Source organism: Durio zibethinus, chromosome 5, assembly GCF_047325235.1.
Source record: "Durio zibethinus cultivar Kanyao isolate XHJ-2024 chromosome 5, ASM4732523v1, whole genome shotgun sequence".
NCBI lineage: Eukaryota > Viridiplantae > Streptophyta > Magnoliopsida > Malvales > Malvaceae > Durio > Durio zibethinus.
In genome coordinates this window covers 10,416,446-10,488,534 of record NC_143166.1, presented here as the reverse complement: position 1 = coordinate 10,488,534, position 72,089 = coordinate 10,416,446, and the positions used below count along the sequence as shown (strand labels likewise).

General features: G+C 30.0%; 1 protein-coding gene and 1 long non-coding RNA gene across 2 annotated transcripts; one reads left to right on the top strand and one right to left on the bottom strand.

The window, feature by feature from the left end:
* Positions 1–34,151: 34,151 nt before the first annotated feature.
* Positions 34,152–36,306, bottom strand: LOC111282822 (uncharacterized). The gene is made up of 4 exons (XR_016342173.1): positions 36,167–36,306; positions 35,943–36,063; positions 34,870–34,913; positions 34,152–34,788 (listed from the first exon to the last, which is right to left on the bottom strand). It is a non-coding gene; the product is annotated as an uncharacterized LOC111282822 (long non-coding RNA).
* LOC111282589 (acyl-acyl carrier protein thioesterase TE3, chloroplastic-like) lies at positions 36,096–39,428 on the top strand. Its single transcript, XM_022870736.2, has 5 exons — positions 36,096–36,896; positions 37,195–37,295; positions 38,014–38,123; positions 38,741–38,836; positions 38,922–39,428. The coding sequence occupies exons 1-5, from the start codon at positions 36,703–36,705 to the stop codon at positions 39,039–39,041; spliced, it is 621 nt and encodes a 206-aa protein (XP_022726471.2). The 5' UTR covers positions 36,096–36,702; the 3' UTR covers positions 39,042–39,428.
* Positions 39,429–72,089: the final 32,661 nt, after the last annotated feature.

Genomic DNA, 72,089 nt, shown 5'->3' with positions numbered 1-72,089 from the left:
AAGAGCTGAAGTTTGGCTTTTTATACCAGGCCAATACTACATTGTTTGGTGAAGTCCCTGACTCGTTCGACCCACATATGACCTGTGACCCTACTCGTCTTTGTACCCGACCTGTTTCGTAGGTAATACCTTTTTTTTTTTTTTGCTTTATTTTCAATTTTCAATTTTTTCCTTTTTTATATATTTATTTTATTTATTTCACCCTAAATTAAATAGTTTATACTATTATGTACTTATTTATTTTTTAAAATGTCTTCATTTTATTCATTTGTTTATAAAAGAAACCAAAAAATATTTCTAAATTAAATTCATGAATCCTACCAAACTATTAGAAGATTTGTCATGAGTTTAAATTTCTATGAATTCTACCAAATTGTTAGAGAATTTCATAAATTATATTCCTGTTTACTAAAAGAAATTTATAAAATATTTTGTTTTAATCCTACCGAACTATTGGAATATTTGCATTTCAAATTAAATCTTACCAAACTATTGAAAGATTTAATACATTTTCTAAAAATAATTTTGCAATAAAATCTCACAAAACTATTAAGAGATCTGTATCAAAGTAAATCTTACCAAATTATTGAAGGATTTTACTGATTATTTTCTAAATACAATATATATATTAATGAATCCGACGATGGAACCTTTTCAGAGTAGGACACTAGTCTCTATGAATACTCCTGAAGTGAGGAAATTATCTTAAATTGCTGCCAAACTATTTGAGCAAATTTAGGATTAGTTTCTATTAATTAAATGATTTGGTAAAATTATACAAATATTTTAAAGCTTGGATAGTTTGAAATCAAACTGGTATCATCCTTCGAGATAGCCACTGTGAAGGTGCTATAACCTTCCTTACGTATAACCGTAGTTTTAAATCTAAAATCTGATTTAGTAAACTATAATCTATTAGTTAAATATACTTTAGTCAATCTTGGGATTCTTTTTTAAATGGGAAAGATTTTGTGAGGTGGCTAATCACACCTAAACAAAAAAGATTGGTGGTGATTCCTTTGATCTATGTTTAGCAATAAGTCCATGGCTCTATACATTATGACATGCATGTAATAAATAATGTTTATGGTTTATGAGTAAGGAAGTGTAGTTTCACAATTAGTATAACGTTATGACATGCATGTAATAAATAACGTTTATGGTTTATGAGTAAGGAAGTGTAGTTTCACAATTAGTATTCTTAATTTGTATTTAAACTTACAAATTGTTTAAACTATTTCATAAATCTTGCTTCATGTACTTTTTCAAATTTCTCATCGTTCATTAACTGTGCATCCTTTTTCACAATCTCATCAGATATCATATCATTGTGGTATATGAGTTAAAGAAACAATGCTAACCCTAATTATTATTGTCATGTTAGATCTAATCCCCTCCTTAAAAAATCTTAAAATAACTTCTTAATTATCATATATGCAAGTGAAAGACAATACTTTATACAAAAAGAAAACAAAATGCAATCATTAATTATTGTAGGAAATGTTGTAGATATTTATAAAATGTTCATGTTTGGTTCGTTGGTCAAGTTGGTTACACTATCAAAAATCTCTTTAATATTGATGGATTTTTATTGATAGAATTTTTTCGTTAGTAATTAAAAACGGTTTACCTATGAAAATAAAAAAATTATAATTTTTTTGCTAATAGAATTTACCAATAAAATAAATTCGTTGGTATTCCATAAGTAAAGTTGCTATTGGAAAAACGATGATTTGGTGCATTTTTTATCGACAAAAAAATTTTGTTGATAATCTATTCCTAGAAGTTTTACTAACGAATTACCAATAGATTTTTTCTATCGGTAAAAAAATTTTTATTTAAAAAGGAATAATTTTTTTTTGGAATTAAATTAGAAAGGAAATATTTTAATTAACGACATATTCCATCAATAATCTGTCACTAAAAGTCAGAAATACCTACGGATTCTATCAGTAAAAGTCAATTAAATCTAAAATTCCTCACCCATCTTTCCTTTCTTCTTTGATTAAAAACCCTTTGTTTCTCTTTCATCTTTTCTCTCCGTTTATTTCTACTATTCTATCCTCTTTCCACTCCTCGCCACTAACTTATGCTTATGCCATCCTTTCCTCATCACCACTAGCCCTTAAGCCTGTGACCTCTAATCTCTTTCTTCTCTACTTTTCTTTTTTTTTGCCTCATTTCTCTTCTTTCCTTTCCTCTATTCACTCTTTGCCATCGGCCCATGCGTATGCCACACTCTCTTCTACTCTATCGACCCTTGAGCCTATAACCTTGAGCCCTTGAGCGCATGACTGTCGACCTGTGAGCTTGTGATTATCTGTGATCGCTTGTGATTACCCTTAACCATTGATCCTTTAGCTTGTTTGGAATTCATCTCCTTTACCGAGGTGTAGTTTCAGTACTTGGCTTGTTGATTTTGATATAGACAAGGTATAGTTGGGGCATTCAATTGAAAAAAAAATAACTTGCTATTTTTGCAATATTGAAAAAGAGATTTCATATTTTTTTTTTATGATTTTCAAATGAAGTTTAAAAATTACTGGCAAGAAAAACTTAGCTGAATTATAAACCATTATAGGAAAAAACTATCATAGCTATTTTTGAGAAATACATGAATAGCATGGATTTATCACATTTGATTTGCAAAAAATTAATAAAAATTTTATTGTTCTTACTAATTTATTGATAGCATTTTGCAAGAGTTCTTACCATACCACTAGAGTAATAGAGCTAAGCCCAAATATGGTTTTAATTAGGACTTGTTATCATATAATATAAAGTTCATATAAGATGAAGTATAATCTAAAGATGAAGTTTTCGGTGGACCATGGATGAAATATAATCTAAAGATGAATTTGTGTACTTGTGTTTGAAAAGTAAAATCTCAATCTCTAATTGTAAACAATATATTATTGAATATGTACTTGTGTTGGAGAATTTGTGTCGAAATAATTTATTCTTGTTGCTTATAAAATACTATCAATTCAAACTATGTGACTTTTGAGCTTCTGTTCATGTACACACCTGTAAAACATACGTGTATGCGTTTGTGTGTTAAAATTATGTAATTATTTTTTAGGACATTAATTGCTTAATTTTTAGTTTAATATACTAATAGTAATATGTTTTAGACTTTTATGAAAATGCAATTAAGGTTGAAAAAATAGACAAAGATCGCTCTTGGATGTATTCTCATTTAGATGTAAATGGATACATTAGTTAAAACTTATGCGATAGTGTAAAGAAATTTATTGGATATGCTTATTCTCAAGAATGCTTTGTAAGTAATGGAAAGATTAGGTGTCCTTGTACCCAATGTGATAATAGATGGTTTTTAAATGTGGATGATGTGCATGATCACCTTTATTATAAGGGTTTACTTTGGATATATGAGTTAGGTCTCATATGGAGAGTTAGAAATAGGACAATCATCAATAAGCAAGGATACCTTTAAACTAATTAGTAAAGTAAGATTAGAAAATTCATATACTAGAATGATTATGGATATTGTCTATTGTAATTTTAGGGTGGATACTTCTCATGCTAGTGATGCAAAAGTTAAGGAGGAAGATCCAAATGTAGACATGACAAGCCTCTATTCATTATTGAATGATGCAGATGAACTATTGTGGTTAGGCTATACGAAGCATATAATCCTATATACTATATCACTACTTTTGAATTGTAAATAAGAATTTAACATGAGTAAGTTATGTTTTGATCATCTGATGAGCATAGTTACCGGTGGATGATAAATTACTAGAAAACTTTTATAAAATAAAAAGAAGGATGATGAAACATAGACTTGGTTATAAGAAAATTCACGCATGCAAAAATAATTGCATATTGTTTTATAATGAAGTTGCAAATTTCACATATTGTTTGGTAGTGGTCATCTTAGATATTTAAGGAATAAGTCTGATGGTAAGAACAAAAACATATTCTTTATAAAATCTTGCATTTATATGCCACTGATATCAAGACTTCAAAAACTTTATATGTCAAGTAAAATTGCTAAATATATGACATTGTAGGCCTATACCAAAGCTACATCCTGTTGATGGTAAAGCTTGGGAATATTTCAATCACAGCCATGAATCATTTATTGTTGAATTTTGAAATGTTAGATTAGGATTATATGTTGATAGTTTTGTTTATTTGGTCTAAGTGAGAAACCATACTCTTGTTGGTTAATAATGATAGTGATACATAATTTGTCACCATGACTTTGTCTAAAATGAGAATATATCTTGTTGAATATGGTCATTCTAAGAAAGAGTAGTCTAGGTCGAAATATTGATTTTTTTTAGACCTTTAATAGATGAGTTAAAAATATTATGGTCGAATGGTGTTATTACTTATGATGCTTATAGAAAATAAAATTTTCATTTAAAGACAACTCTTTTATGGACAATTAATGATTTTCCTACATATAGTATGTTGTTTAGATGGAGCACTTATAGAATCTTATCGTTTCCTTGTTGCATGGGATAAGGAAAATTTTTTCGATTGGTATATGGTAAGAAGCCTTATTTTTTTATTGTCATTATCAATTTTAGCCTTTTTTATCATCCTTTTAGAAAGCAAGGAGATAAATTTCAAAAAATTGTTTAGCGTGACTCCCCTATTATTCCTTTATCAAGTGAAGAAATTTTGGCTTGGTTGGATAGCTTTCTTGATATCACATCTGGTACGGAATTTAGTGATAAAAAGTTTGTCAATTTTGATAAAGTTATAATTGGGTGAAGAAAATTATATTTTACAAGTTGCCTTATTGGCATACCAATCTTATTCGACACTATCTTGATGTGATGCATATTAAGCGTAATGTTTTTGACAATATCTTTAACAAAATGATGGATGTTAAAGGTAAAACTAAAGATAACATAAAGGCTAGACTAGATCTTAAAATGTATTACAAGCAACTCAAGTTGGAATTGGTTGAAAGGAATGGGAAAGTTTTCATACCTAAAACTTTTTACATTTTAAGCAAATAGCAGAGAAAATATGTTTATGCATAGGTTAAACAAGTAAGACTTTTTGATGGTTTTGCATCTAACATAGCTCAGTGCGTAAACATGGCTTATTACAAGTTTTATGGGATGAAAAGTCATAATTGTCATGTTTTCATGCAACGATTGCTTCTAATTACCTTTCGTGATTTGGTGCCTATGTCTATTTAAAGAACTCATTTTTTTTAAAGATCTATGTTCTATTAAATTGCATGTAGATCATATGGAAGTGTTGGAAAAAAATTGTCAAAGCAATATGCAAATTAGAAAGATTTTTCCTCCAAGTTTCTTTGATTCTATGGTGCATTTGCCGATTCACTTGCCTAACAAGGCAAATATTGGTGGACCTATGCATTATCAATGGATGTATTTATTTGAGAGGTAATATATTTCAATTGTTAGATAGTAATGTTTACTAATTTAATTTACGATCAATAACATTTATGTTATGTTATGCTATGATGATAACTAGGTTTCTTCATCAACTCAAGAAAAAATGCACCAATTGAATATTTGTTAAAGCATCTATATGTGAGGCATATGTTATTGAGAAGATATCCACTTTTTACTCATTATTTTTTTATCTAAATGTGTCAACAAGATTGAATTGAGTTTCACAAAATAATGATGGGAGAGTCATGGAATCTAGAGGATGTTTTTTGGTTTTTATTCATCCTGGCTGATCATTAAGTTCATAAGATAAGTCTCGATGGCTATCAACAGATGAGTATACCAAGGCACACTTATATGTTTTATTGAATTATGAAGAGATGCATCCTTACATTGAGTTAGTATTATGTTAACGTGATAATGTATTGTTTCTAGTTAGTTTTTTAAATATTTCTAATTCATAATTTACAATGATAGAATATTTGGTGACTTGATGAAAACAAAATTTGTATAATATAGGTGATGCAAAATTAGAGAAAGCACATGATGTAAGATTTCCACAATGGTTAAGACAATTTTTAAGTTTAGAGTATAATAGCATATATGAATTATTTTCATATAATTAAAAACAATTATCAATTTGAATGTTTTACGATTGGATACATTGAAGAGCAAAGTGGTGAAATTGATCATCATCTGGTTTAGATTGTTTCAAAAGTTACTTTATGAATGGTTTTAAGTTTCATACGATTAACTATGGCCAAAATCAAAAGATGATGACTTATGGGGTATGTGTGAAAAGAAGTTGTTACAATGGTTATGAGCGTAACTTTTAGGTATATTGGAAGATATCATTGAGTTAGAGTATTTTGGAGTAGGAAATAAAGTTATACTTTTTAAATGTCATTGGTTTGACACGAAAAAATGGGTAAGGGTAAATCCTTGTCATGGTCTTGTCAAAATTAAACACAATTCAATACTTGCTAGCAATGAACCATTTGTCTTAGCTTTGCAAGTACATCAAGTTTTGTATACAAGCTATCCTTCTAAAAGAAAAGATCAAAATGATTGGTGGATGGTTTTTAAAACAAAGGCCAGAAGTATATATCGGGTAAGTAATAATGATGGACATAAAAAACAAATGACTTATTTAAATGAAGACATATACCAAGAAGTTGAAGTTTCTATTCCACATAATGTTACTATCTCAGAATAACTTCATAATCTTACAATTATTGTTGCTGGTGATTATGAAGAGATAGATTATGAACAAGTGATTCGAGCAAAAGAACAAGAAAATGATGATGATGATGAAACACATGAGTTTGCTTACTCTAGCAGATGTATTAAGTATGACTTTTAACACTATATATAATATTTATTCAATGTGGTCAATATATGTAATGTCAAACATAATAGTTGATTTGGCCTATTTTCATTATAATGTTTTGATATGCTTATTTGTATATATTTTGCTCAGTTCATCTAATATTTTAATATTAAAGTAATATTATATATATTTGTTATTTTTGCACTTTTTAAATTCTTACGAAATATTTATGTTCTATATGATAGATATGGTGGGACATCATGTAAAAAGCTCTGTTCACTAAGGTGGTTCTATAAAAAAGATTAATGAGAAATGACTACATATTTGGTCATTAGTAGCATTGATATAGCATGATCCCTAATACGGATTTTTTTCAACACCGATACCGATGATCATCATACAAGTTCTCTTTCACATTGATGATGGATGATACATCGACGAACCATGAGGGAAATCCATCATTTGCCAACAAACCACCTTTTAGAAAAGAAAAAGGTACAACAACAAGGTAAAGGACTAGGGGAGCAAAAAAGGATTACCAACTCTATCGAATCTAGACAAGCGATTGTGGATTACTTTGCTAAGAGAAAAGTATGGGATACTTTTTACAATTAACTTTTCCTTATTATTATTTATTTTTTAAAGAATTCATATAGTTTAACTATTCTTACTAATAAATGGATGTTGGTAGTTATTTTGAGCAATCAATGGTTAGCTCAACAATTTCAGGAATATGGGGTAAAGTTCTTATGCTAATAAAGTTCATGATGTTTGATAAATTTAAGGTACTAATTGGATATTTATATATATATATTTTATTTGAATGAAAAAATTAAGTTCTTGTCAACCACTTATTGTATTTCACTATTACTTATGTTAGGCAAATTGTCAGTGGTCTGAGTTAGATGATGCTTTAGTTCAATTGGCATGGAACAATATTTCCAAGAATCAATTAAAATACTTGTTATTGACAAAAGGGAATTGGCAATGAAAAAACGTGGAGTTGATAACATCATACATTACATAGGGATGGAGCGGAGGTGGTTTACAACTTCAATTTGAGATGGTCTTATTGAAAATGTATGGAGCACTCCAAAATGGAAAAACATCTTCACCAAAGCTAAACAAAATTGTCGGACACAAAAAGAAAAAAGTATTATGAGGCACATTGACAACTCGATTGCATTTCTTATTCAGTAAAAGGGAATGGTATGATTTTTGTTCATGAGTTATTATTTTCATCAAATGTCAATTTTATATAAATTGTATTATTGCATATTTCATTCAATGTATCTAAACAAATGTAGTCACTTGAGTTGCAATGAGAACCCACATTTACAGAAGTCTTCAATTGCATTCATAGACGCTTATAAGGATGTGGTGATTTCATTGACAAGTCCAAAGTTGTCAATGTATGTGACTTTCCAATGACTTTGTAAACACTTTCAAATTGTTGTATTCCTATATTGAAATAGATAATATGCTATGTATTTTGAGATTCAAAAACTATTCCATAACTTACTTTATGATTCTGATTGTGTATTATGATTGTTGATGAACTATCTTTATAGTATATTACGAGATCACATTTGTGAAATGTGAAAATATTGTTTATTTTCCTTTGTGATTCTGGATGAAATAGATAGTGTAGTATTTGAAAAACTAAACATTGTAGGACAAATTGTATTGAACTATATAGTGTTTTGTGCTTATTGAGATGCAACCACTTTGTGAAGGTGAAAACTATTGCATATTTTGCTTTGTGATTTTGGTTGTATATTGTGATTGTTGATGAAGTAGATAGTATTGTAATTGAAAGACTAAGCATTGCGAGATGAATGGTACTAAACTACATAGTATTTTATGCTTATTGAGGTATAATGACTTTGTGAAGGTGAAAACTTTGGCGTATTTTGCTTTGTAATTCTGGTTGTGTACTGTAATTATTGAGAAAGTAGATAATGTAGTAATTGAAAGACTAAATATTGCAAGACGAATGGTATTGAACTATACAGTGTTTTATGCTTATTGAGATGCAATGACTTTGTGAAGATGAAAACTATTGTGTATTTTGCTTTCTAAGTTTGGTTGTGTATTGTGATTATTGATGAAGTAGATAGTGTAGTAATTGAAAGCCTAAACATTGTAGGACGAATGGTATTGAACTGGGCTATTGGAATGATAGTGCACTTGTGTTGGAATGACAATTGTTTTAAACTTTTTTTAAGAAAACTATGCTGCTGCATTATCTTAGAAATATGGTGCAAACTCTTCCAATCATCTAGATTTTGATTATAGGCATGAACTGAAGCTATTGTAGAGGTTGAAGCTACGTGCACTCATGTATATAGCTTTGGATATGTGGATAAATCTAAGGACCTATTTTACTCAAGTCAGTCCACTATTGCAATAGCAACGTCTCACTCTATTTATGGTCCGTCATCAATGCTTCCTCAGCTTCCTCAAGATCAAATACAAAAATAGATTAATCAGTTGAGGACCGAGTTAAAGATTGAGTTGAAGAATGAGTTTAGGTCTTTCATCGATTAGATGATGCAGTTTATGGGATCTAAAAAATTTTCACCAACATAATTTTCTAGAGTTGATAACGGCAACATCGATTCTAGATTAGAAGATGTAACAGCATAGTAAGCTTTTTTGGAGGACTTTTGTTGATGTTATGAATATATTTTAGTATTATTTTCTATGGATGTTAGAGATGCGAAGAATGTTAACTTTATAATTTGGATATATTTAATGGTTATTATGTGGATATGATATGTGGATTTTTTATTTTTATTAATAATAATAACAATAATAAGCTTTTTAAATAATACGTAGGTTTTAATTTTAATTTACAAGTTTATTAAATAATTATAGATGAAATTAATTAAATTATGGATGAAATTATAATTTTACTGACGGAATTTGGTTATTACCAACAAAATTTTATTATTATCGATGGATTACTAATGAAATACTAACGAATTACTTACAGATTTTACCAATAGATTACCAATGAAATTTACAGACAAAATTTTTACTGATGGATTATCAACAAATTACTAGTGGATTATCAATGGATTAAAGATGGAATTTTTACTAATGAAAATTTTTAACAACAAAATCTGACGATAATTACCAATGGAAATTCAATTTTACCAATGGAAAGGCATTACCAACTTGCTTACTATTGATGAAATTTTTTTGTCAGTAATTTCGTCAATAAAAATGTTACCGAAAGAAAATTGACTTTTGTTGACGAAAAATTTCATCAATAAAAGTGATATTTCTAATAGTGTTACCAAAAATGTTTAATTCAAAACTATTAAAAGAACAATCATTCTTAGAAAAAAAAAGTACAATCATTGACAGTAGGAATATCATACAAATGCACTTCTTAGGTTATCTTTTATTATGAGAAAAATATGAATTTACTTCCCTATATGCCCTTGCTAAATTATACTTTTTTTCCATAATTAATTCCCTTGTAGTTGAAAACTATAGAAAATTGAGCTAGTTTCAAACCTCTAAAACTTTTTAAAAAAATGGCAAAAAGGTAAAAAATCTACAACATTATGCTCATTTCACAACTACTCCTCCAAGCCCCAAGTTGCATTTGCGAAGATAGCAAGGTTGCTAATGTTAGTACATACCTTAATATCAATATGTTAGTAATGGATACATGTCATATTAAGTATTATTATTATTAACTAAGGCATTCCTTATCTATAAAATTAAACATACTTTGAAAAAAATTTATTTTGATATTTTAATTATGAGATCATATTGCATCAAAGTATTATTCCTAAATTGTTCTTAGTCATTTTTTTTTTTCAAGAAATGACATTAATAAAAAGCTATTGAGACAGATACATGATTATGCTTTTACTTATGAAGCAAATAACTGATCTCATCAGTTGAAATTTAGATAAACTTAAGCTAAAATATAGATGATTATTACAAGCATAAGTTTTCTAAGCAATAATTAATATAAGCTAAAATCACTTAGTATCTATAACAACATTCTTATGTGATACTTGTATAAATGATCCTTGGACTTGAGATTACTAATGATCTTATATGTTAAATATTATACTTTGATTTTACCTTATTTATGATTCTAACTATAGATGCTCCAGTTGGTATTTTTTGGTAAATGTGAGACATATGAAGACACATATGTAATCAATATAGGATCCATCACCTTATGTGATTAAGAAAATATCTCACTTAGTCTTGAATGAATTAACTCAAAACATCTCTAGCCAAAGTGGAATATAGTTTTAGAATAGTTCTAAGCTTATTCAAGATTCATGTCAAACATGAGATTTAACATGTTTAAACAAAATTGTGAAAACAGTAATCTATGCTTAATGTTAAACTAAGATATTAAGTGATGAAAATATATTAATTATATTAAGAAATCAAGCACGGATAAGTATGTCAAACAACATTGAATTTACTTAACAATTTCTAGTCATGATTCCTTGCTAGATGACAATCACACTCAATAAATATAAGCTTGATTAATTAGAAAATTAATAATGAATTCCAAAGGTTTGATTCATCGAATCCGGATTTAATTAAAGATTACAATACTTCTATTTATTGCAAACATGTTTAGGAATTTAATGGGTCACGCATAATAAAATGTGACTTATGAAAGGATAAAATTGGGATAATTAAGTTGGATTTGGTTTATTAGGTAAAATATATGAAAGCCCGCAGTAAATGAATTATTAAAGGGCCAATACCTATTACTAAAGGGTATGGCTAGCCATACACACTACAACTCCTATCGAGAATAGGGTTTGGTTAAAAGAGCTTTATCGATAATAAGACTTAGCTAAAAACAATTCTAGTTGGAATAAAACATGAGAAAATCCATCTTTTATTTAAAGATCATTAGTTGCCCCTCTAAAAAACATCGATATTAGAATAGAATTACTCATATCTCATGTGTTGAGAATAAATTGAAAGCAAACACAAAAAGGGCATGCAAGCAATATTTTACTAGCATAGAATTTGGCTAGATATCTTTCCATCCCTTGATAAGGCTCTTTCTCCCTTGTTCGTGTGGATAACAGTTAAAAATTTGACATTTGGACAATTGTCGATTTATTGTAACCAAACTTGAGGTTCTTAGAGAAATCTTGACACCATAAAAAACAAAGAATGATGATGGAAAAAGGATGGATCCTATGAGATGTCTTTAAATTTTCAAACGTCTTGAGTGATCCTTTGATTCAATAAAGAATAACACTCCATATCTAGACGATAATGAGTATGATGCAGCAGAAAATTATATGTTGATGAATTGTGACAAAATGCTTTCATATATTGAGTAAGTAGCATTATTAGAAAAAAACCACATTATTATTAAAATAATTATATTCAAACTTAACATATATTTTAGCTTTTATTCTTTTTTTACGCAATACAAATTTTTTTTTACTTTTACTTTTTTATAATTTATGAAACAAATAACTAAAAGATGAGTTATAAAATTAAAAATAAAAAAACCAAAATATTATTACTTTTATTTTAAAAATTGTTTTGGTGCAATTGTGAGCATTGAAGCTTTAAATTAGGATTTATGCCTACACCCAACTCCATTATAATAAACTTGATCTAAAGTCTAGATTACAATAAATTTTTTTAAGATAAGGTGTAAATTTACAATTCTAATTATATGAAAGTTTTAATTATATTACACTAAACTTTCAATTGATATAATTTTCCCATTATATTTTTAATTATAAAACAGACTTACCATCATATTTTTAATCTTAGAACAAATTTTATCAAGATATAATAATTGGAGAATATTTTATAAAATATTTTATTAGAAACTATTTTGAAATTCAAAGAACAATTTTAAAAAAGTAAATTTTTTATTTTGCAAATTAAAGAGAAATTTATTAATAAAAAAAGGTTATCTATAGCTAGGCCATAATATCAAAGTTACAATTAACTCCCATCTTTGCAAGGGCATCAACAAAGTGATTTGCCTCCATAAAAACATGAAAGAAATATATTTTCTCAAAACTTGTATACAAGTTAAGCAACCTATTTAAAATCACATTATACTGTCACGAGGTGTCACACAACTTGTTAAGCCAAGAAATAACCATTTTAGAGTCACTTTCAATAGTAATCTCCAACAAATAGTTAAGGTTAGCTTTAACATAATTGAAAGGGCTTCAAGGATTGCTACTAATTTAGCAAGGTTTGAGTCTTTGATACTAATGTTTTTTGAAAAAATGAGTCAAGACATAACCTTCCCAGTCTCGAGCAACTCCACTGATAACTATATGAAATAGAGTTATTTTTAGTACTTAATTTTATAAATTTTGCTTAGTTCTTGGTAAAATAATTTAATTTTCCTTCCTAATTTGTTTAATTTGTACATTTGTAGGAAAAATTTTAGAAATTTGAGAAAAGATAAATTTTGAGGCAATTTGGCTAGATTTTAGAGTTAAAATGCATATGATATTATGAGATTGCATGGAAAAAGAAAAATAGAATTTTAATTCAGTTTTGACCCAAGAGATAAAAATCAACAAGAACTCTCAAAAAAGTCATCTTTCATTCAAGAACTCTACTCCAAATTGAAGAAGTATTCTACTCTTTATCAAGACTACAACCCTTAGGATTCTCTATCTATAAATAGCTATATTTTGTTTAGGGAAAGGACATATAATAGTTGGGGTGATAGACCAATTTATCTTTAATGTCATTTAGATTTCTTGTTCTTCTAGTTTTTTTTTTTTTTTTAAGTTTTCCAATTTCTTTAAATTTTCTTTAAACAATTTTGATTCTTGTACTGTTACTTTCTTACAATTTAATTTCAAGTTTGTTTCAATTCCTATTCAAGCTCTTTTAATTTGTGTTCATGCAATTTAATTTTCATTTGAATTTATGTTTAATCTAAGTTGTTTTAAGATTGCATTATAGTTCTTTGATAGTTTCAGTTTTTAGTTCATTGTTTAGGTCTAACTTAACTACATTAATTCTTGTTTTAGCTACTACATATCTTAGAATTAATTTAGGGTTGTTCAATTTCATTGTTTTGCATTGGAGTTAATTCTTATTCACTATTTTAGCTACTACATAAATTTTTTTGCATATAATTTAGGCTTAATTTTCTATTTTAGCACTCTTAAAAATTATTCTACACTTAAATTATAGCTACTACATTAGTTTATTTACACAATTCTTCATTAGATTTAAGTTATTTAATTTTTATTTAGTTTTGTTTATTTTGGTTTTGCATATTTCTTTAGTAACTGTTTTAATTTTTGGATTTCTAAATATAGTTAAAGGCATTCAATTTTGGTACTTAATCTACTCTATTTACAACCTCATGGGAATGATATTTATTTACTACTAGTATGATATGTGCGCTTGCATATTCTCAATCATCCACTAATACTTGCTAGTTTTGGCTTGCCAATGGCAGTCCATCCACATTGATTTTTCATACTTCTTTAGATGGAAGGGACTAAAAAATATTCAGTCTTGTTGGTTTCCTTGAAATAGGAATAGAAATGTCTTGGATGTTGGTGTGAAAATTCATGACTGAGAAATTTGCATGTGGAAAATTTCATTCTTTATCCACCAATCGGGTTTGACGATGATTAAGTTGAAAATATGGTCAAGTGAGCATATTTTATGATTAAACACCATATCATTTCGAGCAAACAATATTAACAAAACAATAGCATAGAACAAGGAATCCAAAATAAGTTTTTATTTTTTCTACCTCATTAGTCCACTCTAAGAAAGTAATTGAAGTTTCAGTGATCTAGAAATTACCCATGAGATGCCCCACTGCTGACAACACTTACTCCAAACTTTTCCAGAAAATGGGCAAAATAAAAAAAGGTGGTCAACTAATTTTGCTTTATCATAAAATGCATATTTATTCTCTTGGTTTCTTAGACAACTTTTGGAATGAGAACTTCAATAATTGGGATGCAACCTTTTAATGATTTCTAATAAAAAAAATCAATTTTTGAAAGGGCGATCCCTTTTTAGATGTACCTTTCAATCATTGGTTCACCTTTGTGGAATTAGCTAATATTCACAAAACAATTTGGAGTAGTGAAAATCCATTAGTTGTTTGAGTCTAGATAACTCTATCATATGGTAAAGGAGAGAGGAATATTGTTATGCCTATTTCTTGGTCAACCTTTGGTCAACATGATCAAAACTTTGAGTTGTCCAAATAATGCACATCTAAGTTGCCACATCATCAATACCTAAAGAAACAGCTCTGCTCTCAATAAGGGAATGACTCACCTAATGTCCCTACTAATGTCCCATAAAGGCATTATATTAGAACTGAACACTTGGTCTCTAACTTGCTTGGGATCATTAAATAGGACTACAACTACCCACGTGAACCCTCTTTAAGCTCCATATATACTTTTCATCAACTATCAACTATCTCAGTCAAGTCACTGCCTCTTGTCTCATATATAAAGGAAAGGTGAGTCACAGGTACATAAGATAATCCCTATACTTCACACTTAAGCATCATTCTTCATTAAAGCTTTCTGTACACACCTAATCGTTTTCCTTACACTTCTTTGGGCATCTTATTAACTTGACTATTGGAGTGCACCTAGGAGAAACAACTCCGGTGCCCCTTGAATATGCTTTCTAACTGTAAGTTCAAGCCATACAACCTCTAACAACTTCACATCAACTCTTTTCAGCTATGACACCAAAAATACCATCAACAAAGATAAAATTAAGTAATTACATGAAATGTTCCCATAAAGTTTTCTCTTTGGTGGGATGTTCCAACACCAGTGTGTCCCTGCCTATTCTTTGAAGTCCTTGATAAAGCCTTCTTTATTAAGCACCAAAGTGTAAATTATAAGAAAAGTACTTTTAAGGATAAGGTTGTGCAACCATTTTTCCTTTCAAAAATATATTAATTCTTGTTCCTTCACTTGCATAAAAAACAAAACTTGAAGTAATAAAGTTAGAATTTCTATATGAGTACTAGTTGTTTTGTATTTCATTTCAAATGTGAGAAAATGAGCAAGACTGATAGGGAACACGCCACAAAATAGTCAGGGACAAATTATTTTTTTCACAAACAACATTTCTCCTAAGTGAACTAGTTTTGTACCATATCTCTCCAAGGCCATTTTATAAATGTTGATTGCAAGAGTCAATATTAACAATTCTCAAACCACCATGGAGCTTGCTTTTATAGATTGCATTTCAATCCACTAATCTCAATTTTATTTTATCATCTATATTTCCTAACAAAAATTGGTGCTATAATTTTTCAAGTTCACATATCACTTCATTTGGTAGTTTATGTTAGGTTATTGGTTTCATGGATCACAAGAATCATAATCATACATCATATGTATCAAGTAACGTATCAGAATAATAAAACATACCAAATTGAAAACAACCATAAGATCGTACTTATATTTATGCATATAATTTAAAACTTTATAACGCAATATATTTAGAATCATACCTTAACTCAAGATATCATAATCAATAGTTAAAATAGCCCTTGATTGTTTATGAAAACTGAAAAGCAATTAAGACTCAAGCCACCCAAGTGTTTGACCCCCAACGATAATCTACACATTAACAATTGTTGAAACCTTCACAAGGAGGGATTCCAAACCCATGCTAATAGATGTTTCATATTGAAACCAATTCTATCTTAGTTTTATGCCTTAAGGTTACAAGATGGAAGAGAAAGAAAGTAGTTTTCTTACACAACAAGAGAAGTCACCACTTTTTTAAAGAAAACCTTAGTTTAGCCAAACCTATAATGGCTATAGGACTTTTGTTTTTGCAACTCTCAATTGCAATAGACTTTTCTCAAGTGTCTTAAGAGGTACAACTAGAGCTTGAAAGAGATCTATTTATAGTTTCCATTCAACTCCCACTTTTGCACTTAAGGATGTAACTTTTACAACCTTTGCAATTTAGTCCTTATAGGGTTAATTCTTCCATTTAAGTTTTTTTCATAAGATCATACTTGTGTTTATGCAATGTCACTTTATGTGTGTGACCACTAGGCTTGCAATATGTTGGCAATAAATATAATATTAAATTGATTAAAAATGATTAATATATATATATTCATAGATCATGAGTGACATCTAAAATGCATTATGACCACCCAAATTTTGGAAAGTCAAGAAAGTCTCAACTTAACCTTTCAGTGTTTAGTCTATTAGTGTAATTTAGTCCCTCCACCAAATATCTTGAAAGGCTATAAACATAGTGCAGTATTTACTTACAAGATCTCTCGTATTAGTTCTTGTAGCTTTTAGTTAACATGCATGAATTTAGTATGAAACTATTTCATTTAAATTCATCATCATGCTTTAGTCGTAGACTTTTAAGTCAACTAAAGTCAAGAAAAGTCAACTAAAGTCAAGAAAAAAAAAAGAGATATGTCCCTTTTTATCACTTGGGGTGATGGATCCTTTATTGACCACTCATCCACCTTTATATGCCTTAGACTATACCTAAAAGCACCTTTTTTGGACATCAGACATGCTAACCTATAGAGGTGAAACCAAGCATGATGATTCACATATAAGATGACCTAGCGACTCGAGTCTAAAGACTAGTTACATGACTAACACAGGAGAACATTTCCATTGACACTTGAGTGAGATATTAAATGGAGTACTCATAGCGGACTATGTTCAATGAACTTGGTCCATAACAAGTACCTACTATTATCTTCAAGTATCATCGTATTCTAGCCTATGAGATATGTTACTTACTTCAAAAGTAAGGATGTTTAACATATGCCAATCTTTAAGTGTTGTTGATGCCTTGTCTTAATAATCCATTGACTAGGAACAATATAGGTAGGTACATGGCTTTGAAACATAAGGATTTCATAATTGTAATTCTTTACAATTCCTTTGTAAAACCATTGTGTTCTATGAGCTTCATCCAATTAGCACCTTGATAACTTTTTATTTTTATGCTTCTTAATTAAGAAAGACATTTTAATCACTAAGGTATAGTGATTGGTACAACTTAGATGTATGTCTTCCTGCCAACTAATTTGCTATAGGGCACATACATTAACAATCTCTCACTTACACTTGAACCAATTGCTAACGTATCTAGTATCGAATTCTTTTGTTTGGCAATTTTGTATCTACTAGGACAATTTTAATGTAACCTTTAGGATTATGTTTGGTTACATTTTTTATAATCTTATTATCCAATCAAAATACTCATTTGAATCAAAATGAGAGCCGAATTCATTATGGCTTTATTGTTACTTTAACAATCATAGAATGCTTTCTAAGCTCAATAGCTAATGATCAAATTATGTATCCTTTTATAGCCTTGATACAAATGGCTTGTATTTGATCATATACATGCAATCCAATCCTTTTGGAACCATTCCAAGCTGATTGCATATTCATCATGGCTTAATTGTCATTTTGCTTGTTAAACACATTTAACATGCACTCCTTATGATCCATTTGGTTTTATAGTTATTAGCCAATTTCAAAGTCTATACATCTTATATGCATCCACTTCTAGTTTATGCATCTCATATGTATCTACTTGTGTGAGTTAGTCAAATTACTCTTACTTGGTTTCTATATGAACAAATAATAACTTAATTCTTTGATAAATTCAACTTATTGAATTTTTAATCAAAAGTTGGTTATTAAATTCCAATTCCTCACATTGTTTCATTTAGTAGACTCATCATATATGAGTAACCTATCTCAATGCATCTTACTAAATCTTTGAATCTTTGTACATTCATGTATCTTATGCATTTGGATTTCAAATATGTAGACTTTAACCTTTAAAGTATTACCAAGTCTCTCACTATTTCCAACATCCATGTGAACCATTCACTTTGTTAGAAACTTCATCAAAAATTTCTTTTGAATGTTCAAAGTGTGATCTTGAAACTTGCTATCACACATCCAATGTGGATACTTGTTTTACTATCACAATTTGAAACCCTTTTTGTTCAAAGTGGTTTTCAGGTTTTACCATTGGAATCTCCAATTTGATGAATCTATGATAATTATAAATTTTTACTTACAAGCTTGTAATCTCTATCGAAAGGCTCACTGATTATGTATTTCATAATAACATTATGAAACCTTAGTTTATTTTTATGTCATTGCATTATCACTTCCTTTAAAGAAGATCTCCTTTTAATTCACAGTCAAAACAAGTATCTATATACTAGATCGTTATTCAATTGACTATACAAATAATTGCATATAAATACATTATCATAGTCAAACACATCAAAACCGCTTATGATTGTTGACTTAGACCAAGATCATATTTATTTAATTTATGATTTAAAGGATAAAATTTAAGCCAAACATCTAGTGCAAGCAAAATAACATTTATATCAAATATATGTTTAAAACATATCCTAAACCATTCGACTATAAGCCAAAAATAGTATTCATAAAAATCATGCAAATGGCATGCAAGCCAAAATAAACATCTTATGTTTAAACAAAATCAAATAAATGTTTAAAGAATAAATTTAGAAATCAACAACAAAGTTCCATTTCTTGTTGCAATCTAGTTGTTCAATCTTCTTCACTACTCATTTGCATTGGTCCTAAAAATATGTCATACATATAAGAGAACCAATTCAAAAATAAAGTATCATATACCATATTTCGCGAAGCATTGATCTCATAATCATACTTGAAGTAAAAGTTTCTTTAAGCTTCTTGCCTTTCATAGTCTTGAGTGGCCCTGTTTCTCATAATGATGGCATGTTCTTTTCTCATCCTTCTTCACCCTACCTTTTGGCTTAAGTGTTTTGGAAGAAATTTCTTCATCCTTCTTTTCCTTTCTAAAGACCATTTTTTTTCTTGCCTTTTGTAAACATAACAAGGTGGATTGATGTCTTTCCTTTACCAATGGTCTATTTGACCTGGGTGAGCATGTTTAACAATTCTGACAAGATTGTTTCAATGTGAGTCATGTTGAAGTTCAACACGAACTATGAATAACTCTCAAGAAGGGAAGAAAAAACTAAGTCAATACTTAGATACAGATCCATGTACTATAAGATTAGCAACGGAATGGTTTTTTAGTGATGAAAAATCCATAGCTAATACTTCGATGGAAAATTCATAGTCGATGATAGTATTTCGTAACTAAAGCCCAATTCTATTGTTAATACTATTATTTTTAGTGATGGAATTTTTCATCACTAATCCTAAATAATATGTCGCTAAAAATAATTTTCAACAAAATAATTTTTATTTATTTTTGAAAAATAAAAAACTTTCGTCAGTAATGGGTATTAGCAAAGAAAAATCTTTCACTAATAACTTTATACATTCTTTTAATATGTATTTCTAAATTTTGTAGTTAAAAGTCCTTAAAGACGAATATTTCCATCACTAATCTTTTTTATAAATTTTAATAAAATATTTAGATAAACTTTTGCTACAAACTATTTTTAGAGATGAAAATTCTATCACTAAAAAGCAAATGATTGGAGTTTTTTACATGCGTATAGATCATTCAAGTAATAATAGTGACTGAAGTCAAAGTATTATTCTTGTGAGGATTAGTAAGGGATCCTAGCTAAGTACCTATTATTGGCATACTTTATCTAAAGTTAATTCCTTAGAAAACAAGAGGCACCATTACTCTAAGCTTAACAAGAAAATACAAACAAGAAAGTAAATTGCACAAACCGAAAGTATATTAAATCAAGTGAAAAAAAAGCATAACATGTAATCTTAAGCAAAGCATTAGCTAAATTGTATTAATTGATATGAAACATTAAAGGAAAACATTTCTAAACTAATGAACATGAAATATAAAGCTTGAATTAAAATAAGACAGCAAGTGAAAGGCTTGAATATGAAATTCAACTATAAGCCAAAACTAACAAACAAAAATGAAACTACCTAACAATTGAACTTCAAATGAAAATGCACTTCAACTTTAAATGAATTCATACTAAAATAGAACCTTAAATGCAAAAAAATCCATGAAATAAGAATTAAAATTCTATTGAATTAAAATTTCTCAATTGAAAATGCAAAGGAATATCAAAATCTTTGAAAACTTAAATGAATCTTAAAGCTGAAAATGTAAAAATGTTGGATTTAAAACCTAGATCTACAATCCTAGAGTATGAATAAACTTTAAATGAGCTAAGGAAACTTAGATCTACAAGTTAAATACAAGATCAAGTAAAGAAATCAATCCAAACAATGCATTAACAAGCTCAATCAAGTTCAATGAAAGTCAAGCATAGAAATTGAAAAAATTGAGCAATTGAAAAGAAATTAGCCAAACAACCATGGAAAACAATGAATTCAAAGCAAGGAATTGAAATAAAGCAAGTAAGTGAAATAAAAAGCACAATTAAAGGAGAGAATGGATCAAATGCCTAGCAATGAGAGAAAACTCCTTAAGTACTGTCACCACTCAATGCCATTCTTGCTGCTAAATCTCAAGCCAAAACTTCCAAGAATTTTAGAAAGATTTGTAAAATGAATTTGCAAGTGAAACTTTCTAGATATGAAGCTTCTATAAATTGAAAATTTGTTAAAAAAAAAAAGATAAAAACTCACAAGAACTCATTGAGATCTGATGAGAAAACCAAAAGTAGTGCAATGAAAGAAATTGTGAAATAGCATTAAGTAAGAGAAAAACTTCAAATTATGCAAGAAAATGTAAAGGAAAGTAAATTTTATTTCTTGTATCTTAAAGTGCGTGAAAGTAATGCAAGAAAAGTAAATTTTTTCTAGAAAATGTAAAGAATTTTCTCCCAAATAGCCCTCTAAATGAATAAGGAGGAAACTATTAGAGAGAAAATTAACAAGGAAGTAAAATGCAAGAAATGAAAAAAATCAGAAACTTCCTAAAACTCCCTTCCTTGGCTGGCCATTGTTCCTATTTATACACCAAGGATGATGTGTTCCAACCAATCAAATTACGAGAAATAGATAGCTAGGATGCCACATAAGCTAGATATTTCCATGCAACCTAATATTGCTACATATGCTTCCTAATTTGCTTATTTTCACTTCACTTCACTTTAAGCTCTCTTCCTTTGATCCATTTAGCTCCAAGAAGTTAGAATTATAACCAATTAAGAGCCTCTAAATTGCCAACTAAGCAGTTACCCATTAGCATTCTTCTTTAAATCCAAGAGTTGGAGCCAATCTCACTTGATCATCAAATGCATCCAACGGTTGAGACTTATTCCTTGTCTTTAATTTTGGGCACCAATCCTCTTCCATTTGATCTTCAATTTCTAGCCAATTGATAGCCATTTAGTTTCCAAATTAGCCTTGTAGAAATCTAGAAACTTCTAGCTCTAATTCAAGCTACAAAACTATAGAAATGCATTGCATCCATTTTAGCTCATACAACTTTACTACAAAGGTGACAAAGACATAATGAGCTAAAAAGAATATTTAAGCAAAAAAATATGAAGAATAAAACTTGAATTGAAGTTCAATTAAAACTCAAATATGCAAAGGAAGTAATGAAGAAAAGTTAGAAAAAATCTCCCAAGTATGGCATTTGCACAAGAGTGACTATATTCTGCCAAATGGTGGATTTTTGCACAAAAATGCATCCAAAATGACTCCAAAATTGCATCTTTTCACTTTTTCCATATTTTTACCTATACATTGAATATTTAAGTAATCAGGAGTTTTTTTTTTTCATATTTTGTCAAGATCAAGCCAATATTCACCATAAAAATGCCCTAAAAAGTTATGACAAATCACTAAAATTTTATTGCAATCAAACCTTTCAACTTAATCTTTTGCTTGTCTTTAAGCAAAACAAGATTTAACTAAAATCATCACTAACTTCATATACTTGATTCAACATGAATACCTTATGGATTAACTAATTGATATAACTAAAGCAAAATTATGAACTTGAGCTAATCTACAAGAGTCAACCTAAGCTAAGTTCCTTCCTAATTATGGTTCTAAATGAAAGCAATACATCTCTCAAAATCTTGGCATGAAATCTAATCATATGCTATTTAGAATATGAAAATTCTATAACAAATATCAATAAAGTATGATCATGTTTTATATGTTTTCTATCACATATCTCTCCACTAATGCAGATAAACATATGATTGAAGATCATTTAGGACTTTATAAACTTGTAATGTAAGGCTAGGGTCTAGGTATGATAAAAGTTATTTTAGGCTTAAATACCCTAACAATGCATTACTTTCATAGGATTATTCAAATTTAAGCTTTCAAGGTAAAAGAAAGGTAAGATTTTTTTAAAGAATCACCCTTAAAGATTTCATTTTGCATACTTTTCTTTTTCTTTCTTTGCTATTTTACCACTTTATTCTCTTTTTTTTTCTTCTTTTACAAGTTAGCTTGTTTCTTTCCTTTTTCATCATATTTTTTTCTGTTTCAAACTTTCACCCTTTTTCCCTAATAATGCATAGCTCAAAGTGATACATGAATGTCCTAATGTACATAGGGTAAGGGACCAAAAGATAGGAAATATCAAATCAAGGCTTGGTTTCATGATGTGATTTCATGATAAAGAAAGATATCACTAGGCTCAAATAAGGTAACTATGGAAGAATTATATCAAGGTTAACTTCAAAGGCTCAATCGATCCAAAGATGGCCTATATCATTTTCTTAATCATGTGTCCTATAAGATTTAGTCTTGAGAGATGATCAAAATAAATTTTAGAACATGAAACATAACTTCAAAGACCAATGCAAAAAATATCTCATGCTCACAATCAATCATTAGATAAAAAAATATAATTCATTGATCAAAGTATAAACTCATAAATGAAAACTCATACTCAAAAAGTCACTAAACCTAAGTATCATCTCATATTTCACACAATATTCTATCTTTTCCTAAAGCTATATTCATTACCAATCTCTACCTATCATTGTCTTCATAAAGAACTAATCAAAGAAAGTATACTAATGATTCAAGCTACAACAAGTGAAGCTTAATTTCAAGGTAAAACTCAAGAAAAATTCAAAAAGTTCTGTAAAAATTTGAGCAATTTTCCCATATCTCTAAACTTAAAGAAAATATTATCCTCAATGTGTAAGCAAAAAGAAATAAAGCACATAAAAGGAACAAGAGAACTCTCTTATCATCTTAGAAGCATGGTGACCGAGTGTAAAGTGCAAGTATAGTCGAACCATATGCTTCTAGCTTTAAGCTTTTATTCCACCTGCAAAACAAAAGAAAACATAAACAAAAAGAACAAATATCAATATGTACAAGGAAACCCAAGCAAAACTACAAAATAAGCAAATGACCAAAACATAAAATATGAATAAAAACTACACAATAAGTAACAAGAAATAACATTAAAAGTAAAACTTAGGTTGTCTCCCAAGAAATGCTTTAGTTAAAGTCAATAGCTCAACTATGCAAATCAAGCTCAAGAAAAATCAATCAAATGAATCTCATTAACTACACCTCCAACCTTTCCTAAAAAATAATGCTTCAACCTATGCCTATTTACCTAGAAAAGTAACATCCTAATCTCATCCATGACCTCAATAGTGCCATAGGGAAAAACTTTAGTCACCATAAATGGACCTGACCATCTCAACTTAAGCTTTCCAAGAAAAAGCTTTAATCGAGAATTAAAAAGTAAAACATCTTGACTGCGAACAAATGTCCTATAAAAAATTTGCTTATCATGCCACCTTTTCATTTTTTCTTTGAATAACCGAGCATTTTCATAAGCATGCAAGTGGACTTCTAATAGTTCATATGCTTTCTCAATAGACTTCCCATTATAGCTCCTCTTGCTGCAACATTGACAATGGTTCTAGTAGAGTCAACCAAACTACTATAAAAAGTGTGTAATTAAAACCACATTGGTAGCCTATGGTGAAGACATCTTCGGAGTAAGTTTTTATAACTTTCCCTTGCTTCATAAAGAAACTCAGAGTCATGTTGCCTAAAAGATATGATGTCATTCCTTTTCTTCATCATTTTAGCTATTGGGAAAAACTTTATTAAGAACTTGTGAACTAATTCATCTCATATGGCAATAGAATTTGGAAAAAGTGACAGCAACCAATATTTTGCTTTGTCTTGAAGTGAGAATGAAAAAAATGAAAGGCGGATGGCATCATCAATAACACTATTATATCTGAATGTATCATAAATCTCTAAAAAATTGATAATATGAGCATTTGGATCTTTATTGGGCAAACCTCAAAATTAGACTGACTTCATGATCATTAAGATAATGTCTAGATCAATCTTAAAGTTGTCAACTACAATTTTAAGCCTCTTAATGCTCGATTGGATGTCAACTGCCTAAGGTATGGCATAATTTCAAATGGTTTGTAGCTACAGCTACCCAGGATATGCCATACTATCTTGCATTAAAAAAATAGAAAAATAAAAATGGTCAAAACTACATTTAGGGATGCTTAGTATTGATATTAGCATAACTACACCAATTTTTGGCAATGGCACCAAAAACTTGATTGTACACTCAAGTGCATGGTTCGTAACAAGTAATAGAGTAATGAGTAAAGTTTGTTCCCACGGAGATTGTAAATAGAGTTAATAATAAGTACCTAAAATTATAGCACCCTAATTATATTCAAACCAATCGAGACTAATATGCAAGAACTAAATTAAACTACCTATCTAATCAGAACAAAAAATTAACTTATACAATAAACTAAATTAAACAAGCTTAAACTGCATTTAACATAAAATAATTGAAACAACAGTTTTATTAAACAAATAAACATGCAAAGATATAGATTAAACTCGAAACAAAATGTAACTAACTTAAATTAACCAGAACCAAATGCAAAGTAAACTTCACTAGCATGCAATAACAGAATCAACTTAACTTAAACTTAAATCTGTAAAAAACATAATTGAATACCAATTAACCTTAAGAACATGCAATTACTAATAATTTTCAATTAAACAACTTTTACATGCAATAATTAAGCTTGAATAAACAACAAAAAACCATTTAACCCTAATCACATGTAATCTAATCAAATTAACAGGAATTAAACTTAAGAACAACAAGTTAACTTAGAATCAAATTAACTTAACTTAATAGCATGCAATCGAATTAACTTAGCCAATGTATATAGAAAATTAAAGTATTAACAAAACTTAAAGAGCATAAATTGTATGAATCAATGGTAACTTCAATAGAAAATGTAATTTAAAGTGAAAAGAAAGTAATAATACGATTAAAGTAACATTGAATTGAAATTGAACAAAATGAAAACTTAAACTAACTTGAAACATAAAATCAAACTTGAATAAACTAAAATCAAAGTAAAGAACATTTAAGAACTTGAAAAGATAAAAGAAAACTTAAAAAGAAAACTCTAAAAAACCAAGGTTGGTTTGTCACCCCAACCATAAACTAAAGCAAGAACAATAAAGAAAAGCTAAGTAACTAGAGAGGATGGGCTGTCATGAAAATACTTTTTCCTATTTATAAACCTAGCTATTTATAGAACAAGAATACAAAGAAATCCTAAAGAGGTTTGGCTAACTTAATATTGGCCTTTTGAAATAGTGTGGTTCTATCTTGCTTGGTATCTTGAATAAAAGATTCTTTTTGCTTTGAATCTTTATTGTACCAATCTGACTTGTCTTCATTCTTGCTAACTTCAATAAAATCTTATGACTTGTTTTCTTTTGAGTTGAAGAATGAAGGTTTGGCTACTCTTCAAGAAAAGTAAAAGTTTGATTCTTTCTTAAATTCTTCTAAATAGCTTTCAAAGTTCCTACTTTGAGCTGCTTGTAACCTTCTTTTCAGCAAAGAGTCTTGTACAGTTTAATCTTTTAGTAGCTTGAAAGTTTAGAAAATTTCAGCTGATTATTTTTCTTGAACTCTTCTTGAACTTTAAATTTCTTAAAATTGAAGAATAGTATGTGGCTAGGGCTTTTCAAGAAAAAAATAATATGTTGTGATTATTTTTGAACCCTCGGTAACCTTCTAAAAACAAATCTTCAATTTGGAGTAGGTTTTATGCTTCTTGAAAACTTTTTGGAGTTGGAGTAAGATTTCCTCAAGAAAATAAAACTTTAAGTAGTATTCTTCTTCTACTATGCCGCATCCTCTTAAAAGAGTATTTTATCTTCATGTAAATCCTACATTTGATATGAATACCAATTCAAACTAGGATTTCCTATTCATATTAGAAAAATCACCCCTAAGTAGGATAACAAAATGTATTTCCTAATCAAGGTAGGAATTCCAAGTCAATATGGGAAAACCTTATTGAACTAGGAAAACCAAAGACTGTTTGAACTTTTCCAAGTATATGCAAAATTGCAAAGTCATCATGCCACATAAGCCTCTAAGTCATCCATTTTAAGCAATGAGAAAAGACTTGTTACCATGTCATCCATTAAAAATACTATGTATTTCGTACTATATAAGCTATCATGGACATGCATTCAACTTAAAATGACAATTATAACCTTTCTAATGGCCAAGCTTTCCTTAAGAAATTTTTGCATTAATTTTTTGAATTCTAAACGTATTGAACAATTCTTCACTTGCATAGGGTCGTCAATGCTAGTCTTGCGTTAATTCATCACTCTAATTTCAAGATTTTAAAGAACATTAAGAATTAACAATAACATATTAAGAACCTTTCAAGATTTATTCAAATGTGTCAAGAATCATCAATTGATCAAGAATCTCCAAGATTCAATCTTCTCTTAAAAATTTCCTACAAAAATAGCAAATTAAGCAAATTAAGAATAGAGAAAACCTTATTTTACTAAGAACTAAGCAAAATTAACACATTTAAACATTAAAAATAATTTTATTTTATACAGTTATCAGTATGTAATTTTAAAACTTTATAACACGGATCTATTTTAAATCATATCTCAACTTAATATATCTTAATCAAGAGTTAAAATAGCCCTTGGTTGTGTTTGAAAATCGAAAAGCAATCAAGACGCAAGCAACCCAAGTGTTTGGCTTTTACCAATAATCCACATAACAACAATTGCTAAATCTTCACAATAAATGGTTCTAAACCCGTGTTAGTAGGTGTTTCAGATTGAAACCGATCTTATCTTGGCTATATGCCTTAAGGACACAAGATTGAAGAAGAAAAAAATAGTTTTATTGCACAACAACAGAAGTCACCATTTCCCCAAATAAAACCCTAGTTTAGTTGAACCTATAATGGCTATGGGACTTGTGTTTTCATAATTCACAATTGCAATAGACTCTTTTCAAGTGTCTTAAGGTGTGCAGCTAGAGCTTGAAAGAGTTCTACTTATACCTTCTCTTCAACTTTTACTTTTACGCTTAAGGAGGTAACTTTTACAACCCTTATAATTTAATCCTTGTAAGGTTAATTCCTCTATTTTTGTTTCTTTCAATTAAGTTTAACTTAATTGATTAATCCCATATTAATTCGACAATGTCATCTTATGTATGTGATCCATTAGACTTAAAATATATTTCAATGAATATAATATCAAATTGATCAAGAATGATCAATGTATATCAGTAGATAATGAGTGGCTAGCAATGCATCATGACTACCAAAATATTTGAGAGTCAAGAAAGTCTTGACTTAACCTTTCAGTGTTCAATCTATCAATGTAATTCAATCTTTCCACTTTATGTCCTGGAAAGCTATGAGCATGGTGTAGTGTCTACTCACAAGACCTCTCATATTAGTTTTTACAGCTTCTAATTAACATGCATGAATTTAGCATAAAACTGTTTCATCTAAATTCATCATTGTGCATTGGTTGAAGACTTTTAAGTCAACTAAAGCTAAAAAAACAAATGTGATATGTCCACTTATATCACTTGGGATGATGAATCTTTTCTTAACCACTCATCTACCTTCATATGCTTCAAATCATAACCTAAAACACCATTTTTAGGCATCAGGTGCCTTTACTTGTAGAGTTAAAATGAAAGTAAGATGATTCACATACAAGATGACATGGTGTCTCAATTATAAGGACTAGTTACATGACTAGCAAATGAGAATATTTCCATAAACGCTTGAGTGAGATATCAAATGGAGTTCTCATTGTGCAAATGTTTAGTGAACTTGTTCCATAACAAAGACCCACATATTATTCTTAAGTATCTCCATACTTTAACCTATGAGATCGATTACTTATTTCAAAAGTAAAGAGGCTTAATCTGTACTAGTCTTTAAGCATTGTTGATGTTTTGCCTAAATAATATATTGACAAGAAACAATTTAGGTACATGACTTTGATTCATAAGGATCTCATAATTTTAACTTTTTACAATTCCTTTGCAAGGCCATTATGTTCAATAGGCTTCACCTAATTAGCACTTTGATAAATCTTTATCTTTATAGTTATTGATGAAGGAAAACCTTTTAATTTCTAAAGCATACTAATTAGTGCAACTTAGATGTATGTCTTTATGCTAACTAATTGGCTCAGTGCACAAACACTAATATTTTAAATAAAGACATGTAGTAAATTGAAAGGTTAGTAAGGACAGATTTCACGAGTGCAACTTTGCCTCTAGTTGATAAAAGCTTGCTTTTCCATTGGTCGAGTCTTCGCTTGAAGGTGTCAATCACAGACTACCAAGTTGAGATCTACCTTAGGTTAGTGCCCAGTGGTAAGCCTCAATATTTAGAAGGGAAGGAGTCAGCCTTACATTGTATATTGTTGCCTAACGTTTAATGGTTTCTTGATCCACTATAATATCAAACAAAGTTTTTAGTAAAATTTACTTTCGACCATAGAAGAGCTAAAGACATCGGATAATTCTTTTAATCAGCACCACTTGATCAACTTTTGCTTCACAGAAAATAATAATGTCATCTGCAAACTGCAAGTGAGAAATCTATAAGTCCCTTTTTCCAATTTTGATTTTGTTAAATAGATTTAGCTAGACAACCTTCATAGAAGTAAGCTTAGGCTTTTATCTGCAATACTGAACAAAAAAGGAGATAAAGGATCACTTTATTTATTTTTTTTAACTTGATAAGATTTGAAAGAGAGTCATTAATCAGAATTTAGATAGATGCAATATAAATATAGCTCCATATCCATGAAATCCATTTTAACCAAAACCCATAAGCCTTATAATTGAAATAAGATGATCCAAATCCACATCATCAAAAGCTTTCTTGAAATCCAACTTAAAAATAAGGCCACCATTAAACGAGTTTTTCATGCAATCAATAACCTCATTAGTTATAAAAAAGCTATCCATAATGTAACGACCTTGCACAAAGGTTGATTAAGTTTGGTGAATTAAAGAGTCCATCGCCTTTTTTAATCTGTTAGCCAAGATATTTATCAGGAACTTGTAGACACCTTCAATAAGGGATATCGGGTGGAAGTCATTGAGTGATTCAATGCATTGTTTCTTAACAAAAAGAGCAAAGAAAGAACAATTGATCCTTTTAGGAATCTTGCTAGTCATACAAAAATCATGTATAAATTTTAGAAAATTAGGCTTGAGTGCACTCCACATCTTTTTGATGAAGTTGAAATTGAACCCGTAAAGGCCAAAGGCTTTATCATCACCATAATTTTCAATTATCACCCAAACTTCATCCTCAACGAAAGGCATTTCCGATTGTTGTACTTGAAAAATAGACAATTTATTGGTCACAATGTTTGAGAAAATCAGAAAAAGGCTGGAAACTTTCCTAAAATGATCTTCAAAGTATCGTTGGATTACCTATTAACCTTCTTTGGATTCTTAAGTTGCTTGCCACTGTAAGTGATATGACTCAATAATTTGTTACACTATCTACTGTTTGCAATACAGTGAAAGAACTTGGTGTTCTTATTTCTTTCCTGAATCCATTTCAACCTTACTTTATGTCTCTAAGTCTTTTCTTTTACTTTTCTTTTATGCTTAAGAGGTGCCATAATTCTTTCTTTTTTGAGGTGATGATGTAATCATTATAAACATCCAAAGGATTTTCTTCATGTTTCTCCTACGATACATTAATCATTTTAGTAAGAGAATCAATAGAAATAACCATACCACATTTCACGTACCCATCCCATGATCTGATGTCCATTTTTAGTAATTTCATCTTTTGATGAAGCTAAAATCCAGCATATCCATTCACCCTATAGCTTTTCCATATTTCCTCAACAAGGCTTTTGAAATCACTGTTATAAAGCCAATGATTAAAAATTTTGAATGGTTTAGGCCCGTAATCAAAAACATCAATGCATAAGTAGATGGCAACATGGTCCGAGATTGTGTTGTCCAGCCTCCATTGATTAATTGATGAAAATGTAACCATCCGATTTGAAGACAAAAGGAATCTATCTAGTCTACTCATTGTAGGTGTTTCGCTTCAAAAGTGCCATATCATTTATCATCATTCGAAACTACATAGAGTCTCCCGCATAACACTAGAGCTCATTTTTATTTGCTTTCAATATTGCTACTTCATCAAGAAAAACCTTTCTTTCTCTCACCTCATTTGATGCGTACAAATTGATCGAATTAACAATAACAAGGTAGTTTGAGAGCTGCAAATTTCCAATCAAATTTCTAATTTTGGAGTAAATTTACCATCATACATTTAATTTTGAAAAATGTTATGATTTGGCATTTTATTTATTAAAAATACCATGATGAAATAACAAAAACAATATAAAAATTTTATTTCAAGTTCATGGTTTTTTTATTTATTGTTCATGGTTTCTCTATTTATTTCATCATGTAATTTTCTATTTTTTCCTTATAAATTCTGATTTTTAAGTTCATGTTTTATAATATGCAGTTAATGAATTTGATTTAAGTTACATATGTTTCAATAACATGTTTTGATGTTTAATATAATTATAGTAGTAAATATTGAAAAAAATAATTTTTTCAAATATTACTTTTTAGTTATATTCAAAAATAAAAATTAAAAGTGAAATATTCATGATGTTTTCCAAGTAACATACTGCTATAGATATTAATTTAGCTACATTTATATTAAAAAAATCACTAAATTTATTAAGTTAACGACATTTTTGTTTACAGACATCTCTAAATTTTTTAACTTAGAGATATTTTTTGTTCACAAATGTCATTAAATTTTGTGTGAATACCTTTGCCTAAAACTACATCTGGAGGTGTTTTATAAGTACTGTTAAATTTAATTGAAATGTCACTAATATTGATAGTGTTTTTCAAACGATGCCATTAAATTTCTCGACACTAAAATAACCAACACAGTTAATGGAATTTTTTTTCAAACATCATTAACCATCCAATGCATTTATAAATGTTGCTGAACATATAAAAAATATAGCCAAAAACTCATTTCCCCATGGTGAATATTTGATCTTAACCAAACACTTCAAAATTAAAAGTATGAATTTGAATCTCACATAAATAGAATTGAAAATTTGCACCTTATCTTTAAAAAAAAAAAAAAAAGGTGTATTAGAATGTAAAATAACAAATGGTGAGTTATTTCTTGTAAAATAAATATTATTTGATGTAATGAGTTAATTTATATATTTCAAATTTAATTAAATATTTTATCATCAAAATAAAATGCCATTCTTTTTCTTTTTTTTTTTTTCCTATTTTTTTCTTTTGTATCCCCTTTTTTCCTCAACCAAAGGCCAATTGACACGTTGAGAGCAAATCTAGTTGAATTGATGCCACAACGACCAATCAGAGCTAGATCAACCCTTTGCCAAGCCAACAAGGGGAGAGAAAAAGATCTCCTTTTCCCTTACTAAATTGGCTACTATGCACAAGGGCTAAACTTGCTCCAGTTGGTTATGATTATTGTGACATCAATTATGTAGGATCCAATCCTTATGCCATTCGGTTGACCAATGAGAACAATGATAGAAGAGCAAAAGCAAGAGAAAACAACTTCAAAGATAAAAGTTAAAAAATTTTAAGATTACTTTAGTACTTTATTGATTTTTTTATTACACTTATGATAATTGATATTAGCTTTTAATAAACCACAAACTATTAATTTATATCTATTTTAATAAGTTTATATAAACTATTAATTTATATCTATTTTAATAAGTTTATATTTGATATATTATCAATATATAAATATTATATATTATCAATAAATTGCATAATGATACCTCATAAAATATTTAATTTTAAAATTTTAAAATCTTAAAAAGCAAATACAGTTAATCCTAAAAATATATTTAAAATTAATTTTTTATAAAATATCATTATATGACTTACTGATAATATATAACACTTAGACATTAATAATGTACCAAATATAAATTATTTTAATAAATCTAAATGGTTTTTTTTTTAAACAAAAGTTGTTGGTTAGTACAAAAAATTTGATTATGGTATATATTGAACGGATCTTAACTTAATTGCTCTATAAATCTATCTTTAAAAAATAACATCAAACATATATTAAATTCAAATTTTAGTACTTAAATTTTTTTTTCATTTTTCATATTTAGTCTCCTAGCAAAAATTGAGAGCAAGATTTTTTTTTTTTTATTTAATTAGTGCGTGAAACCCAGCTTCACATAGTTTATTACAATAATTTTTAGTATTCTATTGAATTAGAAGCTTATTGATCATTCCTCTAACATAAACAAAACTAAGACTTTCACAGAGAACAATAAAACTTCAAGAGATACAGTACTGAATTTTAAAGTTGGGAAACCAACAAGGAAAACCCATATGTAAAATTACAATTAAAAGGAATTTAAGAGATGCCCAACTTGATTTTTAACGAAAAAAGTGAAAAATGAAAATTGCAACTATTATGCTTTTTCGGGAATTGTAGAAGGGATCATACTTAACCCAGGTGAGAATCATTTGGGACCTTGGAGTTTGGAAGTGAAACATAAGGAAATCTAACTACGAAACCAAGATATTTGCCGCTTTTGGTCTAACATCTCACTTCCAACACTATTTCAGCCTAAATCAAATCCCTCTAAATCCTACCGCAGTACATATAAATCAAGTTTATGCCAAGGCAAGTAAGTAGCCATCAAATATCAAGCCAAATTAAGCTCCAACATTGATGCTTTTCATTAAACTCACTAAAAGGAAAACAATATTAAACTTATCAAAATTAATCACAAAACAAAATTTAGAAGTAATAATAATTTTTTGAAGATAACGCTTATAACAAAAAAAAAAAAAAAAAAGGTATTTACCTTACCTAAAAACATCACTTGAGGCTTGAAAGACAAAAATTTAATCTTCAGCTTTCTTACCAGTGTCACAATTGGATAAGCTTTCACCTACCAAATAAAATTAAAATAAAAAGTAAAAAACTTTAAGGCATGGTCTAGGAGCTAAAACCCAGGCAAATTGCAGGTATGTATTACTCACTAATTTTTTTTACTTAAACCATTAATCAGATGGATTTGGCTCATCTAAATATTTTCCTATCCAAAACAAACACATATTTTCATTCAATCATGACTAATGCATTATAGTTTAAGGGGGAAATTATATTGAAAAATTAATGTACCTCCACTAAAAGAAAAGCCATCACCAACTGAATTAGGGACATCGATCAGATAATCCTGTAAAACTCCATCATCTTTTTACATATAAATTATTGGTTTGAATCAATAGTAATGAATCAAAGAATACAATAAAGAGCTTATATCTTGTGGTCATTGGCATTTGATCTGCTTCAACTAATTGTGAGAGGCTTTCGACAGAGATGTTTAGCCTTGAAATTAAAAGACCCACCAAAAAGAAGTGATAGAGGATCGACCTCAATTCATTTTGTCATTGCTATTAAAAGCAATGCATTAAAATGCAAGTCGTGCTTTATTTTTTCCAAACCTTTTTAGCAAGGGCATATCAGAATTAGCAAAGACAAAAGTTGCCTATATTTTAGCTGATGTGAATAACAGAGCAATAAACTGTTTCTTGGATTCACTTTTCCTCTTATTATATATAGCCTTGACTTTGTTGTTAACTGTCTCAAGAGGCAATTTTAGGCATCATAATTATGTCTCTTCGTCATGGATGTCTTGAAACACCACCTTGCAATTATGATGATCTCATTTGGGGCTCATCCTGCAATAAGGAAATACAAACATGTATTAAGAAATGCCAGCTTAAAAATATTATCTGACAAATGTTTTTCGAACTACCTACAAAGCATAATTGAAACTTGCTGAAGGCTGATAATCCAATTGTCCCTACATGAGAAACCACAATAAAGAAAATTTTAGCATTATAATCATTTTCATAAAACCAAATTTATCAACAAAAAGATGGCAATACAAAACTTCATACCAATTAATGCAAGCATTGTTTAATGTCAAAAAAACTGTCATGGCTGGGTGCTATAGAGTTCAATTGCCCCTACCTACATAAAATGCAACCCAAACTATAATAGAACTATAACTGCTTATAAGAAGCCTTGATGATTGATAGTTCAGGTTAGGTGCATCATTTGGGTCAATCAAGTTAGATCATTGCCTGTTTTAGCCAATTTGGCATCATGCTGGATCAAAATTTGAACAACTGAGCTAGGTTGTCTGGATTCAGATAAGACCAAGTTCAGGGTGTTTACTTCTCAAATCAATTCAGGTATATGATTTCGTTTGGGTTGGGAGGCTGTTTGATTAGGTAAGCTTTTATCACCTTTCTTTGTAACTAATTATTACTAGACCCTAAATACTTAGCTGATTAATATAACAACCATCATGAGGTGGCTTTACCAAATTTAATGGTACCTGCAATTACTACAGTTTAAAATATCAGTGTTAAAATCAAAATAGTTAAATCCCCATATGTTAGCTTATAAAAATTCATTCAAATTAGTAAATATGTAATACTAGTCCTTATACATTATGGTGTGCATCATAATAACCATTAATATTTATTCCATCTGAGCTCAGGTTGTCCTACACAAAAAAAAAAGCCAAAATGCCAAATTAACTTGTAATGATAATCTACATCAAACTGTAGGAAGAGCTAGATGTAGAGTCAGTGAAATGTACAAACCGATGAACTTTTTCAAGTACTTAATTATATATATATTTTTTTAAGTATCAAATTGATAATTTCATAATAATTCAAGTAGCAAATACGTAGCATTTTCTTCAATAGTTCTATTCCCCGTACAAAAACCAAATATGCAACAATAATTAAACAAAAAACACAAATCAATCTAAAAGAAAAACACAAACATGCATCATGGTGGAGACAACGAAATTATTAACCTTGGGTATAACAATGGTGAGGTCAATATTCACATAGCATAAAGGATCCATGGCACACTTGTTAAACATCGAACACGTTGCAGGGCGTAGCAAAGACTCTACGAATCTAGCATTGGAAATACTTGCAAAAAAAAAAAAAAAAACCCACCTAACCACCAAAAAGATCGAAAGGAAAGAAAGAAATAACACAATTACAATCATTAATCAAAAAATTAAGGTTTTACCTTGATGATGAGATCAGGTGTGAGGACTCAGGACATGGAGTTAGATGCAAAGCATGTTTTGGAACGAAGTGATTGGTAGCACGAGGGAAAAGGGAATCGAGCTTGTAAGTGCGATCTATAAGAAGAGACTAATCAGCGTCAGAAGTGGAGGAGTTGAGAAGGTGATCAAAGGAAAAGTAAAGGAAAATAAAGGCAAAGGAATCAACAAGGGAAAAAAAATGTAAGAGATGATATTTTTGAAGTAAAAAGGAAGCCGTTTTGAGAAAAAAAAAAAAAAAAAGTTAAGAAATGGCCAATTTCAGTTATACTTAAGTCTGTCATTTAGGTTTTAAGCGAAGAACTTTTAAGTGGTCAGTGACAAAACAAAGAGTGCCAAAAGTCAATCCTTTAAGGACCTTTTTATATAGGGTAATGTAGATTTGGCAGAAGGTTAGTATTAGTTAAGCAACGTGCGTGGGCAATATCGCCCATAAATTCTGAAGTCCTCTAAATTCTCCATTATTTCACCGGCAACCTCTGCAACAAGATCCAGACAGATGCTCCAGGCTTCGATTTTCCCGGCGCATGTTGCCTTTCCCGCCTCACGTCCCAATGCAACTTTTCTGTATCTTCGCCGTCCATCTTCATCTTTTCCAATTTCTCCGCCGTTGGTGCCGCCGCGTGTCCCGTTGCTCTCCACTGCAAGGAGCTTCACTGCCGAAGCATTTATTGATCTCAAAGGCGGTAAAGGGTACTTTAATTCCAGCTTTATTAATTTGTTTTTGGTTAATTTTCCTTAACTAGAATAAAATCGATAAGCTTTAAAGTAATATAATTTTCAAAAACTAATGGATATTGTGTAATTGGTAGGGATCATATGACCCAGAATAGTAATTAGCACATTGATACAACTTTTAATGAAAACTGCCCCTTTTTTTAGATTTGAAGGAGTCAATTTATTGTCAAAATGAGTTCATTTTTAAAATTGGGAGATGGTAGTTTGTTAGAAGGAAGAAGTGAAATAGTTTTTTTTGTTGTCCAAATTGCAGAATGAGTGCATTCCATGAGGTTGAGCTCAAAGTCCGTGATTACGAACTGGACCGGTATGGTGTTGTTAACAATGCTGTTTATGCAAGTTATTGCCAACATGGTGAGTCTTTTATGGTTTGGTTCTTTTATTTTATTTTATTTTCAAGTGTGTATCATTGCTTAATTTAATCTTATACCTGAATTGAAGGTGCCTCAAGCCCTTGACCACTGATGCGATTTTTTTTTTTTTTTTGGGCTAGAATTTAAACATAACCATAGAAATTTAGTAATTTCTGGTTTATTTAGTTCTATTACTGACTATTACTTGGTTGAATGCGTCAACACTTCAGCCTTTTGATCTCATTGTTTGCAAGGCATGTATAGCTTACAGAGGGCAGACTTTGCAATTCAAATTTCAAAGCCTTTCAGCACTGGCTTTGTTAAAGCATTCATTTGAGCATTAACTGATTTACTTTCTGAAGTACAAAGTGTGTTCTCTATAATTTACATCCAAGTTCTTTGTGTAACAAATACCTTCTGAAATGCAAGGATTTCTAAAGGTGGAGGTCCATGAATAGAGTTTAGGATTGCCATGATAGAGGTTTTATTTTGAATGGTTTGTTCTCTTTCATGTCTAATACTAAAGGAAATGACTTCATGTCACTGGAATTGTGCTGTTGGTAGTCACAGGTGAAGTGAATGATAGAGGTTCTGAAATAGTGCTTTTTCTTGAAGTTTATCTTGGCACTTGATCAAGCTCTTGCATGTTCATTGTAATCTGATTGCTTTGTATTCACAGTTTGTTGATTTAGACTAATTACTCTTGTGTGAATAATTAGGTCGTCATGAATTACTGGAAAATATTGGTGTCAGCTGTGATGGAGTTGCCCGCACTAGTGATTCATTAGCACTGTCAGAGTTGTCGCTCAAATTTCTTGGACCTTTAAGAGTATGCCACTTTCTTTATATTTGTAATTACTAAATCACTTACCTGTTTATTTATCTACTTATGTGAAAAGAGATGAAACATCTTGCTAGCTGAGGAGCTGCTTTGTTATTTCTTAATTTCTTTAGTTCAGAAGTCAAAGGTAGAGCATGAGAATACTTCTAAGTCTGAAGCAGTTGGTATGTTAGCTTGGGGTTAATTTGCAGGAAGAATCCATTTAAATTCTATTCCAACAGCTATAGAAATTAAATAGTTCAACCTTAAAAGTCTTCTATACAATTTACTTAAGACTCTTCTATACATTTTACTAAATGCAATGTTAGGATATGTGAGAATTGCTTTTTCAGAGGTGTTAAATGATTTTTATCCAAGAGCTTAGAAAATAAATACTTGAAAATACAGCTCTAAAGTTGGATTTGAATTTGGGGAAGTTGGTATATGCAGATTATGTTTGCATCATTCATGAATTGAACTTGGCAAAATTTATTAGAATTGCTAGCTAGTGCCAGTTCAGCATGTCAGTTGCAACTTTTTATAGCACGATTAGCTTTCATCCTTGTGAGCTGGGCTCTTTAATGTTCTTACTTATGTCTACTTCTCATCTGCTTTCTGGATAACAGAGTGGAGACAAGTTTGTTGTGAAGGTGAGGATTTCGGACTCCTCAGCTGCTCGCATGTACTTTGAGCATTTCATCTTTAAGCTGCCAAATGAAGAGGTTTGTCATCATCAAACCTGCTATTCTTCTACTTCAAGTCAAGGATTTGGTGTTTTGCTTAGTAATCTGATGATGTGTTGTGCAGCCTATTTTGGAGGCAAAGGCCACAGCAGTTTGGCTTGACAAAAATTATCATCCTGTTCGTATACCTCCAGAGTTCAGATCAAAATTTGTTCAATTCCTTCGCCGTGAGGAGCCTAATTGAGTTGTTGCTGCATGAATGATACGTGAGAGATTATCCCATTTGGGCAATGAATGAAGCAGATGTGATTTTTTATTAGAGACCAATTGAAGTAGTTATTTCTTTTCCAACTTTTGTTGTTTGATACCCTTAAAAAAACTTTAAAAAAAAAAAAGGGAAAAACCAAAGTTATGGAACATAAGTCATGCTTGTTGAGCTCAAAGTGTTATGCCTAATGCATGTACCATTCTTTTACAAATATTAAAGGATAAATGCCAAGTGTATTGTAAAAGGTAAAAATGTGTGCTTGTAAGCATGATTGTATTTCTTGAACAAACACTCAAGCTATACTGCATTCCTGCAATCATGTTTCTTTGTGACATATATGAAACTAACATTATGCGACTTCTTTTGAGATATGTATGCCAACAAACTTAATTGAATGTTGAGCTTAATAGCATAGAATATTAGTCAATGAATGCTCATCCATATTTTAGGTTTGATGATATTGTCGTGGAAAAACTAAGAAATAAAACTGTGAATAACTAAGAGTAAAATTGAATGTATATTGAAAAATTGCTCATAAAGTATTATACAAGTACTTTAGGTTTATATACAATTAACTAGTGGGTAAACTAAAAAATTAAATCTTCTTAAAACTAATCCTATAATTGATGGATTGTCTATCTTAATTTTTTATCCTTTATTTTAGGGATACAAATACTTAATTCTAGATATATAAATATAAATATACAGATTACGAGATTACAACTAGTTGTAAATAAATGTTTTCCCACATTTTCCCTCAAGTTGGTGAATAGGTATTTTCCATTTCAGCTTGGAAATAATTTCTTGAAATGTTGCACTGTTGAAACTTTTAGTTAATACATCTGCAAGTTGACCCTTAGTTGATACATATGATGTACAAATCAACTCACTATCTAGTTTTTTTTTTATTAAATGTCGGTCTATTTCAATATGTTTTGTTCTGTCATGTTGCATAGGATTGTATGCAATGCTTATTGCAAACTTGCTATCAAAGTAGAGTCTTATTGGTCTATCTCACTTGATCTTCAAGTCTTCTAGGATAATCTTTAACTATAATAGTTCACAAATTCCTTGAACCACTGCTCTAAACTCTGCTTTAACACTTGATATTGCCACCACATTCTGTTTTTTACTCCTCCAAGTCACAAGATTACCATTTAGAAAAATGTAGTAACTTAAGGTAGATCTTTTATCAGTTGCTGAACCTACATAATCAGCATCTATATATGCATCTAGAATTAGCTCTGAATTTTTTTTGAATAAAATACCTTTCCCAGGATTAGCCTTCAAATAGTGTAATACACGGTAGATAGCCTGTAGATGCATTTTTTTAGGACTATGCATAAATTGACTTATCACACTCACAGCATATGCTATATCAGGTCTAGTGTCACGTGCTAAGCTTTTTTTCAATGAAGTAATAGACCGTGTGGCCCTTAAATGGACACTTCCAAACAAGTTAGGCAAGGATAGTTTGATATCTGAACAGATAACCAATAAGCCACAAGTTAATCTCAAGCATACACAAGGATATATTGAGACACAATGGGAGCACACCAAGGTGACCACCAGCATTCCCGTATATAAAAAATATATATATTTTATTAATATCAAGAATAGTACATCGAGTTTTCTCATTATTGTTGGGGCTAAATGGGTAGCCCTAGATGGGTGGCTTATCACATAACTTAGCTAGTGAGGTAGCCTAACAATACGTCAACTATTTATCTATTCTAAAGAGCAAATGAGATTTTATAGCTATGCTATCAAGAAACATTACAATGTTTGAAATGGAGACACTTTTTCTTAGCACATGAGATTTATCTTCCCCCTTGGTACCTTTACTTGGTCATGGCCCTATACAAGGGTGGCTTATGACAACCTATGCCCGGTCATGGCCCTATACAAGATTGGCTTATGACATCTTCCTCAACCTATCCTATCGATGCCTTCGTCGACTTGTTACTTGGAATTCTTAAATCTTCTGCTTGAATGCTTAAAGGCCTTGATCTTTTTCCCAACTGATTTCTTCTAGTCCTAAGCCTTTCCACTTCATAAATTTCATGAACTATTCTTCGAGATACTTTGAATACTCTATTAGCTAAAATCTCTTTAACTTGACATTTTGATAATGGTTTCATCAAAATGGCTAGCTTGGTTAATTCATTATAATTTGTATATGTGGGATCTATATGAAAAGGCTTTAAGTTGCTCACACGAACATTAGATTCACCTTCATCCATTTTGGCATGTCGATTTTGTAAGAGGCATTCCTTATTTTGGAAAGGATCTTCACTGGACCCTCATATTTATGCACAACCTATGACCTCACTTTCTTAGGAACCTAGTTTGTTTGGGCACTAGTTTGACAAGAACAAGATTACCAACTTTGAATTGCTACACCCATCGACTCTTATTTGCCCATTTCTTTATGTTTTTCGATGCTTTCTCCAAGTATGCTTGCATAATTTTTGTATTTTGTCTCTATTCTTTGCTAAAGTTGAAGGCTTACGGATTCTTCCCTTCATACAATTTAAGGGACATCTAGTGACCACTTCAAATGGACTCTTGTTTATGGAAGAACACTTGTTGGAATTAAAACAAAGCTAAGCTATATCTAACAATGAAGGCTAATTCTTCTGATTAGCTTGAATAAAGTATTTTAAGTACTCCTTCAACAACCCATTAAATCATTTGGTTTGAGCATCAGTTTACGGGTGATAAGTTAAAGAGATGTTGAGTTAGGATCCCAAGATCTTGAAAAGTTCTCTCTAGAATGACCCAATGAACGTTAGATCCTTATCATTGACAATGTTTTGAAGAAGGCCCTAGTACTTGATTACATGTTTAAACATTAGTCGGGCTGTGTTTTCTGCAATGCAATACTTTTGAGCGGGAATAAACGTGGCATATTTCAAGAAATGATCAATCACCACTAGGATAGACCTAAGATCACCAACTTTAGGAAGGCCTGATATAAAGTCAAAGGAGATACTTTCCCAAGGTCTTATGGGCACAAGTAGTGGTTCAAGCATGCCTATCGGTTTCTTCTTTTCAACTTTATCCTATTGGCAAATGAGGTAAGTCTTCATATTGTCCATCATGTCTTGCCACATATAAGGCTAATAATAGCCTTGTTTTAGTAAAGCCAAAGTACGTTGCCAACTAGGGTGACCTACCCATAATGCATCATGGCATTCTTTCATTAGCATATGTCTCAGACCTCTTATTTTCTGCATAAACACTAGAGGACCCTTTATCAATAAGATCTTATTTTTTTGCCAAAAAATACTTGGACTTTTTTTCTTCTACTAGCTTCAGGATGGCACTGACATGTAAGTCTTTCTTCAGATTATTTTCAATTAGTTTACGGACATTTATTGTGACTTGACTAGCCACTATTGGGACAATTCTCCTAAGGGTAGCCAACTTTGCTCATCTATTCAATACATCGCCACTTAATTGGTTCTTCTGGCTATGTGCTCAAAACAAAATTCAAATTCAACTAAAAATTTTTGCCATCTAGCTTGCTTAGCTGTGAGCCTCTGCTTAGTAAAAAAATGACTAATCGTTGTATTATTTGTCTTCACAATGAATTGTGAACCCAACAAGTAATGCCAACATGCTCTCAGATAATAAATTACTACCAGGAGTTTTTTCTTTTGAACAGTATATCTCCTTTCAATTTCACTCAACTTTTTACTTTCTAATGCTATTGAGTGCCATTCTTATAAAAGTATCCCCTAATAGCAAAATCATATGCATTTGTTTGAACTTCAAAAGGCTTCTTAATGTCGGGGAGAGCTAAGAGAGGGCCCTTCATCACAACTTCCTTTAATCCCATAAAAACTTCTTGACATTCACTTGTTCAACACCATTTATGCTCTTTTTTCAATAGTTCCATGAGAGCAATAATTTTGTGAGAGTACATTTCCATAAATCTCCTATAATAATTGGTCAATCCAAAAAATGAATGAAGTTCACTAACATGCTTTGGTGTTGCCCACTCTTTGATAGCTCTAACTTTTTTCATGTCCATTTTAATGTAGCTTTGTTCAACAATATGGCTTAAGAAGTGAATTTATGTTTGAGCAAATGCACATTTCTCCCTTGTAACATATAGCTGGTGGTTTTATTGTCTTTAAAACATAAGACCCAGGTGCTCTTAATGCTCTTCCAAGGTAGAACTATAAACCACTTTGTCATCTAAATAAATGATCACAAACTTGTTAAGATAATCATAAAATACCTGATTCGTCGAGGTACAAAACATGACAGGGACATTAGTCAATCCAAAAGGCATAACAAGAAATTCAAATGCACCATACCGTGTTACACAAGTGGTTTTTGGCTCATTTCCTTCAACAACTCTGACCTGATGATAGCCAAATCTTAATTCCAATTTGAAGAAGTACTTGGCCTGGCTCAGTTTATCAAATAAATCCACAATAAATGGAATAGGATATTTATTTCTCACAGTGACTTTGTTCAGGGCCCTATAGTCTACACACAACCGTAAACTCCTATCATGCTTTTTTTGAAATAACATAGGTGCTCCAAATAGTACTTTCGATGGTCTAATAAATCCAGCTTGTAAAAGCTCATCTAATTGTTTTCTCAATTCAGTCAACTTTGATGGGCCATGTGATATAGGGCTTTAGCTAATGGTTTAACTCTCGAAAGAAGCTCAATCTCATGGTCTACCAATCTTTGAGAAGGTAAAACCTTGGGCAATTACTCCAGTATCACATTTTCAAACTCTTTCAATACCTTTATCACCCATCGTGTATTGATTTTGACTCAATCCTCTTTTTGTAAATCAACATGGCCACATAAAAGGGCTCTTCTCTCTTTACCTTTTTTTTAATTATAATACTAAAATAATTTTCTTCTCACTCTTAGAAAAGATCATGATCGGCATAATACACAGCATTCCCCTAAGAATAATAGACAACTAGCAATGAGGATTGGGATTATCTGAGCCAATAGCATGAAGTCTAATCCTAAAACAGCATCAAAGTCATCCATGAGAGAAATGGTGAAGTCTACATTTCCTTCCTATGGCTCTAACTTGGTCATCACACTTTTGAAGCTTTCACTTATTACAAAGGCTGGTGAATTAACCGCTTTTATTTGCCTACAGTCTTTATTAACTTTGAGACCACACCTTTTTACTTTTTCTAATGTGTTGAAGGTATCGGTTGCACTCGTGTCTACCATGACCTTTGTGATCTTTTTATTAAGTACCAGGTCCACATATATTAGACCTTTCCTAGTTTCTTTCTTTATCATGTTTAGTTGGGTATGAAAGGCACTAAAGAACTATATTGAGCCCATCTCGACTAGCTCATCTTTAACTTTTTTTACTATCTCGGGTGCTTTCATAGGCTTTTGAAATGAAGCTCTCAGAGCATTAAAGGTACCTCTATATGAGTATTCGACCACCTGATGTAGTCTCTGGCATAAGAAGTAAGCTAACGGTTGCTTTGGCTTGAAATTTGATGCATTGTTTACCTTGGATTGGGTGTTTTCTCGACCAAAAGGCCTCCTATCTGATCCTTCACTAAAAGGTCAATCCACTCTGGCCATCTTTTCTCTACTTCTAAAGTTAGAGTTATTGCCACATGATGGAGGATCCTTTCATTTTGAAAAGGCCATCATTATAATCATGAAAACATTCGATAGCAACTATGGCCGTGGCCATATCTTGCACCTTTTATCTTTGTAATTCTGTCTTGGCCCAAGGTTTGAGGCCCTCAAAGAAATATAATATCTTATCCTTTTCAGACATGTCTCTAATATCCAACATCAAGATAGAAAAGCTTCTCATAAACTCTTGTACCATTCTTGTTTGTATCAATTCTTGAAGCTTCATTCGAGCCATATACTCCACATTTTTAGGGAAAATTGGTTCTTCAGGTCTTGCTTCAGATCCGTCCAAGTTCTAATAGGGCATTCATCATTTATAAACTTTGAATGCCACCAAAGCTTGGCATCCCTAACAAGGTACATTGAAGCCATTGTAACCTTATCCTCATCTGATTTTATGTGTACAACTCAAAAGTATTGTTCTATATCAAACAAGAAGTTTTTAAGCTCTTTGGCATCTCTTGCCCCCTCATAACATTGAGGCTCTAGAACCTTGGCCCTTTTCTCTTTTTCCATCAAGCTAAAACTTAACCTGGTCACAACCATTTGTAGAACACTCATTGGGACCTTAAATTCCTCAAACTCTCTTTGGAGGACATTCAAAGTATCTCTAATCTCCTCACCCAAGCTATGTAGAGTATCAGACAACTTTCGTTGGGTTGTCTTAATCTTTCTCAGTAGATGATGAGTTACCACATGAGCTTTTAGGACAACCACTGTAGCCTTAAGCTCCTCAATCCTCTATTGGTCATTAAATCCACCACTCGTAGCTATTTTATCAATTCTCTAGCACTTCTCAACTGTGCTTTGATACCACGTATCATGGGCTAAGCTTTCTCTCAATGAAGTAATAGACTGTGTGGCACTTGAATGAACGCTTCTACATAAGTCAACTAAGATAGTTCGATATCTGAACAAACAACCAACAAGCCACAAATTAATCTTAAGCATACACAATGATAAATCAAAGCACAATGGGAGCACACTAAAGTGACCCTCAGCATTTTCGTATATAAAAAATATATATTTTATTGATATTGAGAATAGTACATCGAGTTTTCCCATAATTATTGAGGCCAAAGGGGTAGCCCTATATGTGTGGTTTAGCACTAACCTTAGCTAGTGAGGCAGTCTAACAATATATCGACTGCTAATCTCTTCTAAAGAGCAAATGCGATTTTATAGCTATGCTACCAAGAACCATTACAATGATTGAAATGGGGATACTTTTTTCTAGCACATGAGATCTATCATCACCCTTGGTACCTTTACCTGATCATGACCTTATACAAGGGTGGCTCATGACAACATATACCTGGTCATGGCCTTATAAAAGGTTAGCTCATGACATCTAGCATGTGAGAGATAAATAAGTCTTTCAACTAATCTTTGGTACATCTCTCTATCTATAGTAGCATTTTCATTAGTTTCTCTAAGTTTATGATTAGGATCTATAGGGATATTTGTAGGTTTATATGCGAGCTTCCCAAATTTTTTTAGAAGATCTATCCTATATTTTTGTTGTGAGATGAAAATACCATGCCGTGAGTGAGGTACTTGAATTCCTAGAAAATGCTTTAATCTCTTTAGCTCTTTTATCTCAAATTCTCTAGCCAAATACTATTTTAGATATTTTTTCTTTTTTTCATCATCTCTAGTTACAATTATATCATCAACATACACTAATAGAACTATGACTCTCTCTGAATTAAAGTGCTTGATAAATAATTTGTGATTTCCTTGACTTTACTTATATCCCATTGCTAGCATCACTTTGGCAAATTTTTCAAACTAAGCCCTAGGAAACTATTAAAGGGCATATAAAGCCTTTTTCAGTTTACGTACTTTGTTTGCTTCTAGATGACCTTCAAATCCCAGTGAAACCTTCATATATATTTTTTATTCCAAATCACCATGTACAAAAGCATTCTTTATATCAAATTATCAAAGTTTCCAATTGTAATTTGTTACCGATGATAGAAAAATCCTAACTATATTCATCTTAACAACTGGAGAAAATATTTCTTGATAATCCACTTTATAAGTTTGAGTGTAGCCCTTAGCCATCAACCTTACTTTATATCTTTTAACAGTATCATCCATCTTGTATTTTATAGTAAAAACTCATTTACACCTTAATAGATTTTTTCTTTTAGGCAACTCTACTAGTTTTCATGTCTAATTTTTTCTAAGGTCCCTATTTCTATTTTCATGGCTTGCCTCTATTTCTCACTGGATAATGTCTCAGCTAATGTAGTTGGAACAAAAATAGTGTTTAGGCTTACAAGAAAATTTTTGTGGGATGATGAAAAATTTTCAAATGACATAAAATTAGAGATTGGGTATAGTGGATGCTTAGTACATTTTTTAGTTTCTTTCTTAATGGCAATAGGTATATTATAATCACTAGTTATAGTTTTAGGAGATTCATGCTCATTTTGAGAAATAGAGTAAAAAATTATAGTTACCTCATTTTTAGAGTTAGGATCAAGTTCTTGGACTTACATTGGTTTAGGATCTAGAACTTTCCTTCTTGAGTACACTTGTAATTTCTTCATATAATCATGAACAATATTATCCTTTGTCGCATCTTCTACGTTTGGAATGGATTCAAACTTAAATTTAGTATTTGACTTGGACTCAAAAGAAATAAGTTTTGACTCAGAGAGATTAATGGGTAAAAATGTTGAAGAGAAGGACAAATCAAGCAAAAAAAAGTCTTTATCCTTATATTCCATGAATGAAATCTCTCATAGAAGATAATGTTGAGTAAAATATGGTTTACTTTCTTCAAAAGTGACATTTATAAACACATAAATTTTTTTGCTAGAAGGATAATAGCACTTATACCCTTTTTGAGTTGATGAATATCTCATAAAATGCACTTAATTGCTCTAGGATCCAATTCCCCCTATTGTGATTGTGAACATGAACAAATGATGTACTACCAAATATCTTAGGTATGAGGTTGTTTGTGGTATTAAAGTTGGGATAGAATTGTGAGAGTAGTTTTATATGAGTTTTAAATCCCAAAACCTTTGAAGGTAACCTATTTGTAATATGTGTGGTAGTAAGAATAGCTTCCTCTTAGTAAGATTTGGGTATGCTTTCTTGAAAAAGTAAATCAAGCAAAAAGAAGTTTTTATCTTTATCTTCCATGAATGAAGTTTCTCTGTGAAGATAAGGTTGAGTAAAAGATGGTTTACTTTGTTCAAAAGTGACACCTATAGACATATAAAATTTTTTGGTAAGAAGATGATAGCACTTATACCCTTTTCTGAGTTGATGAATATCACATAAAAGTTCATTTAATTGCTCTAGGATCTAATTTTCCCTATTATGACTGTGAATATGAACAAATGATGTACAACTAAATATCTTAGGTGTGAGGTTGTTTGTGATATTAAAGTTGAGATAGAATTGTAAAAGTAGTTTCATAGTAGTTTTAAATCCCAAAATCCTTGAAGGTAACATATTTATAATATGTGTGGTAGTGAGAACAATTTCCCCCCAATAGGATTTGGGTATATTTGCTTGAAAAAGTAAAGCTCAGGTTATGGCCAGTAAATAATTATTTTTCCTCATTGTCACTCCATTCTACTATGGAGTATTAACACAAGATGACTCATGAAGAATCTTCTCCTTTTGAAAATAGGTAGACAAACTTTGATTGAAATAGTCTATTACATAATTAAACCTAAATCTCTTGATTTTCACTCCAAATTGATTTTGGATCATGTTTTGGAAGCTTAAAAACATACCATTCACATTTGATTTAGATTTAAGTAAAAATATCAAAGAGACCCTAGTACAATCATCTATGAAAAAAATAAATCACCTTACATCAGAAATATTAAGAATTATAGAAAGACCTTATACGTCACTATGAATCAAGTAAAAAGGAGTAAAACTTTTTTTATTGCTAACTGAAAAAGACACACATCTAAGCTTTGCAAGTTTAAAAACATCACAATGAAAATTTTTAGCATTTAATCCTTTGAACAAAAAAGGAAACATGTTTTTCAAAGTTTCAAAAGAAGAATGTCCAGGATGAAAATGATAAAGACATATTTTATCTTTATTGGGAGATTTTTCAAAAAAAAATGACAAAGGTAAACTATTCTTGATATTACTTGTGTTGTTTGATGTCTCAAGATAGTATAGTCCATCTTTTTCCTTAGCAAGTCCAATTCTCTTCCCTGAACTCTAGTCTTAAAATTCATAATAAGAGAGATAAAAAGTTACTTTGCAATTCATATCTCTGGTAAGTTTTTGTATAGATATAAGATTAGTAAACAATCTAAGAACATGAAAAACAATTTTAAGAACAAACAAGAAATTAATTTGTACATCTCCTAATCCTGCCATTGTAGTAAGTGAACCAATTGCAACAATAATTTTTTTATTACTAGGACACAAGATATATGTACTAAACTTTTATGAGAAATGTGTCATATGGTCTATCGATTTTGAGTCAATGTCTTAAGAACTCATAATAGGTTTAACCAAGAATTTAATCAATGGAACTAGAAGCCTTACTTGAACTAGAGACTTTACACAAATAACATACCCCAGTAGGCTTTTCGAAAGTTTCAAATAGGTTTCTTAGTTTCACAATCTCTTTTTTATCTAATTTTCTTTGTTTTTAAGACTTCTGTAATACTCCAATGGTTTTACCAGTTGTCACTTCTCAAATCAGGTAGTATTAGTAAATTATGCTATCTTTAGCATGGTTATTTTTCTTAGAACTGAAATGAGTCTTGATAATAAAAGTTTAACCAGAGACGATTCTAGGCAATGAAGGCTAAAGAAGGAAAAAAATAAGACTAAAAGATTTAACAAGATTTGGCTATGAAGGCCTAAAATAGAATTCAGCAATGAAGGTTGAAAAAATTTGCTTCCCAAGAAAAGCCTAAAACTTTGATATCATGTGTAAAAAGTAAAAACTAAAGTTATGTGAAAAACTAAGAGTAAAACTAAATGTATATTGAAAACTACTCATAAAAAATTATACAAGCACCTTAGGTTTATATACAACTAACTAGTGGGTAAACTAGGAAATTAAATCTTCCTAAAACTGATCCTATAATTGAGGGATTGTTTATCCTAATTTTTTGTCTTTAATTCTAGGGATACAAATACTTAATTCTAGAGATACAAATATAAAGATATAGATTACAACTACCTGTAAATAAGTGTTTTCTCACAATTGTTTTTAGTAAAGATGGAAAGTGAGTTTGTTTTGTTGTAAGTAATGTTCTTCATTTTTCTTTTCCATTTAGACTTGATGTCCTATAAGATAAGGAAAACAATTTAATGTGAGAAATTAGAAAACACGAGTTCCAAATAGAGCTAAAAGGTTTAAAAATTTAAAAATATTATTACCTATTTTATAGAATAGTCAAAAACAAGGATTTCTAAATTTAGTTATTACTTTTATTTCATTGATCATTTATTTTTAATAAAAAAATATACAAATGGAAAATAGAAAATATTTTCTAAAACTAGGGGATCCTAATAAGTTGTGGCATCTTATTAGAGTTGTATGTCAATAGTAGGCATAGTTAGAATGGCTTGGCTCTAGAGATGGCAAATGGGCAGGTCGAATAGGTTTGAGTTGGACTATTTCAAGTCAAGAGAAAATCAAGTTTTTTTGAGTTCGGATCGAGTTGCTTAGGGACAAGAAAAAACAAGTCAATTCAAATTTGGATCATTTTGGATTCAGGTCAATATGGGTTTGGATCATTTCAAGTTTTAGTCAATTTAGAGATAGATTATTTTGGTTTTTAGTCATTTTAAATTTGGATTATTCGAGTTTGACCTTTGGATCATTCAAGTCGAACATTTGACTTATTCATGTTCAATTTGTTAACTTTTAAAATTAGATAAATAAAATTAAATTATATAAAAATTAAAATATCAAAGTTAAATTATTTAAAGCTATTTGCTAATAATATGAAATTGCGTTACATTAAAGATAAAATTAATTTTGTTCATAATAAAAATTATTAACGATTTTTTATTGATTGATATTAATTTAATATTAATTTTTAATATTTTATGTATTAATTATTAATTAATTATTAATAATTCAAATTAATATTTCATGTTATTGTGTTCGTACACATTATTCATTAGAAATGAATTGAAAATAAAAAAAATAACTAGATAAATTTAAGAGAATTCATAATCAAAGTCACCACTAAGGAGTATAATGATGTCAAAAAGAGTATCATTAGTATGATTACTTAATTGGCATAATGGTGTAATTTTAATACTTTAAATTTTTTCTAAAATATCAAAATTACTTAGATATAACATTAATTTAATTTTAATAATTGATTATTTGAATAACAAATAGTACAATAAAAAATCAAGATGACATATTACCTATTGGCATTGCCTATAGGCATGACATGTCATGATTTGGTTGGCTTGGTTTTAACTTTTAAGTTATAGCATTTGATTTTGAGTTCTAATTTTATGTACAACAATATTATTATTGTTGTGTATGTATAAATTATACTGTATAATCTTTTTAAATTTTGTTCATAAAAAAATTAATAAGTTTATTTGTTTAATACAATTAATATTAATTATAACTATTTATATATTATAAGATTATTATATTTAATAATTAAAATAAATATTATAATATTATTAATGTTCTTCTAAATTATATTTTTTTAAAAATTAATAATTAATTTTTATATTTATGACTTATTAGTAAATAATAATTATAAATTAATAGTTCTTGGTAAGAGTGTCATCTTGTCACAGTACAAGTTTTGTCTGTCAATCTTTCTATGGTAGTTAACGTCTCTTGAGGTTATTTTATGTCCTCTTTATTTACTGTAAGAAGGTTTGGAAGATTTGTGGAGCAAGTGCTCGTTAACCAATGAAGAAAGAAGGATCTGATTAAAGATTCAAATAATGGTTTAATAACGGAATAGCAACCACAAAATTATGGTAGTGCCACCACCCACCATCGTTATTAGATGAAATACGGTTGAAAAATTCATTCACAGCAAAAATGGAGTGTAATGGTCATAAAATAATAGCGTAATGGGGAATAACGACAATAACGGACTGTTATTATCGTTATTCCTACTCACGAATCTAATATTTCAAGAAAAAAACAAAATTTCAACTCTGCAGAATAAAGCAATAAGCCTACAAAAGTAAAAGTAAAAGCAAAAGCAAAGAAAAAAACTCAGAATTCAGATCTTTAGCATCAAAATTAATCTAAAAATGAGCTAAAAAATAGATGAATTATTTCAAGTTTTAATCATTCAATCGGCACTTAAATTCAAATCAGCCTTAAGTTTTCAATCAACATTCAAGATCAAATAAAGTAAGAAAAGAAAGTCAAATTACCTTTTTCTATTTTTGCAAAATTTTTGTAAAATGATATCTGTTGTGAGAGTTTGAGCTAGACAAACGAGGTATTTCATAGGTACTAGGCAAATGATAATGATGAAGGGATGCGAGAGAAAATGAAAGATGAAAAAAAAAAAAAAAATTTGAAAAGCCAAGCTTTGGAAGCACGAAGAAGATGAACAGAAGAGAGCAAGTTGTGTTTTTAGATGGGTCTACTAGAATTAAACAAATTGGGGGATATTGGGGCATGTGGGGAGGGATTGGGTGTGGTAAGGCCTTGGGGGGTGGGGATTGAATTTTTTATTTAATTTTGTAATTAATTTTTGAAATTTTTTTAGATAAAATTTAATTAGAGGTTTTGAAAATTTATAATTAAAAAAATAAGAGATTAATAATTTAAATAATATATATAGAGATTTTAGATGAAAATTTTTTATAAATTTTCTTGTATAAGTTAGATGAAAAATAATTAAAATTAAATATTATGTTTTGATTGTGTTATATATTAATTTATAATTTTGTATCTGAATTTAATATTTTTTTTATTGTTTTGATATTTATATTGTTATCAATTCTTTTGATATTAGATTAATTTTTTTTTATTTTTGTAAAATTATTGAAGATTGTATTTATTATATAATTATTGAAAGTTATTTGTGATAAAAAAAATTTATATCAATTAGTGTATCAAAAAGATTAAGTTACTCAATAAATTTAGCATTTTATGATCTATTACTCATATTAAGATTAAAAACTAAAAAATAAAAAATATGGGTTTGAAAATTTTATTAAAATATAAGTTTGAAAATTTTTAATTTTTGAAATTTTTTTAGATAAAATCTAATTAGAGGGATTGAAGATTTATAATTAAAAAAAATTAAGGGATTAATAATTTAATATGATATATATAGAGATTTTAGATGAAAATTTTTTATAAATTTTTTTGTATAATTTAGACGAAAATTAATTAAAATTAAATATTATATTTTTATTGTGTTATATATTAATTTATAATTTTGTATATGAAATTTAATAATTTTTTTTGTTGTTTTTATATTTATATTGTTGTCAATTCTTTTGATATTAGATTAATTTTTGTTATTTTTGTGTAATTATTGAAGATTGTATTTATTATATAATTATTTAAAGTTATTTGTGATAAAACAATTTATATCAATTAGTATATCAAAAAGATTAAGTTATTTAATAATATTCTTAAGATTAAAAACTAAAAATTAAAAAATTTAGCGTAAAATCAATTTTTAATGATGTAATAAGTAATATTAATATTTCTAAATATAAGTTTATTTTGTTTTTATACAAAATAGTAAGTATGCCACCACGTGAAGAGTTTCTGAGTAAAAGAGTAGAGGGCATGCCAAGTGATGATATAGGTTAGCATTTTGGAACACCTGTGCCAAATACAAGAGGAAATGTTTCATGTAAACTTTGTGATAAAGTTGTAAAAGGAGGAATAACACATTTCAAAGAATACATTGCTCATAAAACTGGCAATGTTGCACCATGTCCCAACGTTACTGGTATGTTTTGTTTTTATAATTCTTTTGAAAATATTATTGTTAATTTTTTAATAAATATTATAAAATTACATAAGCATGTGCAACTAATTTTCTCCCTTTTTTTAAACTATATTATTAATAGGTATAGTAAGAGAAAGTATGATGAAACTCTTTCAAGAAAACAAATAAAAAAAAGCTGAAAACAAAAGGAAAAAAAATGAATTTTTATCACAGTTAAGAGGGAAAGATGATTATGGAGGATTTATTGATGAAGACATCGCTATTAAACAAGCAGTGCGAGATAGTATCCAATCACAACATGAGTGGCATAGAAGATAAGAATTTAGACAAAAAACTAGTGGTTGGAGTAACATATATGAAGAGGGACAAAACTCTTATGGCTCAATTGCTGAATATTTTGAAGAAAGAACAAGGAAATCAACTCCAAATGAGTCTGAATTTTCATTAAGGGGAGCTATACCTGAATTGGTTAGAAGTAAGAGTTCAATGCAACCAAAATTAAGTGATTCATTTTTAAAGACATTAAGAAGAAATATGGGTGAATCAGGATCAAAATTTTTTATATATGATCAACTTCCTTTTTAGTTAGCAAATTCTCCATGGTTGCATAATTTGATTTCTGTGGTAGCAAAAGTTGGCCAACATGTAAAACTTCCAACACCTTATGAGGTTTCAGATGTGTATTTAGAGTCTAAATATCAACAAGTTAATGAATGGGTTAATGGATTAAAAGCTCATTGGAATGAATTGGGTGTCACTTTGATATGTGATGGTTGGACTAATAGTTTGAATCAAATGCATATTATTAATTTTCTTGTTTATTGTAGTAAAGGGACCATTTTTTTAAAATCTGCAGATGTCTCAAGTAGTCGTAGTAGGGATATAAACTTTTACTACAAATTATTAAATGAAGTTGTGGAAGAAATTGGAGAAAAATACATTGTTCAAATAGTCACTGATAATGAGGCAACACTTAAAGTCACAGGAAAAAGACTAATGGAGAAGAGAAAACATTTGTATTGGACAACATGTTCAGCTTATTGTTTGGACTTGTGCCTTGAAGATATTGGAAAGAAAAAAATGTGTCAAAAGTTTTGGATGATGCAAAGAAAGTGACTTGTTTTATACACAATCACATTTGAATTGTTAATTTGATGAAGAAATATACACAAGGGAAACAAATACTTCGTCCTTCTCTTACCCGATTTGCCACTCATTTCATACAGTTAGAAGAAATAATGAGGCAAAAGCAATGCTTGAGAGAGATGTTCAATTCAAAGGTTAGTAATTAGTAATTAGTACAACTATTTAAATCTAGCATCTTTTTATGATATCATTGTTTAAAAGTTAATTTAAAATATATTACTCTAAAAATTTATTGATGAATATATAGAAATTTAAAGATTCAAAATAGGGACAACAAAAATTAGGACCTACTTATGAAGCCAAAAAAAATCATTTTGGAAAAAGATTTTTGGAAAAAAGCAGATGATATAATAAAAGTTTATGAGCCTTTGGTAAAAGTGTTACTCCTTGTGGATGGTGATGAAAAACCAACAATGGGCTTTATTTACGAGGCTGTGGATAGAGCTAAACAAGCAATTCAACAAAATTGTTGTTATTCTGCTAAATATGAAAAGATTATTGACAATAGATGGAGTTTCATGCACTCTAACTTGCATTCAGCTGATAAGTAAACCAAGAATATAGATGGTATTTAAAAAATATATTTATTTTTTATACTTAAATTGCTTATTTATTTATTTTTTATTACTTTAATATAATATTGTTATGAATTATTTCAATTTGGAGTGGAATATTCTGCAAATGTATTTAAAAAAACATTAAAAGGTATAAAAATAGTTATTGAAAGATTAAAACCTTTGATAGATATTCAAATAAGAATGATTAATCAGGTTAGTATTTAATACTATTTTATAACTTTAACATTTATTTTATGTATTAAAAATTGAATTATTTTTTATTTATTTATTTATTTATTATTTTATTTTTAATCGATGTAGTTGTTATTATTTCAAGACAAGCATGAAACATTTGGTACTCCACAGGCACAAAGAGCTTAGAAGTAAATGAATCCAAGTAAATAGTAAATTAATTAATTATAATTTATTTATATTATTTAATTGTATAGCACATTCAAATTTAATTTAAATAATTTTATACAGCTAAGTGGTGAATGATATATGGCACTTGTGTTCCTGAATTACAAAAACTAACAATCAAAGTGCTTAGTCAAACAACATCTGCATCAAATTGTGAACGTAATTGAAGCACATTTAGCTATATTCACACCAAAGCAAGAAATAGATTGAAGTTTGAAAGATTTCAGAAACTTGTATATACCTATTATAACATGAGGCTAGGGATGAAACATAAAAAAAAAAATAAGTATTGATGAGATACATAATAGTTTTAATCCTATTAGCCTTGACCATATTTTTGAAAATGATGATCCACTAACAGAATGGCTGCAAAAGAAAGAAAATCCTTTGTTAGATGGTCAAAACTCTTATTAGTTGCCCGTAGATAATACTGATAATGAAATGAATGTTGAACAATCACACCAATCTCAAGAAAGGAATGTGTCTCATTCAAGTTAATGTCCAACACCAAGTCAAAGTGATGATGATGGTGGTTTAAGTCCAAATGATAATGATGATGGTGGTTTAAGTCCAAATGATAATGATGATGGTGATGGTGATGGTGATGGTGATGGTGATGGTGATGGAGATGGTGATGGTGATGGTGCAAATTTTGGTGATAATATGGATGCAAATCAATCTTACAGCCCACTTGAAGGAGAATTTGGGCTTGTTGCTACTGGTGGACTTCATTAATATGGCAGAATACAGAGTAAATCCATTTGCTAAATCTAGTGAGGGTCAAAGTGCACATACAGCTCGATCAAAAGGAAAAGTCAATAAGCACCACTATGATATTTCTAAAGGTTCTTCATCTTTAGGTGGGAGACCAAATTCTAGTAACTTTTAAGTATAGTGAATCATCTGCTAGTACTCAAGGACTTTATTATCCATCAGAACAACTTAATTTTCGATTTTCTCACGGTTATCCACCTCTATATGGTTATTATCCACCTCAAATGTATCTTACATCTCAAATGTATCCCCCACCACAAATGTATCATCCTCAAATATATCATCCACCTTAAATGTATCAAGAACAAAGGCCTCATGGATAAAGATAAGGTCAACTTGGCTCTCAAAGTGAAGATAGAGAATTTGATCCTCTTCGTCATTCTACCATGTGGTAAAATTTGAAATATGTATCAATAATTGTAGTTGATAGAATTTGAAATTATTATATTTTTAAGTTTGTAATTTTATTAAATATAGATGCTTGGTATTTAACATATTATGTTTTGTTAATATTTGATTTGTCTATAATTAATAGTGAATATGAACTTTGCTAAGAAAAGTTTTGTGGATAAACCAAATATGAATGCTTTTTATAATCTAAATAAAATTATGAATAATTTTTTTAGAAAATAAAAAACATAGACTGACATAAACTATTTTTAAAATCATTGAATAAGAGTTTTTATAATTATAATTATAATTATTACATTTTATAATAAATTATGCAAAAAAAAAATTCAAGACCGTGATGACCGTAGTGACTGCAATGATCTCCGTTATATCCGAAAATATGATAAACGCGACGCGATCGAAAATGTGACTGTGACTGCTATTTAAATCCCTGGATCTGATGATTGAAAATATATGGGTTGAAGATACGCTAGAGGAAGGGAAGAACTATTCCGTGGGGAAAATATTTACATAAAAGGCAATCAATGTAGAGGCTATGAGAGCTATCTTGTTGAAAATATGGAGGGTGGTAGGGATTCTAACTATTCAAGACTAGGAGAAAAGATGTTTATTTTCAAATTTCAGGGTAGAAAGACTAAGGATAGGGTCTTAATAATCAACCATGGTCATTCAACAGAGCTATGTTTTTGTTTAAAGAGTTTGATAGCCTTGTTCCCTTGTCCTCAACAAATATAGACTGGTGTCCTTTTTGGGTTCAAGTTCATGGTCTCCCTCTAGGCTTGATGAATGAGAAGATTGGTCTAGTCCGTGGGGAATCCGTTAGAAATGTGGAGAAGGTGGATTTAATGAGTGATCAGCCTGCAAGGGGTTACTACCTCCGCAAGGAGTCAATATGAATTTGCTTAAACCACTGAAAAGATGTGTGAATGTGGTGGCAATGTTTAAATACGAATGCCATCTAGATTTTTGTTTTGTATAAGGAAGAACTGATCATTTGGAGGCCAATTGCGATGTTGCCCTGAGTATGTAAAAGGAGTTAAAAAAATGGTGCATGAATATAGGGTTTGGCTTAAGGCAAAAGACACCAGAAATAGATCCATAATGATCCCAGAGACGGAATCCTCCCAAGAAAGTTCTTTCTCTTTCTTCTAACACTTTTTCTCTTCCTTTAGCTTTTCCTTTTCGAGCTTTTCTAACAATTATGAAGTATAACATCCCTTAATCTGTGTCATTCCAACCATTCCAATTATATTTGCAATGCTGGTAGCATTTAGATTGCTTACAAACTAACAGTCACTTGATCATTGTGCTATGACATTACAATCATATTTTCATGACACTACTTTGTCATTTGGTAAGGGAATGGACTAGGGACACAAATCGTTATAGGTCTTATGAAAAAATAAATAGCTGTTTTTTGGCCAAACTTGGTTTTTCATTATAGAAAATAATCACTAGCTTAGGCACAATCTTTGAAAACATGTTCCCTGAAGGTTTTTCTTCTGTTGCATTTGTCATGGGAAAAGAAATAGGTTGCTTTTTTGCTAAACTTGGTTTTTCATTGCAAAAATTTGTCACCGACTTAGGCATAAACTTTAAAAACTTTCTTCCTGAATATCCTTCTTTTATTGCATTCATTAAATCTTGGTCATCTCTTTCATAGAACTTTACTAAGGATGAATCCATCATTACTTACAACACTTGGTGAAACACGTTGCAATTTTGGATATAGTGCCCTACCACATTCATGTGATATAGTTGGAGCTAGATCATAATTTTCATGATGGATCCTTTGGTCTGAAGGAATTAGATGAAGCATGTAAGCTTTGACTAAGCTTCCAAACACTTGATACATTGGGGTTTTAACTTTATCAACACTTTTTTTTAACATGCCCTAACATACTACTACATATTATGTTGATTGTCATCCCCGCAAGACTTGGTAAAGGATTTTCATTGACATTCAATTTTCCACTGGTATCAAAATTACGTATCCATTTTTTATCAAATTTTGCACTTTGTACTTAAAAGCTATATAATTTTTTATGAAATGACCACAATCCTATTATGATAGTCACATCAAGCATTTAGATCATACCACCTAGGGTATGGTGGTTTCAATGGCTTAAAGGGGTAAGTGTGATAAGATGGTTTGCTATCAATTAAGGAAGTAAATCAGTGTAAGACATGAGAATGGTGTCAATGAGAGTTTTTTCTTGAGTGGCTCATGGCCCTTTGGGATTGCTTGTTGAATTGTTTGGCTGGATGAAAGGTTGGGCTACAGGTGTAGGAGTATAAGTAGGCATGTGAGGGTAAAAGTTCTATGGAACCTCAGTTGTGGTACCAATTGATATGGATATAGACTTAGAGAAATATTATTTGTGGTAGGCTAATAAAGTGGGTAGGTTAGATAGGGGTCATAAAGGATAAAATTTTTGGGTGGTTAATTCCCATAGGCCACAGCATGTGTCTCTCAGTCTTTTTTCATAGGAGGCTTTGGTATTTTTAGAGCTAGAGGTATCACCTACCTCAATCTTGCCACTTTTGATGGTATTTTCTATCATTTCATTGGAGATCACCATATCAGTAAAATTCTTTATTACATTGCCAACAAGCTTGTCATAATATAATGCCCTAAAAGTACTAACGAAAAGTACTATTGTCTCATTTTCAATCAAAGGTTGTTGTACTTAAGTAGTAAGATCTCTCTATCTATGGGCATATTCTTTGAAAGTTTCATTAGTAATTTTTTTTTCGTATTTTGCAATGATAACCTATTAGGAGCCATGTCTAATTCGTGCTTATATTGGCCTATAAAAGATCTAGTAAGATCTTTCTAAGAATGTATGTGGTTCTTATCTAATTGGACATACCATTTAGTTATAGAGCCAATGAGGCTCTTTTAGAAACAGTGGATCAAAAGCTTATTATTGTCCATATAGCCTATTATCTTGCGACAGAACATTGTGAGATGAGCTTATGGGTATTTAGTTCCATCATGCTTCACAAAATCAGGAGTTTTAAACTTTAGCAAAATCACTGGATTAGGGACTAAACTGAGTTTGTTTGCATCGATAGTTTCAAAAGTATCCTTTTCTTCCATAACTTTTAGTCTATTTTCTAGTAAGTCATATTTATGTTGAATTTTCTCTTTCTCTTCTAACCCCGATGTGCCCCTTAATTTCTCTTATTTCTTTGGGTTATTTAAGTTTGGAACAAAGATTGGATCAATGAGATTACATCCTATATTCTACCCAAATTGTCTCTAATTTTGTTGTTAGCTAGCTGGTAATTCATATTCATGAAAGGATAAGGTTGCGCACCTATAGACAATGTGAATATGCCACTTAAGAAGCTTGAGCATGGGGTGGTGTAAACCTGGGTGGGTAAAATGGTTATTCTTTGACATTATTATTTCTTTAGAGTCGATTTTCTTTTCTTGCAACAAAGGTTTCAGCAACACCATTTCCTTTAACCATACCCCCGATCAAATCCCTTAACTCCATCATTTGCCTTCTCATCTATTCTTGTATTTCAATCATTTGTTTTCACATATCTTCTTGAGCTTTTTCCATTCTTTTTATCTTAGCTTTTTGGTCATTTTCCATAATTATGATCTATGAACATAGATTGTATGAGTGATGAGCATATTGATTTTGAACTTTCAACGGTTGAGCTATCTTTAAACCTTTATTACCACGATTTGAAAAATTAGGATGCCATTTTATTTTTGTGAAAGAAAATTTTTTGTTTTAATTTTTTAAAAAAACACCATTTAAATGAGATAAAATATGACAAAAGAAAGAACATGTATAATGTATGCATGAATACATTAAAAGGTATTTACACCAAGACACATCTCAAATATTAGAACTTTTCATTGATTCCAAACAACTTTTGATTACATAGAGTTTATCATTCTAGAATTGTAATCATAGAAACATTTAATTTGCTCATAATGATATTTAGCTTCAACCAAAAAGTCTAATAGATATTGCCTATAACTTTCAGTTGGGTTGATTTCTTGCATCAAAGCTTCTACCCTCTTGACCATTTCCCTTGCTTTTCTCACTACACTACAAATTTGACTAGCCAAATGCTCTATGTATTATTGTCTTCTAAGCTCTTCGCCTTCCACTTCATGCGGGCATCCATTTTGAGATCACAAGTGTATCTCTAAGTTTCTTCCATATTTTGTCATTCTTTAATAATTGTGAAAATATGGTCATTATGGTTTCGTAATTGCTGCTTCATCTCCTGAATTACCTAGCCCTCCTTCCTTACTTTAGTTGGATTCGCATCTTTTTGTTTCCTTGATGCAAATCCTTTAGATCATTTTTTGCCACATCCCGATCTTGCATTTCTTTTTTAAGTTTACTTTCTTGGGCTTTTCACATAATATTTCAATTGTCCCATCTCCTCTTAAAGTCTCAAATTCTTTTTTTTTAGTTTCTCTTTTTTTGCTTCAAGTTCTTACCTGATGAGCTCGACTTCTGACAATGGTTTTTTTGCCCATAGGTCAATTTGTTAAAGTGAGAAATCAACAAAAGGAAGCACAATATTTCTAGAACATTTTGCCTTCCAAATCGAGTAATTAGGAGTGACTTTGTCAAAGACAGGTCTTAATATTAGCGTATGAGTTTTTTTTTCATACCTAAACTGACTGTTCCATTGTTCTCGATGAGCCTGTTTCTCTATAAGCAAATTCCACTTAGACGAGTCCATGTGTTACATGGACAAATTACTTTGCACTAAATTGCCTTAGCACCATTAGTAAAGCGTAACTTACCACTCCCCACAATCCTAAGAACAATATCCATGGTTCATCTTCACCTTGAGATAAGATAGGCACATAAGATATCCATGGTGCCATCCATTTTATGTAATCACTAGTAAACCTTTGAAAAATTGCTACCTATTCTTCTTTGGATTTTAGTGTTGGCAATTGACTTTGGCAAAACACTTTGATCGAGGTTCTATTTTGAAGATAATTCTTTGAAAAAACACTTTTTTGACATCTAAAATAGCTTTTAATCCAACTAAATAATAGTTGCACACTCTCCATAAAACTTCTCCCATTCGGTAACAAAAATTCAATGACCTGGTAGTCTCGGCTAGGGTTTCCAAAATGGGATTAAATGCTTGACTTTCAATTTTTTAAACAGATTAACCACTGCCAGTTCAATGTACCCCAAAGCTTTGGCAAAGATCACCATGCCATAAATTGCTAGGGCAAATACTACCATGCCTTGATCATTTTCTAACTATCCTAAAATGCAATCTTGAAGGAAATGCCAAGGTAAGCCAGCACTTTTGCCTTTATCCTTTGTTTAAGTATCCACAACCTTTACCTTTGTTCCCACCAGTTTAGCTATTTTCTTATGGTACCTTAACTTTGGTTTTCTGACATATATCTTATCAAGGTACTGCAATTCTAATCCCACTAGAATTGAATATTTCATAATGGTCGATGTCAAATCATCCTCACTAAATGTGAAACATCTATATAATGGGTCCTAAAACTAGACAACTACTTAATCAACTGCTACTCAATCACTATTAAGATAAGAGATGCAATTTGCCTATACATTTCACAAAACTTCTTTTTTCTCGCTTCACTTATCTGATTCCATATGGCACCCAAATCCTCTAAATTATTCTGTGTAAGATTCAGATGTACTTTTTCCAATAATCTTGACACATAACCGACAAATAGGTAATTTCTTTCCTTTTGCTGGATTTTCTTAGACCATTTATGCATCTCAGTGTATGACTCACATGGAGCACTTATGGAAGAAAAACAAATCTATAACACTATAGGATCCATAAAAAGAAACTTCATTGAAAGAAGTCTTTAAGCAAATACCTCACATGTTATTGTAGTCTGCCAATGTAATTTATGCAAAAAACAAAAAAAAAAAAAAGAAAAAAGAAAGAAAATGACAAGTTAGTACATGAAAAAAAAAAAAGAAAAATATATATAATAAATAGTAAGTAAAAAACCTTTAGGAATAATGAAATAATAAAAGCTTGGAAAATGAAAAAGACAAAGGAAAAGTATTTTTTTTTATTTTTAGAAAAAGAAAATGAGATGAGACAAAGATTTTTTTTGTTTGAAAAAGATAAAAACAAATATGAATTCATACATTTATGATTTTCCTTAAGAAAGCATTACAATACAAACATTCCCTTACTTGCCTTAATTTTTGGGCGATCTACAAAAGGTAGGCATGACTCTACCTAGGGTCAACCTATATGGCTTGCTATATGCTAGGTTCAGATTTATTCATATCTAAAAGGTTCTAAATTTGTTCCTCACTGGCATCCATTGAAACTAGTAAGACATCCCAATCCTTAACTATTACAAGTTACAAATGAAAATGGTTTAATTTGAGTGGGAGTATTTCGCTTGTCATTGTAGAACTAGGAGCATAAGCATTTTACTCCCTTCTAAAAGGGTTACAGCCTTGGTATAGAGCTCATGTATGATATTAAAATGTCATGTGTGATTAAGGGAATAGAGTATTATAATCATTATTCTAAGTACAATAATAATATATACAAAGCATAAAATAAATAAACAAATAATAAATAAATGACATGGTTAAAATGAAATGCAAATTTTTTTATTACTATTATTATTTAAAAAAAACAAAATCAAAATAAAAAAATTAAAGTTAAATATTAATTAAAACCATTAAATCAAAATTAAGGATAATGCATAATTAATTTTTTTGGCCTAACTCCCTAAGAAAATAACGTCCCAGTGGAGCTCCAAGTTATTATAACGGTTTTGGGGACTGATAAACAAATTTTAAAAAAAACTGAAAAAGAGTTGCCACCAATCTTTTTTAGCTAGAAGTGATTGGTCAACTATTAAAACTTATCATTTTAATAAAATCTTAAAATTAGTTAAAATTTATTAAAAATATAATTTTTGACTCTGTGAAAACAATTTGTGTTCGAAAGTCAATTACGTGTAAGGAAGAATTAGTACCTCTATTGTGCTTATAAAAAAATGGCACCAATTAATTATGTGTTATTTTTTAATTTTAATTAAAATGTCTTAATTTTGGTATTTAAAATTGATTTTCTTTATTTTCTTTATTGTAACAAAAACATATTTTTATTTTTAGTTATTTGCTTGAAACGTACATAAGAACCTTGCATATTGAAAAATCTTCTAAAATATTCTAATATTCTAACAATATTATAAGGAACTTTCTCACCTAAGAATTTCTTAAAATCACTATTCGGACTTCTCAAGAATTCCATCTTCGACAATTTATATTTATCTTCAATATTTATATTTAACATGCATATAGGAAAGTATAATGTCTATAATTTAATTCAAATAATTATTTTCTTAAAATTAATTTCTTATTCTATTTATTAAAAAAGATAAAAAATCTTTATCGAAAATTAGTCTAAACGTTCTAGTATATTGGTGGCATTTTAGATAAAATTTCTTACTTAGAGATTCTTAAAAAATTACTACTCGAACTTTTTTAAGATCTCAGTCCTAGGAGATTTTGTTTATATTTTTTTATAATGCACATAAATTAACTTGTGATGCTATTGCATTGCGTGAAATTTTTTTTTAGAAATGAGAAGTAAATGAGAGTTTTTTGTATTGAAAATCATTTTAAATACTTTAATATTTTGGCAATATTTTTTAAAAAAAATTTTCACCTAAGAATTTCTTGAGAATTAGTACTCAGATTTCTTAAGAATCCATCATCGAAAACCCACGTTACTTCAAAAATTATATAATGCAAATGATTAGGTGCAATATGCATATGAAAATTATTTTATTATTATTTTTTTTATATTTTATATATTTTTTCAAAAAACATATTATTTATTTGCCTTATATTATACTTCTTCATTACTCATTTTAATTTTTTCTTAATCACCTAATTATTTCATTATCAATATTATTAAAAAAACTTTTAAAAGGAATAAAGCAAAGGAAATCTTTTTATTGAAAATTTTCCTAGATACTCAAATATTTTGGTGTTACTTTTAAAAGAATTTTCTCTAGGAATTTATTAGAAAGAAATCTTTACTTGAACTTTTTTAGAATCCGATCATCGGATATTCCGTTTACTTTTCTCCTCTTTTTATTTTATTTTTACTCTTATTCTAATTCTAATTTTTAATTATTATTATTTTTATTAATTATAATTATGAATTTTTTTGAAAAGTAAAAACAGTTAATAATAACATTCATGTATTATTATGTTAACTTCATTGTTAAAAGAGTCATTTTTCCTTTTCATTATTTTTTTATATCATTATTTAGTTGTAAATATAGTTTTAGTAAAATTAATAAAAAATCTTTTGTATTGAATACTTTCCTAATACTCTAATAATTTGAAGTATTTTTAGAAGAATATTCTTTTCTAGATATTTTAAATAATCGCTATTCATGTTTCCTTAAAATCTTAACCTCTGAGATTTTCATTATTATTATTATTATTATTATTATTATTATTATGATTATTATTATTATTATTATTATTATTATTATATTTGTTTTGCATAAATCTAAAAAGTATAGAAAATAAAGTGCATCACAAATAAATTAAAATATGAAATATTATGAATCCCACCAATAAAGAAATTAAAAATATATAAAATTACAATTACAATTAAATTTGAATAACATAAAAATTGTGTATAAGCATGAGTAATATTAAATATGCATGAAAGTAAACCTTATTAAGAATAGAAAAATTTCTGACATGTCCTAAAGCATTTGTTCATTATTAAAATAAAATAAAAACTTAATATTCTTCTTCACCCATTTTGAAACCAATCTCATGCTACTTGATACTTTCGATTTTTGTTTAAAGTCATGAAATATGAGAAAAGGAAGCTCTGACATTTCCTAGAATTGCATATTTTAGTGCCTACGTTTTGAAGAACCTTTTTTTTTTTTTTTCAGTTTTGAAACCTTGAAGCTCTCGAACACCCTTTTTTATTATTATTATTAAACACCTTATTCTTCCTAAACAAACATCTTTTTTTTTCATGTCAAGAAAAAGCAGAAAAGACTACACCTATATGCCAACTAAGAACAAAACTATGTAAAACTCAACCTCTATACATAAGCCAACCATCACAAAAGACATGTAAAAGAAAGGAAAAACATACTATAGCCAAAGTTTTAAACTTTTCCCATCCCATGAATCAATCCCATGCAGAAAACCCCATGAATGTATGAATTCTTAAGTCAAAATAACAACTATCAAAACTGATAGAGCCATAGGCTCCTACCCACAAACCTCACACAGCAAAAAGTATAGGCCGTATACCTAGATCTTGATGAAACCCTAGGTTTCTACTAGAAAGACACCACAAAAAAAAAAAAAGAATATAACAAAGAGAAGTTTTCAAGTTTCTTCTAAGTACTTCATTGAACTTCATCAATTAACAAAGGATGAATCTTTCGTGGCAAGCATTAAAAATAAAATACGATGAAACCCTAAACTCATTTACAATGAATATAGAATAAAAAGACCATTCCCTTTTTTTAAAATTTTCACGTGAAAGCGAAATATGGAAGGAAAGAAATATGTTTTTATTATGTTTCTTTTTATAAAAAAAAAAAAAAGAAAATAGAATCAAGCATAAAATATGCATAAGCCTAGACTTTAGAATATTTTCAAAAAAAAAAGAAAGAAATCTTTATGTGAAAGAAATGTTACAAGGTTGGGACTTTTAATGTAAAACCAGAAAATAAAGCTAACCCAGAAACAACTTGCCTTATGACAGCTTAAATTTTTTTTAAATTTACGTTAAAGATATATGATGTTATACAGAAGAACATAGCAATAATTTTATGCTTTAAATCGTGTATAAAAACAATAAGAAAAAGTTTGGCATACAAGAATATCCAAGGGAAACAAAAATAAACTACCTTTTTTTTCACTTGTCTTTCTTTTCATTCACGTTGATGGCTTTGGCTGCTTTTGGATCGCTTATTTGGCTTTTTTTTTTTTTTTGAAAAAGCTTTTCTTTTTTTTTTTGTTTTGGTTTCTTTTTTCCTTTTTCAAATCCAAAACCCTCTTTTTTCTTTTTTTTTTTTGGTTTTTCATTCTTGTCTTGTTATTTATAAAACCCTTTTTTTATGGTTTTTTTTATCTTATTTCTCTATGTTTTTCAGCAAACTCTCGCTTTGCTTTTTTTTTCATGACTTTTTTTTTGTCTAGCTTTCTTTTTTTTTTTTTTGGTTTTTGAAAAAGCTCTTCTTTTGTTTTTTTTGTTTTGGTTTCTCTTTTCCTTCTTCAAATCTAAAACGCTCTTTTGCTTTTTTTTTTTCTTTTTGGTTTTTCGATTCCTATTTGTTATTTATAAAACTCTTTTTTATGGTTTTTTAATTTTATTTCCTTATGTTTTTTAGCAAACTCTTGCTTTGTTTTTTTTTTTTCATGACTTTTTTGTTATTTTCTTGTTGTTTTGAATGGCTTCTCCATTCACTACCTTTTTTGCTTCTTTTTCTCTCTTCCCTTTTTAAACTCTAAACCAGTAACCTTTTTCAGAAACTGTTGAATACCTCATTTCTCTACCTTTTTCTTCCTCTACTACTTGTACTAGCCCGCTAACCATTGTCTTCTTTCTCTGTAAGTTTTTTTATGCTAGTGCCACAGACTTTTCAACCCTTTTTTTTTATGGCAAACCAATTTTCTTGTAGCTAGTTATCTCCTTGGTGCATCAGACTTCACATGAAAAAATGGGATCTTTTTATCGTTATGCACCTTTACATGGACTTTCACCTTTATGGACCATGTCCATTTTCATTTTATTGTCTTGGGCTTCATTAAAATGGGCTTAATTCTTTTTTTTTTCCAAAAGGGCCACACTTTGGGCTATGTTTTAGGTTGTTCTCAATGATCAATTTGGGCTCATTTTTTTTTATAATTAGGCCTAAAAATATGTTGCATTATGGGTCCTATTTGGGCTTTTAAATGAGCTTTTAAAATGGGCTATCCATGTGCCATGATTGGGCTATGAATTAAGCTTGCAATTGGGCCTTCTTTTGAGTTGCATATAGGGCCTTCTTTCAAGCTACAAATAGGCCCTTAATTGGGCCTTTAATTTTCATCAATTTCAAGCCTCATTCTTTGGTTTTGGTCTTTTTTGTTTCAAGCCAAATTTAATGGTTAGCTTGGGCTTTCAGTCAGGCCAAAAAATGGATTGATTTAAATTATCAATTTTGGTCTCTATTTTGGTGTTTCGTAAAATGGATCGTGCAATGGACTTGAAAAACAAAGACTTTGGACCATGTGCAAAATGAGCTGGACCAACAGTGATAGATTGTTCCAGATAAAATTAGATGTCTACAATTGCCATGCTCATATATTTTATTCATAAAACCCATTTGGTGCCTATACTAGGATAATCATTAAGTCTAGGTACAAGTTTCCATATTGAAAGCATATCTACCTTTCTTGATTGGTTTTTGTTCTTGTTTAAGCTTTATCTCATAAGTAAGAAGAGACCTTATGATTTCATCTAAAGAAAAGTGTATGAAGATCTTTGAATTCTTTAATTGCCATCACTTTTGCCTCTCAATTATTTGGTAGACTATTCAATATTTTTCTCACAATCTCCACATTGGAATATGTCTTTCCAAGAGCCTTCAACCATTTATGATGTTGATGAAGTGGTTGAACATCTCACTAATAGTTTCCTCTGGTTTCATTTTGAAGAGCTTATAGTCATGAGTAAGTATGCTAATTTTAGTCTCCTTAACTTGATTAATACCTTCATGAGTACTAGCCAATTTTTCCCAAATTTTTTATACATTTTCACATAAGAAAACTCTATTATACTAACTAAGCCCCAATGCAAAAAAGAGTGTATGCATTGCCTTGGCATTAAATTGAACCATCTTCATATCGTTAGCATCTCATTCACTTTCTTGCTTGATCATATATCTCTATCATTCACCTTCTTTATTGGAATTTGAGTATCATTGACAATAATTCTCCATACTTCATACTCATTGACTTGAATGAACAATCTTATCCTTGTCTTCCACTATGAGTAGTTGTCAATAATAAAGAGAAAAGGTCTCGCAATAAAATGACCTTTACCATCAAGAAATGTGGCAACTATTTTAATTGCCATTAGACTCACTTCATGTTGCTTTTTATAATTGTTGTTACTTGTAGATGGTTGCTTTTCCTTCATCATCATATTTCTTTGAGCCATTAAAGATCAATCTTAGGCTGTTAGACCTATAAAAAAGAGTACTAGCTCTGATACTAGTTGTTAGCTCAAATATTTGAATTAAATCAAAAAAGGTTGAATTGGGTGATTATGAATTTTTGGAATTTGATATCCAATGAATACAAAATTCACAAATAAATATTTCGAAGCAAATAAACATAACAAATATAAGTACAATAATAATCTTGAAAGCAAAAAGATAAAGATAGAGAATAAAACACTGAAATTTATAGAGGTTTGGCTCTTTCTTAAGACACCTATGTCCTATCCCTTAGTCTCACTTACCAAAGAGTCTAATCCATTATGTGTTGAATGTTATAACCTAGCTTTTCAAAGCTCTATGCAATCAACAACACAATCTCTTAAGGATTATCCTCCCTCTTAAGCTTACAACCTCATAATACAAGTTATGAAATATTTGGCAAACTCAAATAACCTTTTTAAGGTTGGGTGTTTGCTAATTTAAAGTACAAATCAAGATTATGAAGGATATTAAGAGAGAAATAAATATAAGATGAATTTTTTGCACTTTTCACTCAATAAATGCTTTTTAATGCTTGGAAAAGATGGTAGATAGAAGCAAAGAGTTTTTCTTGGCTCTTGATGGCTTAAATATGGTGGAAGACTTCCTTTTATATGTAGAGAGTGAAAGAGAGCCATTGGCTTCATTTAATGTTGGGAGCTTCTACAAATCAACAAGAAAATATGATCATTTAAACTTATCAAGACAGAACCAATCAATCTTGTTTTGGAAGGGATCGATTGGATTCATTTAAAACATGACTTAATTGATCCATAATGGGTATCAATCGATCCCCTAGGCTAGGTGATCGATCCATTTTCATGATTTTGAAACCAATTTTGCTTTTGATAAAAAAAACAAATCAATCCCTATAAAGAGGGAATTGATCCTATCTTTGAAAATTTGTACCAATTAATCCATACAGGGAAAAGATTGATTGGTTTTCATAAAAATTCCACAAAACAACTTATTGGCTAAAAAATCAATCGATTCTTTTGAGGAGAAGATCAATCCCTTTTATGCAATTTTGGCTAATTTATTTTTAAACCATGTGAGATGAATTATTTTTGTTGAAAAACATTTTTGATTAGATAAAAAGCTAAAAAAAATTCAAATTAAGTTCAAATTAATTTAATTTAATTTTAGCAAAATTTTGTTTTGTCATTCCAAAATACTTTATCAATTTAAGGCTAACATCATTCTTGTCCATCTTTCATTGAAACCCAATTTCGTCATGATGGACTCAAGGAATAGCCACTCTACTCTATTGTACGCTTTACTCGTGTCCAGCTTAAAAACTCCATAGCCCATTTTGCCTGTTTTTCTCAACTTCAAGGAATGAAGCAATTCATAAGCTATCAACACATTATCAGATATTAGTCTTCTCAGGACAAACGCACTTTGGAGTTCCCTAATACAAGTGGCTAGACATGTTTCAACCTATTAGCCATGGTTTTTGCAATAATTTTATAGCTTACATTGCAAAAGCTGATAAGTCTAAAGTTGGCCATAACTTTAGGGTTTTTTACTTTAGGAATCAATACAATATTAGTATTATTAATATCATGAAGATTATGCCCCCCATTAAGAATAGATAAAGAAACTCTAGTAATTTCAGGTCCTAGTATATACCAGTACTTCTGATAAAATAAAGGTGGCATAACATCTGGTCCAGGGGTCTTTGTAGGGTTCATTTGTTTGATCACTCCGTTGATCTCCTCAGGTTGAAATTTTAAAAGTAAAAAATCATTCATCTCCTCAGTAACTCTAGTTTCCACTGCCTTAAACACCTTATCATAGTTGGCTAATCTTTGGGATTCAAAAATTTTGCCAAAATAATTAGTTACAACGCTTACAAGTTTGACCTACTCTTCCTGCCATGCACTTGACTCATCTTTCAGCCTTTTTATAAAGTTTGCCCACTTTCGATTGGAAGCTTGAGCATGAAAAAAAAGGAGGTGTTCTTGTCTCCCTCACTGTCTCCCTCACGAAGCCACAAAATCCTGGAACATTGCTGCTAGTAAATCTCCTCCTGTTCTAGTAATAAGTTAAGGTCCCCACGGCCCTTGCATGCTGTTTCACCAGAATTGTTGCATGGCTCTGACACCTTGACACGTTCATACTCCTTTGTCACCCTTTCGATTTCATTATGGAACCTTTTGTGTGTTTTGTTATGCTAGCTTAACAAAGCTTCTCTTATTCTAGTCATCCTCTGCATGATGTCGTACTCGTCTCCTACTCCTCATGCCTCATTTATCATGTTTTTAGAATCATGTTCTTTAACCTACATGGCTTCAAAGAAAAACCGTTTGCACCTTCTGCTCCCCCTCCTATTTTTGCTGCCTTCGGTATCCACTTACACTGGATTATGGTCTGATTCGCCATAAACAATATTGCAAATGGAATACATTTGAAACCTGGACTTCCAGCTATCATTTCCTACAACTTTTTTTTTTCTCTCTCTCTAATCGCGCCATGCTCCTCTCCTCGTTCCCATGTATACCACACCCCTTTAAATCTCAGGTCTTCTAATCCTACATCATCCAGGACCTGACAAAATCCCTCATCTGCCATTCTGCCTGTAGCCGACCTCCCACTTTCTCTATTTCCCACAAAATTTCATTGAAATCTCTTATACAAAGCAAAGGTTTTCGTGAGCTAGGTGCCAGGGTTCTCAACATGTTCCATGCTTCATTCCTTATCCTCACATTCGGCTCACTGTAGAAGCTCGTCAATCTCCATTCTTTCCTAATTTGATCCACAATTTTCATATCAATGTGGTATTTAGAGAAGCTCAGCAATTTTAACTCTACCGCATCCTTTCATATAATAGCTAACCCTCCACTCCGTCCCATCGCACTGATCCCAAATACCGAGTCCATGT

What these genes read in the sequence shown, in the direction of transcription:
- LOC111282589 (XM_022870736.2), top strand. Translation starts at nt 36,703, where the DNA reads ATGCTCCAGGCTTCGATTTTCCCGGCGCATGTTGCCTTTCCCGCCTCA. An exon ending in GATCTCAAAGGCGGTAAAGG is followed by an intron (nt 36,897 to 37,194) that starts GTACTTTAATTC and finishes TCCAAATTGCAG; the next exon opens with AATGAGTGCATTCCATGAGG. An exon ending in AATTTCTTGGACCTTTAAGA is followed by an intron (nt 38,124 to 38,740) that starts GTATGCCACTTT and finishes TCTGGATAACAG; the next exon opens with AGTGGAGACAAGTTTGTTGT.